Below are 72,089 nucleotides of genomic sequence, written 5' to 3' on the forward strand. Positions count from 1 at the left end.
GTCCATGCCCCTACCCTAGGTACATAGCTTCATCATAGTCCTCGGGATCTTTTTGTCTCAAGTCTAAGACGTTACTTGTCCCCGCTCAAGCTTAATCTCTAGGAGAATAAAGTGAAAGTTGCGCACGCATGCATCAGTTACATTACTATAACATCGAGTAATAAGGGAAACCGAATATGCAAAAGACAGTAATTAACACTCACTCAAAGTTGTAAGGAAAGAGTATTTTATCTTTGCTTTGATTTTTGAGCAACGATTGTAGCATGTTGTCCTCGGTTTCGAAGACATTGTGTTTAACCTTTCATTCATGTATGACATTTGGATTAATGAACCCAATATCATAGATTTGTGATTTTTTTGCATTTAATGATCTTCAATCTGTATAATATAGTGAGGATAATTATATATACATGCAATGAAAGAGTTGAGCTATATATAGAGACTTAATTACAGAAGTAATACTTACAGACAGTAGCCAGCCATGAGTGGTTTGTCGAGGGCCTTTTGATTGTAGAACTAGAAAACACGTCAAAATCAACAATAATTAGATCCAATCCAACGATGGCATGATCCTCTTTAATTCTCATCGTCAAAGCTGTTGGGGAACGTAGTAATTTCAAAAAATTTCCTACGCACATACAAGATCATGGTGATGCCTAGCAACGAGAGGGGAAAGTGTTGTCCATGTACCCTCGTAGACCAAAAGCGGAAGCGTTATAACAAAGCGGTTGATGTGTAGTCGTACGTCTTCACGGCCCGACTGATAAAGCATCAAAACTACGGCACCTCCGAGTTCTAGCACACGTTCAGCTCGATGACGATCCCCGGACTCCGATCCAGCAAAGTGTCGGGGATGAGTTCCGTCAGCACGACGGCATGGTGACGATCTTGATGTTCCACCGTCGCAGGGCTTCGCCTAAGCACCGCTACAATATTATCGAGGATTATGGTGGAGGGGGCACCACACACGGCTAAGAGATCTCAAGGATCAATTGTTGTGTCTATGGGGTGCCCCCTGCCCCCGTATATAAAGGAGCAAGGGAGGAGGAGGCCGGCCCTAGGAGGGGGCGCGCCAAGTGTGGAGTCCTACTAGGACTCCCTAGTCCTAGTAGGATTCCACCTCCCATATGGAATAGGAAAAGAGGAAGGGAAAAGGAGAAGGAAGGAAGGCGACGCCCCCCTTCCCTAGTCCAATTCGGACCAGACCAAGGGGAGGGGTGCGGCCACCCTTGAGGCCCTTTTCCTTCTTTCCCGTATGGCCCAATAAGGCCCAATACGTATTCCCGTAACTCTCCGGTACTCCGAAAAATACCCGAATCACTCGGAACCTTTCCGATGTCCGAATATAGTCGTCCAATATATCGATCTTTACGTCTCAACCATTTTGAGACTCCTCGTCATGTCCCTGATCTCATCCGGGACTCCGAACTCCTTCAGTACATCAAAACTCATAAACTCATAATATAACTGTCATCGAAACCTTAAGCGTGCGGACCCTACGGGTTCGAGAACAATGTAGACATGACCGAGACACGTCTCCTGTCAATAACCAATAGCGGAACCTGGATGCTCATATTGGCTCCCACATATTCTACGAAGATCTTTATCGTTCAAACCGCATAACAACATACGTTGTTCCCTTTGTCATCGGTATGTTACTTGCCCGAGATTCGATCGTCGGTATCTCAATACCTAGTTCAATCTCGTTATCGGCAAGTCTCTTTACTCGTTCTGCAATACATCATCTGGCAACTAAATCATTAGTTGCAATGCTTGCAAGGCTTAAGTGATGTGCATTACTGAGAGGGCCCAGAGATACCTCTTCGATAATCGGAGTGACAAATCCTAATCTCGAAATACGCCAACCCAACAAGTACCTTCGGAGACACCTGTAGAGCACCTTTATAATCACCCAGTTACATTGTGACGTTTGGTAGCACACAAAGTGTTCCTCTGGTAAACGGGAGTTGCATAATCTCATAGTCATAGGAACATGTATAAGTCATGAAGAAAGCAATAGCAACAAACTAAACAATCAAGTGCTATGCTAACGGAATGGGTCAAGTCAATCACATCATTCTCCTAATGATGTGATCCCGTTAATCAAATGACAACTCATGTCTATGGTTAGGACACATAACCATCTTTGATCAACGAGCTAGTCAAGTAGAGGCATACTAGTGACACTCTGTTTGTCTATGTATTCACACATGTATTATGTTTCCGGTTAATACAATTCTAGCATAAATAATAAACATTTATCATGAAATAAGTAAATAAATAATAACTTTATTATTGCCTCTAGGGCATATTTCCTTCAGTCTCCCACTTGCACTAGAGTCAATAATCTAGTTCACATCGTCATGTGATTTAATACCAATAGTTCACATCACCATGTGATTAACACCCATTGTTCACATCGACATGTGACCAACACCCAAAGGGTTTACTACAGTCAATAATCTAGTTCACATCACTATGTGATTAACACCCAAAGAGTACTAAGGTGTGATCATGTTTTGCTTGTGAGAGAAGTTTAGTCAATGGGGTCTGCCACATTCAGATCCGTAAGTATTTTGCAAATTTCTATGTCAACAATGCTCTGCACTAAGCTACTCTAGCTAATTTCTCCCACTTTCAACATGTATCCAGATTGAGACTTTGAGTCATCTGGATCAGTGTCAAAACTTGCATTGACGTAACCTTTTACGACGAACCTTTTGTCACTTCCATAATCGAGAAACATATCCTTTTTCCACTAAGGATAATTTTGACCAATGTCCAGTGATCTACTCGTAGATCATATTGTACTCCTTTGCCAAACTCAGGGCAGGGTATACAATAGGTCTGGTACACAACATGTCATACTTTATAGAACCTATGGCTGAGGCATAGGGAATGACTTTCATTCTCTCTCTATCTTCTCCCGTGGTCGGGTTTTGAGTCTTACACAACTTCACACCTTGTAACACAGGCAAGAACTCCTTCTTTGACTGTTCCATTTTGAACTACTTCAAAATCTTGTCAAGGTATGTACTCATTGAAAAACTTATCAAGCGTCTTGATCTATCTCTATAGATCTTGATGCTCAATATGTAATCAGCTTCACCGAGGTCTTTCTTTGAAAAAACTCCTTTCAAACATTCCTTTATGTTTTGCAGAATAATTCTACATCATCTCCGATCAACAATATGTCATACATATACTTATCAGAAATGATGTAGTGCTCCCACTCACTTTCTTGTAAATACTGTCTTCACCGCAAGTCTATATAAAACTATATGCTTTGATCAACTTATCAAAGCGTATATTCCAACTCCGAGATGCTTGCACCAGTCCATAGATGGATCGCTGGAGCTTGCATATTTTGTTAGTACCTTCAGGATCGACAAAACCTTCTGGTTGCATCTTATACAATAAATCCATTAAGGAATGCAGCTTTGTTTATCCATTTGTTAGATTTCATAAAATGCGGCAATTGCTAACATGATTCGGACAGGCTTAAGCATAGATACGAGCGAGAAACTCTCATCGTAGTCAACACCTTGAACTTGTCGAAAACCTTTTTTTGCGACAATTCTAGCTTTGTAGATAGTAACACTACTATCAGTGTCCGTCTTCCTCTTGAAGATCTATTTAATCTCAATGGCTCGCTGATCATTGGGCAAGTCAATCAAAATCCATACTTTGTTCTCATACATGGATCTCATCTCAGATTTCATGGCCTCAAGCCATTTCGCGGAATCTGGGCTCATCATCACTTCCTCATAGTTCGTAGGCTCGTCATGGTCAAGTAACATGACCTCCAGAACAGGATTACCGTACCACTCTGGTGCAGATCTCACTCTGGTTTACCTACGAGGTTCAGTAGTAACTTGATCTGAAGTTACATGATCATCATCATTAGCTTCCTCACTAATCGGTGTAGTAGTCACAGGAACAGATTTCTGTGATGAACTACTTTCCAATAAGGGAGCAGGTACAGTTACCTCATCAAGTTCTACTTTCCTCCCACTCACTTCTTTCGAGAGAAACTCCTTTTCTAGAAAGGATCCATTCAAAGCAACAAATATATTGCATTTGGATCTGTGATAGAAGGTGTACCCAACATTTTCTTTTGGGTATCCTATGAAGACGCACTTCTCCGATTTGGGTTAGAGCTTATCAGGTTGAAACTTTTTCACATAAGCATTGCAGCCTCAAACTTTAAGAAACGACAGCTTATGTTTCTTGACAAACCATAGTTCATACGGTGTCGTCTCAACGGATTTATATGGTGCCCTATTTAACGTGAATGCAGCTGTCTCTAATGCATAACCCCAAAACGATAGTGGTAGATCGATAAGAGACATCATAGATCGCACCATATCTAATAAAGTGTGGTTATGACGTTCGGACACACCATTACACTGTGGTTTTCTAGGTGGCGTGAGTAGTGAAACTATTTCACATTTGTTTTTAACTGAAGGCCAAACTCGTAACTCAAATATTTTACTTCTGCGATCATATCGTAGGAACTTTTATTTTTGTTACGATGATTCTCCACATCATTCTGAAATTCTTTGAACTTTTGAAATGTTTCAGACTTGTGTTTCGTCAAGTAGATATACTCATCTCTGCTCAAATCATCTGTGAAGATCAGAAAATAATGATACCTACCATGAGCCTCAATATTCATCAGACCACATGCATCAGTATGTATGATTTCCAACAAATCTGTTGCTCGCTCCATTGTTCCGGAGAACGGAGTCTTAGTCATCTTGCCCATGAGGCATGGTTCGCAAGCATCAACTGATTCATAATCAAGTGATTCCAAAAGCCCATCAGCATGGATTTTCTTCATGCGCTTTACACCAATATGACCTAAACGGCAATGCCACAAATAAGTTGCACCATCATTATTAACTTTGCATCTTTTGGTTTCAATATTATGAATATATGTATCACTACGATCGAGATCCAACGAACCATTTTCATTGGGTGTGTAACCATATAAGGTTTTATTCATGTAAACAGAACAACAATTTATTCTCTTATTTAAATGAATAACCATATTTCAATAAACATAATCAAATCATATTAATGCTCAACGCAAACACCAAATAACACTTATTTAGGTTCAACACTAATCCCAAAAGTATAGGGAGTGTGCGATGATGATCATATCAATCTTGGAACCACTTCCAACACACATCGTCACTTCACCCTTAACTAGTCTATGTTCATTCTGCAATTCCCGTTTCGAGTTACTACTCTTAGCAACTGAACCAGTATCAAATACCGAGGGGTTGCTACGAACACTAGTAAAATACACATCAATAATCTGTATATCAAATATACCTTTGTTCACTTTGTCATCCTTCTTATCCGTCAAATACTTGGGGCAGTTCCGCTTCCAGTGACTAGTCCCTTTGTAGTAGAAGCACTTAGTCTCAGGCTTAGGACCAGACTTGGGCTTCTTCACTTGAGCAGCAACTTGCTTGCCGTTCTTCTTGAAGTTCCCTTTCTTTCCCTTTGCCCTTTTCTTGAAACTAGTGGTCTTGTTAATCATCAACACTTGATGCTCTTTCTTGATTTCTACCTTCATCGATTTCATCATCATGAAAAGCTTGGGAATCGTTTTCATCATCCCTTGCATACTATAGTTCATCACGAAGTTCTACTAACTTGGTGATGGTGACTAGAGAATTCTGTCAATCACTATTTTATCTGGAAGATTAACTCCCACTTGATTCAAGCGATTGTAGTACCGAGACAATCTGAACACATGCTCACTGCTTGAGCTATTCCACTCCATCTTTTAGCCATAGAACTTGTTGGAGACTTCATATCTCTCAACTCGGGTATTTGCTTTGAAATATTAACTTCAACTCATGGAACATCTCATATGGTCCATGACGTTCAAAAACGTCTTTGAAGTCCCGATTCTAAGCCGTTTAAGCATGGTGCACTAAACTATCAAGTAGTCATCATATTGAGCTAGCCAAATGTTCATAACATCTGCATCTACTCCTGCAATAGGTTTGTCACCTAGTGGTGCATCAAAGACATAATTCTTCTGTGCGGCAATGAGGATAAACCTCAGATCATGGATCCAATCCGCATCATTGCTACTAACATCTTTCAACTTAGTTTTCTCTAGGAACATATCAAAAATAAAATAGGGGAGCTAAATGCGAGCTATTGATCTACAACATAGATATGCTAATACTACCAGGACTAAGTTCATGATAAATTAAAATTCAATTAATCATATTACTTAAGAACTCTCACTTACAAAGACATCCCTCTAATCTTCTAAGTGATCACGTGATCCAAATCAACTAAACCATAACCGATCATCACATGAAATGGAGTAGCTTTCAATGGTGAACATCAATATGATGATCATATCTACTATATGATTCACGCTCAACCTTTCGGTCTCAGTGTTCCGAGGCCATATCTGCATATGCTAGGCTCGTCAAGTTTAACCTGAGTATTCTGTGTGTGCAAAACTGGCTTGCACCCGTTGTAGACGGACGTGAAGCTTATCACACCCGATCATCACGTGGTGTCTGGGTACGACGAACTTTGGCAACGGTGCATACTCAGGGAGAACACTTTTATCTTGAAATTTAGTAAGAGATCATCTTATAATGCTACCGTCAATCAAAGCAAGATAAGATGCATAAAAGATAAACATCACATGCAATCAATATAAGTGATATGATATGGCCATCATCATCTTATGCTTGTGATCTCCATCTCCAAAGCACCGTGATCACCATCGTCACCGGCGCGACACCTTGATCACCATCGTAGCATCGTTGTCGTCTCGCCAATCTTATGCTTCCACGACTATCGCTACCGCTTAGTGATAAAGTAAAGCATTACAGCGCAATTGCATTGCATACAATAAAGCGACAACCATATGGCTCCTGCCAGTTGCCGATAACTCAGTTACAAAACATGATCATCTCATACAATAAACTTTAGCATCATGTCTTGACCATATCACATCACAACATGCCCTGCAAAAACAAGTTAGACGTCCTCTACTTTGTTGTTGCAAGTTTTACGTGGCGGCTACGGGCTTAGCAAGAACCGTTCTTACGTACGCATCAAAACCACAACGATAGTTTGTCAAGTTGGTGCTGTTTTAACCTTCGCAAGGACCGGGCGTAGCCACACTTGGTTCAACTAAAGTTGGAGAAACTGACACCCGCCAGCCACCTGTGTGCAAAGCACGTCGGTAGAACCAGTCTCGCGTAAGCGTACGCGTAATGTCGATCCGGGCCGCTTCATCCAACAATACCGCCGAACCAAAGTATGACATGCTGGTAAGCAGTATGACTTATATCGCCCACAACTCACTTGTGTTCTACTCGTGCACAACATCAACGCATAAAACCTAGGCTTGGATGCCACTGTTGGGGAACGTAGTAATTTCAAAAAAATTCCTACGCACACACAAGATCATGGTGATGCATAGCAACGAGAGGGGAGAGTGTTGTCCACATACCCTCATAGACCGAAAGCGGAAGCGTTATAACAACACGGTTGATGTAGTCGTACGTCTTCATGGCCCGACGGATCAAGCACCGAAACTACGGCACCTCCGAGTTCTAGCACACGTTCAGCTCGATGGAGATCCCCGGACTCTGATCCAGCAAAGTGTCGGGGATGAGTTCCGTCGGCACGACGGCGTGGTGACGATCTTGATGTTCCACCGTCGCAGGGCTTCGCCTAAGCACCGCTACAATATCATCGAGGATTATGGTGGAGGGGGCACCGCACACGGCTAAGAGATCTCAAGGATCAATAGTTGTGTCTATGTGGTGCCCCCCTGCCCCTGTATATAAAGGAGCAAGGGAGGAGGAGGCCGGCCCTAGGAGGGGGCGCGCCAAGTGTGGAGTCCTACTAGGACTCCCTAGTCCTAGTAGGATTCCACCTGCCATATGGAATAGGAAAAGAGGAAGGGTAAAGGAGAAGGAAGGAAGGGGGCGCCCCCCTTCCCTAGTCCAATTCGGACCAGACCAAGGGGGGGGGTGCGGCCACCCTTGAGGCCCTTTTCCTTCTTTCCCGTATGGCCCAATAAGGCCCAATACGTATTCCCGTAACTCTCCGGTACTCCGAAAAATACCCGAATCACTCGGAACCTTTCTGATGTCCGAATATAGTCGTCCAATATATCGATCTTTACGTCTCAACCATTTTGAGACTCCTCGTCATGTCCCTGATCTCATCCGGGACTCCGAACTCCTTCAGTACATCAAAACTCATAAACTCATAATATAACTGTCATCGAAACCTTAAGCGTGCGGACCCTACGGGTTCGAGAACAATGTAGACATGACCGAGACACGTCTCCTGTCAATAACCAATAGCGGAACCTGGATGCTCATATTGGCTCCCACATATTCTACGAAGATCTTTATCGTTCAAACCGCATAACAACATACGTTGTTCCCTTTGTCATCGGTATGTTACTTGCCCGAGATTCGATCGTCGGTATCTCAATACCTAGTTCAATCTCGTTACCGGCAAGTCTCTTTACTCGTTCTGCAATACATCATCCGGCAACTAAATCATTAGTTGCAATGCTTGCAAGGCTTAAGTGACGTGCATTACTGAGAGGGCCCAGAGATACCTCTCCGACAATCGAAGTGACAAATCCTAATCTCGAAATACGCCAACCCAACAAGTACCTTCGGAGATACCTGTAGAGCACCTTTATAATCACCCAGTTACGTTGTGACGTTTGGTAGCACACAAAGTGTTCCTCCGGTAAACGGGAGTTGCATAATCTCATAGTCATAGGAACATGTATAAGTCCTGAAGAAAGCAGTAGCAACATACTAAACGGTCGTGTGCTAAGCTAACGGAATGGGTCAAGTCAATCACATCATTCTCTTAATGATGTGACCCCGTTAATCAAATGACAACTCATGTCTATGGTTAGGAAACATAACCATCTTTGATCAACGAGCTAGTCTACTAGAGGCATACTAGTGACACTCTGTTTGTCTATGTATTCACACATGTATTATGTTTCCGGTTAATACAATTCTAGCATGAATAATAAATATTTATCATGAAATAAGGAAATAAATAATAACTTTATTATTGCTTCTTGGGCATATTTCCTTCAAAAGCATCCTTCCTAGACTTGCTGTAGGTTTCCATGTACCATTCATGGAATCTTCGCATCATCTTTGTTAGAGGAGGACTTCCATCTTTGATGAGAGGCTTCCCGTACTGGTATCTGAATTGGTCCACCTCCATTGTATCAAACACTACATCATCGCCCATATAATCAGCAGGATTGGTGCCGAGCACCATCTCCGGCACATAACAACGATCGCTAGATACTTTGAGCGGGTGGCATGATTGGTTCGCTTGTTCACCGAGCTGGGGAATTTTTTTCCACTTATTCATTCTGCTAACCTTTTATCACTTGAAGTAGGTCCCGACCGGCGCGCATCTTCCAATGTCTTTTTAAGAGGGCGGACATAGTTGTCATCCGACGAAGGTGGTGGTGGTCGCTTCAGGGCATCGATAATGCGCTTCGGTCGCGCCCCTGCGCCACGACCTGCCCCCACCGTCGCCGTCGTCGTTGGCCACGCCCCTGCCCCGGCCCGCGCCCCCCCACCGTGGCTGTCGTCATCGCCCTCGCCGCCCCCGCCGTCGCCCTCGCCGGCTGCCCCCGATGTGATCCGCCGCCGCCACGGCTCTGGACACCACTTTTTTCATATAATGTGTATTATTTTTTTGTTCATTGCATTTTTTTCATATATATAATGTATATATGTATGTGGTAGCTATATGATGAAGTGATGTGGCTATGTATGTATGAATATAATGTTCATAGCATTTTTTTGTTTATATATGTTTTTTTCATATATGTATTAATTTTTTATTTAGGTTGTTAATAGATATCGATTTTATGTTAGTGCATTTTAGGTTAGTGTAGAGGAAAAAGTAAAATTAGTAAGTACTACTTGATTTCAGGTTAGTGCTTAGTAGTTGAACTAGTTGATTTAATAAAACTACTTTATTTTACTATATATATAAGTAGTTTATTTTTAGTAAGTACTATTTTATTTTATTTATAGTAAGTGCTTAGTAGTTGAACTAGTTGATTTAATAAAAACTACTTTATTTTACTATATATATAGAAGTTGTTTATTTTTAGCAAGAAAATTAATAGAACTAGTTTATTTTTTAGTTCAAGCAATTATTCCCTGTTAAGACCCTGATTCCAAGCCACATCGATCTAGCCGGTAACACCTCATATCACTTTGCGGCCTCACGCACGGTATCCCACGGGTGTCGCCTTACCATGGCCGGGACCGTTTGCGTCTTTTGGCTCACGTATATGATACTGTCGCTAGCATCCATATGACAGAGAACCCGGGCCGACATGGCTAGTCGTGAACCCAGAGCGGCACAGACCTATGGAGACAGGCATACATGAATCACATCGAGCATGTCGGTCATCAGCAAGTGATTCCGGGCTGTAGCACTGGGCTAACAGGACTCCGGGGAACCCAGGCTGTAGCAGGCTAGGCAGGACTCCGGAAGTCACTGCGTGACATTTCCCCGAAGGGACAGACATAGGAACGAAGTGAAACACATGTCGGCCAGTCAAGTGTCCTGAACAGTAGTGCTGGGCTAGCAGGACTCCGGTGAACCGGGCTGTAGCGGACTACTATGGCTCGAGGAACACTAGACTACATTTCCCCATAAGAAAGGCTGCCAAGGATAAACAACTAGATTGTTGGATCCCACTCATACCAAGCATTTCAATCATACACACAATATGCCCGATATGAGTACATACAACATGGCATCACAACAAAACTCTACAACTCAAGTACTTTATTTAAAGGCTCCAGAGAGCCATACATAACATGTTTATACAGATAGGGGTCACATGACCCGACACTCAAGTCATACAATCATACAAGCACAAGCGGAAGTAAATAGTCTGAGTACAGACACTAGAAAGAAAGAAGGCTTCTCGAAGCCTGTCTATCTACATAGGGCCCTCCATGGCCAGAATCACCACCTGGGTGGCTAGTCACTCGTCGACGTCAAGGTCTACGTAGAACCCATCGGAGGGGGCGGTGTTGTCGTCTAAAAACAGTAATTAAGCAAACATGAGTACAAAGGTACTCAGCAAGTCTTACAACATAACCTACTATACATGCTCATTCTCAAGTAGGTGGTGGGGTTATTGCAGCAAGCCAGCTTTGAATCTTGGCTAAGCTATCCTACGGAACTCCACTAGGAAAATAGTTTTCGCACACGAGTCCACTACTCACCAACACAATACTCCACCGGGGATCCTCCCTCGTCATCCTACGAGAGGGCCATCCTCGGTACTCACACTTATCTTGAGTCTTTTAGTAGTATCCATTAACTTGTCTATGAACTGTATAGGCAACCAAGTAGTCCTTTACCGCGGACGCGGCTATTCGAATAGTTTTATACCCTCCAGGGGTGTACTTCATCACACATGTTTCCACCACTTAGCGTCTGCACACGACATGTGCTCGGCAGACTTGAAGCAAAAACCGACGAGGGTGTAGACCACAACCTGACTAACCGCGCGAGTCTCTAGTCCAGGTTTATCGCCTATTCAGGTTCCATCCGCAAGGAAATCCGGCCGGGGTGTCCTCAACGGCCCCAAACGATGTGTACAGGGTCCCGAGACGCCAAACAGGCGCCCGGCATACCCGGCCATAGTGTATCTACCGCATCATAGCCCACGCCTAGGGTCAGCGCTGCGCACGGCCGCCAACACATAACCTACAAACACCAGAAACTAGTTGCAACTCCTGGACAGAGGGCAAGAGGGGTCAGTAAGTCGAGCGGGGTCATATTTCAGGGCCCAATGTGTGGTAGTAGCTGAATCTTAAATCACGCATACAGATCTCAGTTCTTATGGACTGTCTCAATGAAACAGCCCACCATGTACTCCTACATGGCCTCTCATCGATATCTTTACCAAAACATGTTCAACACATCCCTCACATTACCGACATAAACATTCCACTCTAGCCCATCACCCAGATGAACCAGACCTGACACAACTCTACGCATAGCAGGCATAGCAAGGTAGGAATCACATACATGGCTCAATCAACTCCTACGCATGCTAGTGGGTTTCATCTAGTTACTGTGGCAATGACAGGTCATGCAGAGGATAAGGGTTCAACTACCGTAGCACATAGCAGTTTGAATCGCGTTGTCTTAATGCAGTAAACAAGAGCAGAAGCGAGAACATGGGTTTGTATCGGAATGATCAATGGGTTGCTTGCCTGTTGTAGTGGTAGTAGGGTACTGCCCTTTAGACGGATACTCGGGGTTATCCTTGGAGGCAGAACCTACCACGAAAATCACACCGAACATAATCAACACATGGCAATATGCAACAATATGATGCACGCTATGACATGGCAAGATGAAAGTGTCTTTGCCTAATGCAAGCTAAAACAGAAGGGGATGAACTCATTTGAATCAATGATTCAAATCTTAGCTCATTAAACATGGCCTTATTAGTGCATTACCTTATTCTGCTTAAACAGCAAGGTTAACTTATTTTGTCATGCATGAAACCATTACAGATGGATAGATTGAATTTTTCTGATCATTTTTCATATATAAATCTTTGCATTTGGAGCTATGGTTGATTTTCTATGATTTTTAGAAGTTTTGGCTATTTTCTGGAATTTCTTATATAAGAATAAATCCAGTAATTGAATTAATGCATCAGCATGACATAGGTGTGACGTCAGTGGGTCAACTGGGTCGGCCAGGTCAAACCTGACTGGTGGCCCCTCTCTGTCAGTGTCACAACTAGTTAACAGAATTAGATTAACACTAATTAGCTGTCAGTGGGGCCTGGGCCCACATGTCAGTGTCTAAACTAATTATAATTAGTTAAAACTAATCTTAAACTGATTAGCAGACCGGCCCCACCTGTCATAGACCCAGGGGGTCTACCTGGGCCTGCACAGGGGTCAAACTGAGTCAAACTCGCCGGCGGCTGGACGCCGGCGATGTCAGACGCGACGGAGGGGCTCGGGTTTGTGTTTCCGGCGACCAAAACGATGGCGGAGAGCAGCTATGTGACGCGGGAGCGAGCCGCATCGTTTGGTGGAGGAAGTGGGGCTCGGGGAGGCCGGAAACGACGCCGGCGACGACCTTTGGGGTCGCCGGAGTTTGGGCGTGGATGAACCCGACGCTATGGGGCATGGCGAGGCGCGGGGAGTGGTGCGTTAGGCTCCTGGGAGCGCGTGGAAGACGAAGGCGTGCTCGGATTCGAGCTTACGCGCCTGTGGCCATGGCGGCGACATGGCCGGCGGAGCCGCGCTCTCGGCCTCGATGGCAGAGGGGGTTGGAGGACGCGAACGAGCGCGGGGAGAGGGGCGGAGGAAAGATGGGCTCACAGGGAACTCGCGGAGCAGGCTAGTGAGCTCGGGGAGGACTTGAGGCCGGCGAATCGAACGACGGCATCCGGCGGCCGTAGACGGGGAAGAGGGTCACCACGTCGTCTTGGGGTCGTCCGAGCTTGCGAGGGTCGACGGAGAGGTCGAGGACGGCAGCGCGGAGCAAATGGGCTTGTCGGAGAGGCGAGGCAGCGGTGGTGGGCGCGGCAACGGCGTGCGGTGGCGACAATGGCTCTCGGTGCGTGCGAGAGGAGAGACAGAGGAGGGAGAGGAGCACGGGAAGAGTGAGGAAGGGGGAGAGGGGGACGTGGCGGTCGGCGTGGCACCCCTAGACGCCTCCAGGGCGTCGGCAGAAGCAGGAGGTGGCCGGCGTGTGGCCGCGGGCGCCAGCCATGCGCTCCTCGTCCTCCTGGCGGGAGGAGGGGGACGACTGACAAGGCCAGTCGACTGGGCCGAGCCAGGCGGGCTGGGCCAGCACAGGTAAGGCCCAGGTGGGTTTCCCTCTCTCTCTTTTTCTTATTTGTTTTCTTTTCTATTTATTTCTGCAACTGTTGGGCTGTATTAAAAAATACTAAAACGCTTCCAAAAATCCTGAAAATAATTGTGAGCTCTGTTTAGAATATTTCCAACAGCCCACACTTATTTCCAGAATTATTTGAGCATTTAAATTATTTTATAGCATTTAAATGCCCAAATTCAAATACTTATGATTTAATTCAATGACCTTCTGTTGACCTAGAAAATTGTGCACCAATTTTGCCAGAGGTTCTAACCCAAGACAAAGAGCGTGAACTATTTAGAAGGGCATTTCAAATTTAAGAGGAATTTAAACATGATGCACACTCTAATGCTTGAACTAGCTAGGGTGTGACATTCCCACATCGACGTCGACGATGCCTATCCCGCATCCTCATCGTCGACTCGGCGGAGGAGGCCGGCTTGATCAGAGGGGTCATGTCCGGGACTGGGCTTCGTCGGGCTGGTATTGGGAGGTGCTACCTGCCGCGGGGGGGGGGGGGGGTTGTTGAGGAGCCAGCCCGTTGTTGACCCGATCCTTGTTTGGTGGCGGTCGCGTGGGCTAGTGACGGAGCCGAGGCTTCCGGACACCGCGGAGGTGGTACGTCACCGTGTCAGCGAGGAGGACGAGTACGTCCGTCGCTACATGGTTTCGTTGGAGAGCAAGTTCGACAATACCTGGCAGGTTCTTCAGGGATCTCACTGGAGCTATGATCCTGTGATGGTTCCTTCTCTTTGGGTGTCCACCGCCCGCGCCGATACCCGTCGGGCGCTACGATTCTAGCTGTATTAGCGATGCTATATGTATGATAGTATTCGAGGTGTATTAGTGATAATATTCGACGATGTACGGACGCAAGAGATGATGTAGTTTTGCTTATAATTGAATGCATGCTAATTTGAATACTACTTTATTTTACGATTTGGTTTTGCTTATTGGATACTCAAATTGAAAAAGTACTCCTACTTTGAATGCTAAAATTGCAGAGCACTATGCAAGGAGTATGCATTTGATTAGTTGATAGCTTATAGGGTTTTTGTTTTTGCCGAAATCTAGGAGCCCCTCCATCATCCCCGCTGTCGTCCCCATCACCGACCCCCCTCCGACCTCGAGGTGAGACCAGCCAAATCTCCATGTCAATATGAGTCCTATAAGATATTTGTAAATGTTTTTGCTCATATATTCAACCATTGAAATGTAATGGCATCAAGTTTGAATGCTCATATGATATAGATAAAAACATGTATATTTCCGTCCCGGTAAATTTCAGGCGCTCGATATGTCCTTTTTTAGAAAGATAATTAAACGATATTTTGAGTTGACTTTAAGTCCGTCGAGTCTCCACCATATATGAGAGGACGAAGAATCCTGACTGTTATCGTGGGGGTAGCTTCTCCTTCGTTCCCGTGTGCTAGATAACTTGGTGTAATGCACTCGGGGATGAAAGGAGGAGCTACCATTCATCACCGACGGTCGAATATGTACACCACGTGAGCTGAGAGTTTTCAAAAAAAGACTCGACAGACAGATAGTCAGCCCGTGATGAATAATAATGATCTAATTTAGCTTTTTAAGTACATATTTAATTATAAGTTTAATATTTGAATTATGAACATAGGAAATGTCATACTGGGACGACGAAAGTCTCCGGGGGAGTGCGATTGGTGCCATGACGACCGAGGTCTGTGCGACAGGCCTCACTTGGACGAAGATCGGTGCTTCAGCATTAAGCTTGAGGAGACCTTCGATGTTGAAATGGTACGCAACGACGACAAGTGTTTTTTCGTAATTAAGCACGACTTCAACTATTTCAACGTGTAATTTTCATCTTTTACAATTCGACTAGCTTATACCATGCCATGCAAGACGCTATGTTTTGGAGAGGATGGGTTTTGAAGACCATGAAAGTTTCGAAACAAAGAAAATTCACATACGGACCCATCATGGTGTGGATTTTGAAGTAAAGTTGTACAATTCTGAGAGCGTAGCCCATTTTGGTTGCAAAAAATAGGAAGCACTTTGCAAGATGTATGGTTTTCATGAGGATATGCTTGTCACCATGGATCTTGGTGATCCTGAAATCGAGCAAGACAATATGGACATTTGGGTCCTTGTTGATACGCCTCCAATTCTACCGCTATGTGAGTTTCTCAAACATAGTTCATGTGAAAATAGTTGACAGCTTATTTCCATTGACAACTTATTTTCATTCTTCAAAGAATGTGCGGAAGATGGTAGACAGAACCTACTATACCGAAGGCTCCGAATTAACTTATCCAAAGAAAAATCATCTGATCGCATTTTATACTGATCTTGAGAATTACAATATCTACAATCAAACTCCTCAACATTATGGTCAATACGTGCCACTAGTGAACGTGTTGAACTACGGTAACTACTGGAGATACCCTGGTAAGATTTTTTACTATTACGACATTCGTGCATCTTTTGCATACTTCTAAAACTAGTATATCATTTCCTAACTATGAAGTTATTACTACGTTTTTCAACAGATAATCCCAGAGGATTGTGTGCCTCATTTGATGTATCAAAAAGGTAGCCTTAATGTTTTGAACATACAGCCAGGTCATCCTATGAATCTCAACTGTCCATACCGGATTTCTAAAAAAGTGGAGAAATGCTAACCAAAGAATGGAAAAAAATGTATGGACAGTCGTAAGGAGGTTCTTGGAAGCAAAGGGAAGCGAAGCGCAAGAATTGGAGACAGGATGATCTCCATTATCCATAATGGATAGTCAGGGTCTATATTGTTTTATGCTATTTTACCTTAAAGAGGGTATTTAGGTCCTACCTAATACTGATGATCATGTGCCTAGAACAATTAAGTAGGGTTGTTTCGATGACTATGAGGATGATGATTGTATGACTTGTTATTAATAACGAGTAGAAGTTGTATGATGATGATTAGTAGGATTTATTATTATGATGATGCATGATGCGAGCATGAAGAGTTGTTATATATCAGTGGGTAAAATGAACATGGATTGGATTGAAGTGAAGTCAACATGCATGTGGTGCATGTCGAAAGTAGTACTAATCCAAACTTAATCAAGTTAGGATTAGTATTACTTTCGACATGCACCACATGTTGCCTTCACTTTAATCTAAGCCTTGTTTAGGCATAGCAGTAGCGTTGGTAAACCAAGCACGGAGATAAGAGAGGAAACGTCTCTTTATTAGCTAGCTAACACACCCTAAATTACCCCCTAAACCACCCCCTTTCAGAAAAAAGCAAAAACCTCAGCTCCAGCCATCTGCTGACGCATGGACGTCTATTCGGTCCCGGTTGGTGCCACCAACCGGGACCAAAGGCCCTCCTGCCTGGGCTTGTAGCACCGGCCACGTGGAGGCTCATCTGTCCCGGTTCGTGTAAGAACTGGGACTAAAGGCCTAAGGCTTTAGTAACGACCCTTTAGTCCCGGTTCAAAAACCCGGACAAATGGGCCTTACGAACCGGGACAATAGGCCCTTTCTCTACTAGTGTTCGCTTTCACCGGATCTATCGTTTCCTTCGGAGGTGGAGGTTTCTTTGCAAAGAAGTCCCTCACTTCGGCTTGACTGATCTCCGCGTTTTCCTCCTCGGTCCTCTCGTATGGTAACTTTTCAGGAGTCTTGAGAGATGGACCATATCTGTATTGCCTCATGTCTCTGACTGTACTACTAGCCGCCGGAGCGGCGACATCTCTCTTCCGTCGTTGCTTAGGAGGCGGAGAAGGAGGCGGAGTGCTCCGATGCGCCGGAGCAGCCGGAGCGGCGGTATCCGTCTTCCGCCGTTGCTGACGAGGCAGAGGAGGAGGCGGACTGCTCGGACGCGCCAGAGGAGGCGGAGTGGCCTCACGCGCCGGAGCAGCCGGAGAAGGAGGCGGAGTGCCTTGATCACTCTCCGGAGGACGACGAAGAGGAGGAGGAGGTGGAGTGCCCTGACTCGCCGGAGGAGGAGGCGGAGGCAGAGGCGTCCAGTTCGGAAGCTTGATGTACTCCTTCTTCCATATACATGGAGTCTTCAGAGCATGAACCAACTGACTCTCCCCTTCACCTATAGGGTGGTCAAGCTCGAGCTCCTCAAATCCCTCCATTACTTCATTCACCATCACAACAGTATAGCCATGTGGAATGGGATAGCAGTGAAAAGTTCTGTCGGGTTGAGGAGGTGCAACAGAGCCGACAGCCGCCTTCAAGGTGAGTCTTTGGCATTTCGTCATAAGCTGGCAATGTTGAGCCTCCGTGATAGCATCCACGGGGTAGCTAGGAGCCGTGAAGTCAGGCTGCTGCATGAGCTCCGTGGAAGCCATGTTGCTTATCCGCTGAGATGGCGGGGTAGCTCTGGCAGCTCGCTGGCTCTAAACATGTTCCTCTAGCTTTTTACTCTCGCATTGAGTTTCTGCATTTCGCTCTGCTCAAGGTTCCGCTTCCTCTCCTGGATTCTGTAACCGCCTGCGCCGGGAAACCCAACCTTCTAAAGGAAATATGCCCTAGAGGCAATAATAAAGTTATTATTTATTTCCTTATATCATGATAAATGTTTATTATTCATGCTAGAATTGTACTAACCAGAAACATAATACATGTGTGAATACATAGACAAACAGGGTGTCACTAGTATGCCTCTACTTGACTAGCTCGTTGATCAAAGATGGTTATGTTTCCTAACCATAGACATGAGTTGTCATTTGATTAACGGGATCACATCATTAGGAGAATGATGTGATTGACATGACCCATTCCGTTAGCTTAGCACACGACCGTTTAGTATGTTGCTACTGCTTTCTTCAGGACTTATACATGTTCCTATGACTATGAGATTATGCAACTCCCGTTTACCGGAGGAACACTTTGTGTGCTACCAAACGTCACAACATAACAGGGTGATTATAAAGGTGCTCTACAGGTGTCTCTGAAGGTACTTGTTGGGTTGGCGTATTTCGAGATTAGGATTTGTCACTCCGATTGTCGGAGAGGTATCTCTGGGCCACTCGGTAATACACATCACTTAAGCCTTGCAAGCATTGCAACTAATGAGTTAGTTGCGGGATGATGTATTATGGAACGAGTAAAGAGACTTGCCAGTAATGAGATTGAACTAGGTATTGAGATACCGACGATCGAATCTCGGGCAAGTAACAACGTATGTTTTTATGCGATTTGACCGATAAAGATCTTCGTAGAATATGTAGGAGCCAATATGAGCATCCAGGTTCCGCTATTGGTTATTCACCGGAGACGTGTCTCGGTCATGTTTACATAGTTCTCGAACCCGTAGGGTCCGCACGCTTAAAGTTCGATGACGGTTATATTATGAGTTTATGTGTTTTGATGTACCGAAGGTTGTTCGGAGTCCCAGATGTGATCGCGGACATGACGAGGAGTCTCGAAATGATCGAGACATGAAGATTGATATATTGGACGACTATATTCGGACACCGGAATGGTTCCGAGGGTTATCGGATATATACCGGAGTACCGGGGGGTTACCGGAACCCCCCCCCCCCCCCCGGGGGGGGGGGGTTTACTGGGCCTCATGGGCCCAAAGTGGTGGAAGAGGAGAGGCAGCAAGAGGTGGCGCTCGGCCCCCTTGCCCCAATCCGAATTGGGAAAGGGAAGGGGGCGCGGCCCCCCTTCTCCTTCCTTCTCTCCACCTCCTCCTTCCCCCTTCTCCTAGTTGGAATAGGAAAGGGGGGCAAAACCTACTTGGAGTAGGATTGCCCCCCCTTGGGCGCGCCTCCTCCTCTTGGCCGGCCCCCTCCTCCTCCTCCACTCCTTTATATACGTGGCCAGGGGGAACCCCATAGACACAACAATTGATCTCTTATCCGTGTGCGGTGCCCCCCTCCACCATAATCTACCTCGATCATATCGTAGCGGTGCTTAGGTGAAGCCCTGCGTCGGTAGAACGTCATCATTGTCACCACGCCGTCGTGCTGACAAAACTCTCCCTCAACACTCGGCTGGATCGGAGTTCGAGGGACGTCATCGAGTTGAACGTGTGCAGAACTCGGAGGTGCCGTGCGTTCGGTACTTGATCGGCCGGATCGTGAAGACGTACGACTACATCAACCGCGTTGTACTAACGCTTCCGCTTTCGGTCTACGAGGGTACGTGGACAACACTCTCCCCTCTCGTTGATGTGCATCACCATGATCTTGCGTGTGCGTAGGAATTTTTTTGAAATTGCTACGTTCCCCAACACCTTCCACGCAACGGAGCCAGGCATCCCTCATGTTCGTCCAACGTGCTCAGGATTCCCGAGGGGCTCGATCAGCTCGTCATTCTCTCTATCAGGAATGAACGTCCCTTGCTGCGCTGTGGCGATACACTTCTGAAGCTTCTTGACGGGTATTGCAAGTTGCTCGTCCGTCCAAACAGACTTCCTTGTTTTAGGGTCCAAAGTCCCCCTAACCCCGAAGAACCAAGTCCTTGAACGGTCTGGCCAGTTCAATGTCTTTGGTTCGACCCCTTTAGCAAGCAGGTAATTCTCAGCTTTGTCCCATACCTGCCGGGCTTTGAGGTATCCACCTGACCCCGTGCGATGGTGAAACTTCTTCTTTGCAACATTGTGCTTGTTGTCTCTGACATCGTCTTACTCATGTCCGATATCTTGTAGGCCACAAATGCGGGCCAGTGATCTCTTATCTTCTCAAATCATCCGGTGAATTTTGGAGGCTTCCCTTCGTCAACAAAGGCTCATTTCAACTCATTCTTCCACCTCCTGAATAGATCTGCCATCTTCTTAAGAGCACATGCCTTGACCAATGGCTCTATAACCGGCTTATTCAGATCCTCCTCTGGCGGTAGGGTGAAATTTGCCTTCAGCGAGCTCCAAAGATCATCTTCCTGTCTATCGTTGACATAAGAAACTTGAGGGTCTTCGTTCTTAGGCTTATTCCATAGTTGGATGCTGATCGGGATCATGTCCCTAACAATAGCCCCGCACTGAACAGAAAATGCTTTCTTGGTCCGCCTGGGTTCAATCAGTTTGCCATCGTCCGAGATTGTTGTGATCATGAACCTTTCATCCTGGCGCAATCTTTTCTTCGGGCCTCATCTCGTCACCGTAGTTTGGCTCGATCTGGAGGGCTATAAAAGAATAAAGAAGAGTTAATATATGTAAATACCAAAACAATTAATGCATCAATTAGCTAGTCAGCACGAGGATGGGACAGGATGGGGACGGGACAGGACGGACCGCCAAACCTAGACAAATCTCGAGGAAAATGGAGTTTGGACAAGGAGCTTTAAGAGGAGAAATCTTAAGTGTGGCTTAGGCATTTCATTGAACACATCGTGTGCATAGGAGATGAGCTAGAGCACTATAAAGCTCTCCCACGGCCGGCCAGAAAAACAGAGCACTCCACTGCTCTGCTTGCGGGCGAGGGGGTATATATAGACATCTCATTGGTCCCAGTTTGTGTCTGGAACTGGGACCAATGCCCCACGAGACTCGGTCGGCCCCCTGGCCTCACGAACCGGGATAGTTGCCCCCATGGGTCCCGGTTCGTGAGTGAACCGGGACTAATGGGCTGGCCCTGCCTGGACCAAAATCCTGTTTTCTACTAGTGCCATGGTGGTCGCTGAGTTGAAGTGTGGGAACGACGGGAGCTCCTCAAGGGCTGGCGTAGGAGCCCCGCACACGGCGACGTGCACTTCATGGATGCGCCGCGCCTCCGCGGTTCCCTGCGCGTTCTTTGAATTCCCCGGTAATTTGAGTCCAAACTTGTTTCGGTTCCAGAAATTCTGCAACCATTTACCGATTTGTGTGCGAGGCGCTGGCCCGGGATCCACACAACACATAGAGCTTCCTCCTCTTTTACATGGAGTCAACAACAGCAATTTTCTTTTATCGATTGCAACCACGTATGCTACCAACGGTGGTAAAATGCTAGCCAGAACTATGCGATGATGATGATGATGGTGAACAGCTAATTAATGACAACAAGGAAATGGTAAACGAGTAGCAGAATTGTGCTGTTGGACACAGTTGGTTATGATAGAACATACTGTGCAATCTTGATGATGATGGTAAACAGCTAATTAATGACAACAAGGAAATGGTAAATGAGTAGCAGAATTGTGCTGTTGGACACAGTTGGTTATGATAGAACATAATGTGCAATCTTATTAGAGACCTCCAGTACATTTATTTGAGTGGTATACAATCACTCCTAAAAACAGCTTTTCCATGGCCACGTGAACACATCCATTCTACATCTATGAAAAAAAAATACTAAAATACAACAAGATTTACATTGTAGGAGTTTTGAAACAGAATTAGATTGGCGCTCCTCTTCGCTTCCTCCCTGTTAAGGCACCACCTTCATGTGTACCCTGAGCATGACTTGTAACCAAATGAGGAAATGAATTATGAGGCGGTATCCTTGATTCCCATGCAATTAGAATGAAGTCTTGTTTCGGGATAACACTAGGATCTCTTATAAGTTCCCCAAATGTTAGACTTGGCAATTCCTTCTTGATTGAAACATTAGGAGTACAAGCTATCATGCTAAGTGGTTGCAAAGCATAGTCCGTTATGTCCACTAAATCGGCTTGGTCCGTCAGCATGCTTAGGCGCCCACCACATGTGGAGTAGTTTCTCTTAAAATATCTTAGTCCCTTCTCTAGTATGCAATGCCAAAATTGAACACTGAGGTTCATTCTCAATACATCCGTGAGCATATTTGTTGCAATAAGTGTACCTGCTGGCACATTATGCAACATGTTGCAAAATTCATCTGCTAGTTGTACTAGCCGTGGATGTTCTGTAGGGTCTACACTCCCGAATGCCAGTGTCTTAAAAAGGTACCTCAACTCGTCATAAGACAAAACATTTAGGAAAATAGGCTGTACCGATCCAAACCGGGTTAACCTTTTAAGTTTACTTATGATGATGATCTTGCTTCCTGTGCTCATTCTTAGGAGAAAAGAGTGAAACCTTTTCCATTCATCCTCACCTACATCAGAAGCAAACTCAATCACTACCAACATCGTCCCAAACATGGTCCTTCCATGGTCAAATATGGTCAAGAGGTTGTGTCCATTCAAGTGCAAAATAGAGGAGAAGCGTGACCGAACCCTTTGGTCGCCACACACATGAGCAACCAAGGTTTTCTTTCCAACTCCAGCACCACCTATGATCGGAAGAACTGAAAGTGCATGATCACCAGGAGGGTTGTTGTGCTCCAACAAGAAGCTCAAGAGCTTTTGCTTTTCAGTGTGTCGGCCAAACATGAAATTGTCGGTGTAAAGATAAACATCATAGGGCCTACGGGATATGCGCTGGCATCCACCCAGAAGAACAATAAACTCTGCCATATTAGCAATAGCAATTTCTAAGCTTTTCAAAGCACCATGTGACTCGAGGCGCATTTCCTTGTCATCCTTCCCAGATGTTGTTCGAGAACGCTTGAAAGGAATGGCTAAATGCAAGCTGCTGCTAGATGAGTCATTGATGCTAACCTTGTCGAAGCCTGCACTGTGTTGGAGGGCATGGTACCTCAAGCAGTCCAGCACACGTGTCCTCGGTACATGGCCTCTGAGAGTGTCTTGAGATGCATCATCATCCCGGAGTTGGTTATGTATCGTGTGTCTGCCTCCTCAAGGATGGTGCCAGCTCTCATCAGGAGGTGATGCAACCTTTGCATCACCTTCTCCTCTGATTGGGCATGGCTCAAGGAGTAGTACTTGTTCATCAGTAAGGAGACGAACTGGCTCACGAGTTCACTAGCAACTGCAGATATGGCAGTCTCTATAGCTAGGATTCATGAGGTAAGCTGCTGGCCTGTCTCTGGACAAATTTAACTATGATGGCCTCTTACAAGTCTTACGGAGATTCTTGGCAAAATAGAAAAGTCTCCATGGATGACTTTGACTGGTACAAGGGCGGCTAACATGTGACAAGGACAAGCCTATACTGTCCAAGCAGGAAGAAATAGTTGACTAGTATTTTCAATATCCACAGTATGTAGGACCAGATTAATTATCGTCTTTTATATCTTCAATTGTGAAAACGACAAGCCAACTGTCCAAGAAACGTGACAACATATATTTAATATTTACGCACCAGCTTGTATATTTAAGTTATCTTTGCATTTATCTTTAACTGGACTCGTTTTACATTTTACACCACAAGGCATATCCAGTATATGCACACTCTACTCTAGCAATGTTTGAGCTCAACTCATCGGGAAGCAAACGATATGCACCCTTTTACCATGTTCGGTAATGATGAGAATCACAACTCCATGATTCAGGGCACATGTTGCTTTGTAAGTTGGTTTCTTTAGAACCCAACCAGTCATGTCGCTTATATTGTCCTAGTTCAGTATTTAACTGGAAACTGTTAAACCTTGTGCATTCTCTGCAGAGTTCAGGCTTGACCTGATGCTGATCTTCAAAATGGAGAAAGGAAAATGGTATTGTGTAACCTGTACGATTGAAATTGCAAAAGAAATTATTAGGGTTGGAGTAATTTCCAAAGTATCAGTCATTCCGAAATTTACAAAAAAGAAAAAAGCGCTTCATCATTTTGGCCCAAAATGTTGCAGATAAGCTGCTGACGGAGGGGTTGCGAGTCGTACGTAGGCAGCAGCCGTAGCTAACCAGGCACACAAGAGACAATCCGGCGAGACGTACGCGTATGCTCGAAGCTAACGCCTTAAGCAGCTGGATCGATTCTACGCTTGTACACGGCGAGTTGATGGCAAACAGGGCCGTGTCGGTCCTGTGCTTTTTATTGCTTTGATTTTGATCTGTTTACAGGCATATGGTACAGCTATATTTATACTAGTACAAAGCTAGCTAACCCAAACCTACTCGGATGATTGCACCAAGTCCGTGCCGGACTGGTCTGCCGTGGTTGATTCCAACATCCGGGCTGTGCTTCACGGCCAGCCACTGCAGCTAGCAGCAACTTCGGTTGCCGGCAGCTCAGCAGTGGCACCTGAGGGGTCTCATTTACGACAGTAAGAGCATCTTCAGCCATTCGGCCCTTCAGGACGCATAAAAATCGTCCTCTGAGGGCGAGTCGGCGCTGCAATCGGCGCTGGGGCGGTTTCGCATCCAGTCGTCACCCCCGGCCGTTGAAGTTGGTCCACTTTTCAGCTTCATTTCGATGAATAAAGGGCCCATATGGATGACAATAGGCCCATATTCGGCATGGTTCGCCGTTGTTCGGCGTTCAATTATGCACATAAATTTTTTTATCACATATTTCATCACAAAAATATCAAATACTTCAACAAAATAGTACAACAACAAATAGTTAAATACAAATTATATAGTTCAACAAATAAAAACTCATATTTCATCACACGTCGCGCCCGGTGTCGCCCTTGAGCCTCCATAGATGCTCTATCAGATCTTGCTGCAGTTGATGATGCACCTGTGGGTCTCAGATCTCCTGACGCATACTGAGATAGGCAGTCCAGGTTGCCGGTAGCTGGTGATCAACATCGGCTAGAGGACCCTGCATGTAGTATGGTTCAGTGTCAAACACCGGGTCTTCTTGCTCGCTCTAGATGATCATGTTGTGCAAGATGATACAACAAGTCATAATCTTCCACATTTGATCTTTCGACCAGGTCTGAGCGGGGTACAGAACAACACCAAATCAAGATTGGAGCACACCAAATGCCCGCTCGACATCCTTCCTGCAAGCCTCCTGAACCTTCGCAAACCAGGCGTTCTTGCCTCCTGGCACAGGGTTTGAGATCGTCTTCACAAATGTCGACCATCTCGGATAGATACCATCAGCTAGATAGTACCCCTTGTTGTAGTGCCGTCCATTGATCTCGAAGTTCACCGGAGGAGAAAGACCTTCAACAAGCTTGGCAAAGATAGGAGAGCACTGCAGCACATTGATGTCATTGTGAGTTCTTGGCATACCAAAGAAGGAGTGCCAAATCCAGAGGTCCTGTGTGGCAACCGCCTCAAGTACCACACTGCAACCGCCTTTGGCGCCTTTGTATATCCCCTGCCAAGCAAATTGGCAATTCGTCCATTTCCAATGCATGCAGTCGATGCTTCCAAGCATCCCAAGAAATCCTCTTGCTGCATTCTGTGCTAGGATCCGAGCAGTGTCTTCCGCATTGGGTGTTCTCAAGTATTGTGGTCCAAACACTGCCACCACTACCCGACAGAACTTGTAGAAACACTCTATGCTGGTGGACTCGGCCATGCGCCCATAGTCGTCGAGTGAATCACCGGGAGCTCCATATGCAAGCATACTCATCGCTGTCGTGCACTTCTGGATGGAGGTGAATCCAAGAGCGCCGGTGCAATCCACCTTGCACTTGAAGTAGCTGTCGAACTCCCGGATGGAACTCACAATCCTGAGGAAGAGCTTTCGGCTCATCCGATAACGGCGCCGAAATGTTTTCTCGCCGTGAAGTGGAGCATCAGCGAAGTAGTCGGAGTAGAGCATGCAGTAGCCTTCGAGACGATGTCGGTTCTTTGCTTTCACCCGCCCAGGCGCCGAGCCACCTCGCCGCGGCTTTTCATTGCTCGCCAGCAGCTGGGCGAGGGCGGCGAGCACCATGAGATGCTCTTCTTTCTGGACGCCGGTCTCGGCTTCCTCCTCCAGCAGCGCGGCGAGCGCTTCCTCGTCATCCGAGCCCATCGCCGAGGCAGGCAAATCACCGAACACCTTGCGCTCGGTGGGCGTGTACCCGCCGCTAAACCGCGCCTCCGCGGCCGGAAACACCCAGCTGCTGTTGGAGGGGCTGCCGTGGCAAAGCGCTTCTATTTTTTGGCGGGGAATGGCTATCTAGCGGTGTAGGGTGGCGGGCGGCGCCGGGATATAGCTACTGGTGGCCGAGAGCGCGGGGGGTGGAAGGCGAGTCAGGGAAGAAAACTTTGACTTTTCCCCTGACGGTCTGGGTCAGCCACGCTTTTCCCTTGCGCCGGAGCCTCCAATTGCTCCCTAGTGCACCGGGTTCGGCCTGTGACCGCCGGGCGGAAAAAAGGGCCGAACCGGCGATTTTCGGCGTCCTGAGGACGTGACTGGGACGTTTTTTTCGCGCCGGCGCCGAAAAAGTGGCCTGGGGAGGCCTATTGGGGACGCGGCTGGAGATGCTCTAAGTAGGCCTAGATTAATTATTCTCAGATTGAAGTTGGAGTGGTTTTCATATCCACAGTAAGTAGGCCCAGATTAATTATGGTCAAGTGTGAGAACGACAAGCCAACTGTCCAAGAAACATGACAACATATCTTTAATATTTACGTACCAGCATGTATATTTAAGTTAGCTTTGGATTCATCTTTAATTGGACCTGTTTTACATTTTACACCACGCGGCATATCTTTGCATTTATCTACTCTAGCAAAGTTCGAGCTCAACTCATTGGGAAGGAAATGGTGTGGCTTATTTTGCGCTAGTTCAGTCTTTAACCAGAAACTGTTGCATCCTGTGCATTCTTCAAAGTTTAGGCTTGGGTCTGATGTTGATCTCCACCATGGGGTAAAAATGGAAAAGGAAAATAGCATGATGCAACTAGAGGATCAACAGCTTGGTTTTCTTTCCTATTTGAATCAAGAGTGTCTAGAAAAATTAAGTGGCCTCTGCCAAACAAGTCTTAGGCCCTCTTTGATTTGCAGGATTTTGAGAACGTAGGAATAGGAAAAACACAGGATTTGAGTGGCATGTCCATTTAAATCCTATAGGATTAGCATAGAGGGTTTGATGTCATGGGGAAAACAAAGGAATTGTAAAAAGAGGTTGGAGTGGATGTTTGATTTCCAATGAAATATAGTACACTTGATTTCATAAGAAAAAATCCTATAGGATTCAATCCTTTGAATCAAAGGACAGCCGTAGGAAAAAAATCCTAAGGATTCTAACCCTCCAAATATTCTATGTAATTCCTTTGAATTAAAGAAGTCCTTACAGTGTTGTGGAAAACAAGTCTCACAGAAACTCTTTGCAAAGTAGAAAAGTCAGCAGGGGTGACTAAACCGTTGACAGCGACGAGTCGGTCGATGACAGCCAGATTCTTGTCTAAATGTCCACACATGTGACACAGACAATCCAACAATCCAAGTATCATGAAAAGAATTGACTAGTATTTGCGGAACAAAATACATCTATGTTTAATTATTTCTCTTGTCTTGGACTCCCTCTATACATTTTACATGGCATCCAATATATAAAGTTGAGTAGAGAAGCAGGTTGGTCCTTTTTTCATCACAACTACATACTTGGGTATAAATCTTCCAGTGAACATGTAACTAGTTTGTCTGTACATTTGATCCTTTTGTCGGTTCTTCAAAACCCAGTCTGACTAAGTGTCTTATTTTGTGCTAGTTCGGTATTAGATCCAAGATTGTTGCAGCTTGTGCATTCCTCAGAGTTGAGGCTTGACCTGCTGTTGATCCCCACCATGGTAAAAATAGAAAAAAGGAATTGCAAGATACGCTTTGGACGAAACTTCATTTGCTTTCTATTAAAAACTAGGAGTTGCTTGCGTACATGAAATTGTTTTCTTTCCCCTTTTAAGGAGTTGTAGTGTTAGGTCTAGGAGTCCGATTAAGCTATGTTTCCTTTCTTTGTACTTTAAGTCTTATGTACTCCCTGCGTTTCATTTATTTCGCATATTAGCTTTGTTCTGGGTCAAACTTTATAAACTTTGACCAATTTTATAATAGAAAAATTAACATGCACAATACCAAGTCAATACCATTATAATCATCTTTCCGTAAATTTTCATGCCATATATATTTTTTATTGTGAAAGTTTAGATTGTTTTTGATAAACTTGGTCCACCTAATAAATTTGACTTATTTCAAAGCTAATATACGGAGTAAATAAAATCAGATGGAGTACTATATATGCCCCATGGGCTATGCGATATAGATACGTTGCTCCATAACACCCCCTTAATATTTGCTCCCTGTAATAACTAGGGTCGGAGCAATTACCAAAGCATCAGACATACTGAAATTTACAAGAAGGGCTCCATCATTTTGGCCCGAAATCTCACAGGCAAGCTGCTGGTCAGCTGTCACAAGTGTATTCGAGGGTCTGGGTGGAGATGCTCTGCCAACTGCAGCGATGACTTTCCTGTCCGGCAGCTCGACCGTGGCCCGCCAATGTTTTTTTTCAAGTAAACAGAACTTTATTAAGCAGTAGGTTCAGCAATATCGCTGGCAACAAGAACGTTGTGATGGACTTAGGAGGTGTTTGGTTACAGGAATGGTATCGGTAATCAGATTACACAGTTTCAAGAGGTGTTATGAGTTCTTTCCTAGTTTGTTTGGTTTGTCCATGGTAAAGGAAACCATGCAATCCGGACATTTATGTTCACTTAATAACGGTTTGGTGATGGCCGTCCTAGAAAGGACATTATGTAGTTTGTTACTACAACTTGCTTGCACAACTAGTACAGCTTGTGGTGCACTAATGCTCTTGTACATGACAAGATGCTACTGCCTGCAGGCGCAGGCTGGACCTAGTTTGCACGACGATCCCAAACACCTCGCCCAGGCCCGCCCCATCCGGAATCGCCCAGTCAAAGTGGTACAGGAGGTTTGCCAGCACAAGCTCCATCGTCGTGCTCGCGAATAAGGCTCCAGGGCACTGCCTACGACCAGCTCCGAACGGGATGAACTCCATCTGTGGCCCTTGCTTGAAGTACTCCACACTCATCTCCTCAAACCTCTCCAGCCTGAACTCCGCGGCATCCTCACCCCAGTGTGTCGGGTCCGTGCCAACCGCGAAGGCGTTTATCATGACGGAGGTGCCCTTGGGTATGTGGTAGCCCATCACTTGGCAATCCTCCATGGCCGCCCTGTGTATCAGTGACACAGAGGGGTGCAACCTTAGCGTCTCCTTGATGACCATCCGAAGATAGTGCAGGTCGCCGAGGTCTGCGCTGATGATGGTGGACCTGCGGTGGTGTCCGAGCATCTGCTGGAGTTCGAGTTTGGCCCTTGCCATTACGTGTGGGTTGCGGATGAGTTCTGCCATAGCCCATTCTAGGGTGGAAGATGTAGTGTCCGTAGCAGCTCCAAATATTTCCTGTTGCAAATTATTGAATGTTAATTTTAGGCAATGTTGAATTGCATGTATCAAACAGTTCATCTAAAAGTCCGGGAAAAAAAGTTCGAACTGATGGGGAAAGACGAACAATATATATATATATATATTTTGAAACAAGAATAGGTTACTACTAGCTAAAAAGATTTGGTTGCAAATGAGTGATGGTACGTAGAAGCGGAATCACTTACAAAGATGACGGCCCGATGATCTCCGACGTCAAAGGGAAACTGAGAGTGTCTTCGTCGTGCAGCCTAAGGGCATGTACAATGGTTGATAAGACAGTCTTATCTTAAGTCTTGCATGCAATTTAGAGATGACAAAAAAATATGTCTACAATGGGTTATATCTTAGCTTTATCTTCAATAACTAGTAATTCCTTAAAACATGGTGAGACAAATTGTGCAAAGAGATCATCTCTTGTCTTATCTTAAATAAGAGAAGACAAGTCTTTTCTTATGAGTTCTCTCTCCGCCACCTCATCATTTATCCTACGTGGCACTTCTAAGATAGCACCATTGTACATGCCCTAAGGGCATCTTCAGCCGCGCCCCCAGGAACGCCTCCCCAGGCGTTTTTTTTTGCGCCGGCGCCGAAAAATCAGCCTAGTCGCGTTCCTAGGAGCCCGATTTTCGCCGGCTTGGGCGGAAAACAGCGCTGGCGGATCCAGGCCGAACCCGACGCACTGGGGGGTGCCCGGGGGCGCCGGGGCGAACTGTTTTGGCGCGAAATAGCCGCGGGCCCGCCGCGTCAGCGACTCTACCCTCTTCTCGCCCCTTCGTCGTCCTCATCGCCTCGTTTCCCGCGGCGAATCAATGCCAAAGCTGCCGCGCTGCTGCGCCGGTCAGCCTGCGCCATTGATGCCTCACGGGCGGCGCAGTGAAGACCGGATGACGCGCGTCCCTTGCACTCCCTCGCCCGCCACGCGTACTCACGGCGGCTCGCGCATGGGCGGCGTCTCGGCCTATATAAGACGCGCCCCAGCGCACTCGGCGACTCGCACTCTCTCGCCGTCGTCGTTCCTCCCTCTCCTCTCTCTCGCCGTCGTCGTTCCTCCCTCTCCTCTCTCTCGCCGTCGTCGTTCCTCCCTCTCCTCTCTCTCGCCGTCGTCGTTCCTCCCTCTCCGAGCGCTTCCCAGGCGACGGCGCGGCGGCGAACGGCTTCGGCCGACGCCATCTTCACGAGAGCGAGGCTCGCCTCCTTTTCGAGGCCGAGTACCCGGTCCCGCCGGACATGCGGGTGCCCGGGGCGTGGAGGATCAGCGCCGGCAGCGTGCCGGTGCCCCCGATACCCACCGGCGCGGCGCGACGTGCGGAGATCGCACGCATCCGCTCGTCCCTGCCGCGTGCGGCGAGGGAGGGGCCACGGTACGTCCCCGACAGCCCGCTGTGGGAGCCCTACTTCCGCCGCCGTCACGCCGAGCAGCTCGAGGCCACCAACGGCGTCGAGCCCTCCGGCAGGCTCAACGCCGTCGGCCAGCGTCGGTGGTGGGGCGTGCCCGGGCGCACGTTGGAGGCCGTCCTCGAGTACATCAAGGGCGGCAACACGCCGCGCCTCGAGTACCCCGCTCCCCCGTCGTTCACACGCCGTCGGGGAAGCTCCTGGACCCCAAGGCGCATGGAGACCGGGGGGTCCTCCTCCTGTTCCGGCAGCTCCCCCTGCCTCCACCTCCGCCCCGTCAAGCCAGAGCCCCAGGGCGCGCCTGTCAGCGCGCGCACCCGCAGCTCCGGCGTCCGCATCAGCGACAACGCCTCCCCCACCGGCCGCTTCATCCTCGTCGAGCTCAAGCCGGAGCCCGGCCTCCCCGCAGAGTACGAGCAGGTAGCCCGGCGTGGCTTCTCCGACGAGGACGCCTTGCATTGGGCGCGGGACGACTACCTCTGCGACGAGATGGTCCAGCAGCGCCGGCCCTGGAGGAGATCGCCGCCCGCAAGCGTGGGCGCGAGGACGAGCACGGCGTCGTGGTCCTCGACAGCGACGACGACGACGACGCCCCCGGACCGTCCAACCCGCCGCGCCAACCGGGGGAGGGATGCAGCAGGGACGGCGGAGGCGTCGGCGGGGATGACGACGATGACGGCGGCGGTGACTACACGCGGTTCTACCGCCTCCTCGGCATGTAGAACCGCGTGGGCGGGCGGCGAGGCGGGCGGCGAGGGAGACGGCGGGGGTAGCCCGTGGTAGTTTTTCCCTTTTTTTGTAAAGTATGTTTAAATTTGAACGAACTCGCCGATGTTTGCGTTAAATTTGAGTTGTGTTTGCGCCGTATTTGACTTTTTTTTAAAAACGTGAGCGCCGCGACTGGGGGACATCACGCCCTAGTGCGCGGTTTAGCGCCGGTGCGTTCTCAGGGGGCGATTTTTTGCCGCACGTCCAGCAGGTCTTCGTCCTCTTTAGGTGTAGGAGTAGGAGTGCCAGTAGCGGTAGCAGTAGCCGAGGCATTATTTTGTTTCTTCTCCTTGCGCTCTTGGATGATATCTGCCAGGATTCGTTGTATCCGGGCGTGGCTCCTCCTCAGGTCGCGGGAATCACCCGTCAGCCACCGTACCAGCCGCGACGACGGGTAGAGTTCCACCAGGCTGAACCCTCCCACGAGCGAAGCCAACACGGCGAGCTCTCGGAGGTACGCCTCCTGCTGCCGACACTTGCCGCCAAACGCCGCCCTGGCGATGATGTTGTTTGTCAGCCTGGCCAGCTCCTTGCCAATGTCGATGATGGCGGGCGCCGAGGCAGAAGACGCGGTAGTCACCGACTCCATGAGGTGTGTGACCTCGGCTTGCTTGATGGGGTCCATCCGGCGCACCTGCCGTGCGCTGAGCAGCTCCATGACGCAAAGCTTGCACATCTGCCGCCAGTGGTCGCCATAGGGCGCGAAGGCCAAGCCTTTGCCCCCGCAGCTGACGATGTCCAGCGTGGGACCGCTCGGGCGGGTCGCGAAGGTGAGGTCACTCGTCTTGAACACCTCCATCGCCGCCTCAGGGGTGGACACAATGATCCTGGGCACTTCGCCGAGCCTCAGCAGCCTGAGTGGGCCGTGCCGGCGTGCCAGGCGAAGGAATGCGCGGTGGGGCGGCAGTTTGGTGCCGACGAGGTGGTGGAGACTGCCAATGATGGAGCAATGCTACATTTACAGTCGTTTTACCAGATGGGAGCTTACGGATGGAAGTGGCATCATTAGATTGGAGACAGGAGAGCCTCACACCTGAAATTCAGGGGGGAGTGATGAATTAGACTCTGCCAAGTCTGTCCGTATGAGAGTTTCCGTAACTGCGGTCTGTAAGTGGAGCATTTTCGTATATTTATAGTGTAGCATAGATGCTTGTTGGAGTTGCTGCACCGAAGATAGGACATGCAAGAAAACAGACACGTTGCTATCTGTCACACCACCGAAAGTCCAGATCATGTCAAAACGAAGAGATGAAACCAAGAGATGACTTAGCTGTAAGAGGTTCTAGCTTCCAGGTTTTAGGTTTGTCCTAAGTCAAACTTCCTCCAGTTTGACCAAGTTTGTAAAAAAAGATAGTAATATATGTGTATGTATATATATATATATAGACACACACACACATAAAAACAAATGTATGAAAATATACTTTATGATGAATCTAATGGAACTGGATTAGTGTTGTGAATTTTGTTATGTTAAAAAGTTTGGCTTAGGGCAAACATAAAACTTCAAATATTTTGAATCGGAGGGAATAAATACAGCCTGCAGGCCTGCACACATCGCTACTACAAGCACATACTAACACATCACTTAGCAATACTACAACTCTAGAGCTTCAAGATCCTTTATGTATCCACATCAAGGTTTTATTTTTCTCAATACTGGTTTTTTACCGGGCTGGACTGGAGGGAGTACACGTCTTCTTAGCAAGATGTTGGAATCAACTGCCTCCAAATTCCATCACATCTATTGCACGCCAACCATGAAATTTCACACTTATTCCATGCACGTTCTTGACCTTTGATTTTTCAACTATTACAAGTGGCCACACATAGCCTTGGAGACTTGGAAAATTCCATGTCTTACAAGTGTACAATCGGGTGGACAGAACTCATCTTCGTTTTTTTTTTGAGAAGTCATCACCGTTTTTCAGACCACGTGATCTGCAGGAAGACTTCCATGCATGCATGTTTGCAGAATCAATCCTGATATTGTCAAGTCACTAACAATACGTGTTGATACATCTAAAAAATTCTGATTAGTCTAGATAGGTGGCGGCTTTGATTAAACAGTTGATAAATCAGCTTGAAAAATCACTTATAATCTGATTTTCGTATGTATGTATATTATATTATGGCTACTAGCTGATGTGTACATGCAATAATATGTTTCACATAAACCAGTTTTCATGTTTTCCTTTTTATTAAAAAAGGAGGGTAATAACTCCTAGCCTCTGTGACGACTCATGCTTGCATCCATTTTATTGCTTTGTGATCGTCTGTAAAAAGAAAATAAGAAAACACCATACTCGCCAGACTAGATCAACTGAAATAAAGATTGTAAATCACACTTGTGCATAAATAGTCATGTTGCTAAACCATCAGTTGAATTGGTTGGACATAGTTACAACAATCTCCAAGTGGGTGCACCTAGCTATCAAAAACATGGGCTTCTACATGTTGTGTACTTATTGACTTAAATATTGCCAATTTTGGTACGAACTTATACTAAACTGTATTATAAAATTTTACCGAGGGAGTAGAAAAGAATCATGCATGTTAGCGTACGCAAATAGGTGTGGCGGCGTGGTGGCGGGCGCTGGAGGCGGGGTCGTGGGCGCGTGGCGGCGGCGTGGTGGGCTTCACGTGCTTGTGCGCGTCCATGGCACGGGCTCCGGCTTGGTCTGGCTCGGTCGGATCTGCGGCCCGGTGGCCACGAATGGCGTGCGGAGACTCACCAGCGGGGCACGGGCATGTCCGCTGTGGCTCACACGGCTGTCGGTGGCCGGTAAGCGAGGCCCGGCGTGGCACCTCCTGGGGTCGTCTCCGGGACGGATCTTGACTGTTCGGGCGCCCTCGACGTTGGGTGGGTGTCCGCTCCTTGCGGATCTGAACTGGAGGCCGTGGTGGGGCGTTGTAGGGGGAAACTTGAGGAGGCTGGAAGGAGGGATGGGTGGTCTGCCCACCCGTCGCTGGCGTGGGGTGTGTCGGTTGAGGTCTCGCACTGCTCCGCTGCACCCCTTTCTCTTTCCCCTTGCATAGTTGCCTCTGCATCAATCTTTCGAAGCATGCCGTTGCTGGCGGCACCGACATTGGTAGGGATCTACTTGTGGTGGAGATACGCTCCTTTGGGTGGCCGATGGGGGCATCGGGTCGGAGTTGTGGTGTTCGTTGGTGGAGCTCGCATCTCGGGTGCGGACTGGCGACCTTGGTGGCCTGGACAGCGGGGTGGCTCAGGCTCAACGATCCATGGCGGTGGGAGGCAAGTCTCTTTGATAGGGCGCACCCTAATCGGAGGTGGAGTTGTATGCCGGGGTGAAATCCTTGTCTGACCGTGATCAGACCAACGGTGGTAGCGTCCGGGGCATAGTCCCATTCTTGTAGGCTCTGTCGCGGCCTCTCCTAATGCCCCGTGTTGCTCTAGATGAAAATCTCGATCCTTTGGATCGGGTGGTGGCGGCGCTCTGTGGTTGTGTCCTTCCTGAATGCACAACCTTGAAGCTGACGGTTCGTTAGCGGTCAGCTGCATTGTTCAGGGTGGCTTGTTCTTGATGGAGGGCTCCGTCAACTTCGTAGTGATGCTTATTGTACATCTGTTGTTCGCTTCGAGTTGGCTTAGTTGATCTTCGACCTCTTTGTATCTTGCTTTGGGTGTGTGTGTGTGTGTTTGGGTCCCATGTTGTGTGGTTCGGATGTATGAGATCCGTTGCTTTATAAGCCCTTTTCGGTAAATGGGCATGAAAGATGGGGATAAGGCTCCAAGAGCTACTGTTTCAGTCACATAAGGTGTTGTATCAGTACCTAAAATGATGAAGTGGTGTTTCTCTGCTCTGCATGCCTCTCCATCCTTTCAAGGATCCGATCAAAACATTTGTCAAAAATCTGATCCAAACGACTATTGATATCTTCCATGTTTTCATTGGAGGAGGATGGTGTGGTGAGCTGGTTCATGGAAGGATTTCTTTTTGGTCAGAATTTCCGGTAACCGACCTGTTGCCGCAAAGTTTAGTGACCCCCGAAAAATTGATAGTACTCAATGCTTTTTGAAGTTTTTAAAAAATTAAATGACTGAATAATGTCAAATAGGCTGCACTTGGCTTAATTAGCGGTACGGAGTGTGGCCCGCCATTCTTTTCAAGCTTTGCTTAAAAAATTACTGGTCGCGGTGTGGTTCATCGAGTGGAGATCGAGACCTCCTGAAGGTATGCTGCCCACTAGAACCGAAAATGGGTTAAATATATTATACTTTCACACCAAATTTTTGTTGATTAAAAAATCATTTGAAATTTTAGGCCAAAAAATCTAGAATTCCCAGGATTTTTTGGAAGCCTAATTTTCCGGCCCCTCATGAAATATGACTTGAATAAAAAAATATTGGTTCTTAGTGATGGTGGAAGGGATGGAGAAAATTTAGTGGAATTCTCGAGGTGGAAGGGTGGTGATCTAGCTCTAAAATACCTAGTGTTAGAAATCTCCCATGATCTAATGAATAGCACATAAATTACTCTCAGATAGAAGGATTTGTGTAACAAGATTACACGAACAAGCACATGGGGCAATGCGAATCAATGCCAAGCTGGGAGAGAGTGCCACCACTGCTCTGTTATCAAAGCCTGGATGTGCTTTTTTCAAGAAGATGCAAGATCATTGCATGTCTTTTTCATTAAGAAGAAGAGATTTTGTACATAGATCATTAGAAGGGTCAGAGGCCACCTTCCACAGACAATCCAGAGTTGCCGCTTAGCAAATTTGAAACAGGTGCCCACCATCTACCCTAGCAGCACTCCACAGGCGTAGTTCTGCACGGATTAAGGACACGGCAGCAGTGGTTAAGGAAGCCTTCTGGTCGAAGACACGGCTGTTATGCTCCAGCCAGATGAATCACAGTGTGGCGGCGATGATGGTATTCATCATCTTCCGATGCCCAGCCGGCGCTGCAACAGATAGATTGAGGTGTGAACCTATGAAGTCTCAGCGGCAGCAATATATGGTACCACACCTCACGCGCAAAGGGGCAGCCAAGGAACATGTGTGTGATATTCTCGTCGACCAGGCAGCAGAGTTGGCATTGTTGAATGGTTGCAAGGTTCCGGCATGGCAACCTGTCGGCCGCCCAAAGTCTTCGACGCACCGCCAACCATGTAAAAAATTTGATCTCAAGGGGAGCCCAATGGCCTCCAAATTTCTTGGGCGCATCGGGTGAAATCACGGCCAAGAAAGAATGTGGCCTACGTGTAAGCCAGAGTAAGCTGATCGATGCACTCCTTCCATTACTTATAGTCACCGGCTACAATAGTTTGAACGTTTGCCGCATCCCTCTAATGATGGTTCATGGCAAAACAGTGGTGATTAAGGAATTACTCACTTCGTTTCAAAATAAGTGTCTTAATTTAAAACTAACTTTAGTATAAAATTATACTAAGTTTGAAACATTTATTTTGAGACGGAGGGAATAGCTAATATGAAGACGAGGTCGTTCCTCTTCAGCACCTCCATTTTGCCCCAGGGGTGGACACATGACGATGGGCACTTCGCAGAGCCTCAGCAGCACAGGCAGCCATGCCGGCGTTCCAGGCGTAGGAATGTGCAGTACGATGTGGTGGCGGCTGCCGATGATGGGAAGGATCCATGGACCTCGAACAAGCTTGGCTCCCGTGTCCTTACCACGTAGAGCCTGCCACACAAAGAGAATCGTGCCTACTGCCACCACACACAAAGCTTCCGTAAGAGAGTTTGGTTCATCATGTCCATGGCGACTGGTCAGCTGCCGACCTTGGTCTCCGGTCCAACTACGTGCTGGACTGCATTGAAAACCAGGCCCATCGACAAGGGTGTGCGAGCGGTGCGATCGCACAGGCCCCCGAAATCGTAGGGGCCCCGATCGAAGGAAAAACCATGTAACGGCCGCGGTTCATGCGCTGGTTTGCTGCCTTTTTCGGCTGGCTCGCTCGATCCGGTTTAATTGGAGCAAACCTTGCACGAGAAGCGGAACCTTCGTTACGGTGCCCTAATACCCAGCCAACAGACCCTCTGTTGGCCCAGTATTGATTTATCTACTCCCCTTTCGGCCTGTTTGTAAGAGAGCAAGTAGAAAAACAAGGCAGGCTAGTTACGCTAATGGGCCTAATTGCTATCGCCAACAGCGCATGTTTCTTTACTGCAGCAGCCTCTGACCACAGGTATATTTTCCAAGGTAAGTCGTAGCCATAAGTCCGGGATCAAAATAATTGAACGAAAAATTAGTTAGGGTTATTACTTTTTTGTTACAATCGTTCTCTTTCTTGTTCTTTTGATATCTTCTTGTCATGTCCATTAACTCGATTAGGCATGCACTTAGTTTTAATCAAAATTAATAGGATTATCACACTAGCCGTATGCTAATTTCTAATTGTAGTACTAATGTTTTGTTGTGTGCTGCTCTGCTACACTATTTCATTCTAAGAAAGACTCAATGGATTTTTTGCTAAATTTTGGGCCCCATTTCGCATTCCGCACCGGGCCCCGAATTCCTGGAGACGGCCCTTTTGAAAACAAGTGGTGCAAGAAAACAGAAGTGACAACCACATACGGGAGCTGAATAATCCAACCTGCGCATTTTCGTCCTACCAATAGACATGTAACCCTCCGAATAGTCTTGACTCTACCGTGTGTCGCTGTCCCTTGTTCACTCTCATACGTTGGTGTTCTTCCTTTTTCACTAGAAATACGGGATTAAGCTTGCACACATAACCCTCAACCAAAATGGTACTGTAGCGCAACACACGCATACCTAATTAGTTATAGTCTTGGGATAATCTTGGACCGATATTATTTGGGGGTTTTGTCCATAGTCATGCCACAAGTAAGGTCAACGTGAGTTGGTAATAAGCAAAAAAAAAACGTGAGTTGGTAAGCAAACCACATGACTTCGCTAGTTTTTTTTTAGCGAACAGCATGAGCTCTAGTTTTTCATCAAGAAGAAAACTGAACAATTAATGACAAAATTGGCCGAAAATTGAATGACTTGGGTAGTTTAGAATTCCATGCCTTCTTCAAGCAAGATGTTTACACGAAATCAACTACCTCCAAATTCCGTCACACCTATGGCACGCCAACAGCAGAATTCCACGTATATGCTTGACATTTGTTTTTTCAACCATTTCACCATGAGTAGTCCCAGACAAATCTTAATATCTGGTGAATGTATGATGTTACACTAACCCAAGGTTTGTGGTTCAAACAGTAGAAACGAAAAGCTCACAGGCACACACACACACAAATACACATACAAATGTGTGGTAACAAAAAATAAAATGGAAATACCTCAGAATAAATAGAAATGAACTAGTAGCCATGAAGAAATCATCCTTTCATCAAGCGAAGGCAATCTTTTCTCTATTTTCTTTCCATCGGTTTCTGCTCCGGTGCTCCCCCCCTGGGCTGAACGCAGGGTGGAAAAACACATCGACAGCCAGGATGAACCAAAAACGGTTCATAACGAGGGGCACGATCGTCTTTGTTGCCCCCGCGTATAGCCGTCGAGGAGCCCTGGGAGGCCCGTACGGGCCCGGATAGATCGTATGCCCGGCCGTATACGTATGCCCGTCTGTATACGTATTTGTTTGTATACGGCGGCCTTTCGTGCACGCGTGAAGCCGCCCGTGCGTGGGGCAGCACGTGTCACGGGTAGTTGCCAAAACTGTCGCATCATATAAATGTGGACGGCAACCACCTCCGGCCGCATCGCCCACCATTTCCCCCTGCTGCATCGTCTCCCTCTCTCCACTCTCCACTCCCCACTCCCTCTCCTCTCCAACCTCCTCGTCTCCCTCACCGCATCCTCTCCATCGCCATGGCGGATGCAGGAGGCGAGCGCCCCGATTGGGGCGCAGATCTGGTGGAGCAGGCGCGGCAGGTCGCTGTGGGCACCTTTGTGAGGGGGCGTGCCGGCATCCAGCGCGGTGCTCCCTCCGCTGGAGATCTGGAGAAGGCGGGGGCAGGCCGCAGCGGCGCGGTCCAGCCAGATGCGCCCGCTCTGGCGAACTCCGGCGAGGCGCAGAAGGTGGAGGCGGGCTCTGGCGAGGCGCAGAAGGTGGGGGCGGGCTCTGGCGAGGCGCACGAGGTGGAGAAGGTGGAGAAGGTGGAGGCCGGCTCCGGCGAGGAGGAAGCGGAGCAGAAGGTGAAGAAAATATGCCCTAGAGGCAATAATAAAGTTATTATTTATTTTCTTATTTCATGATAAATGTTTATTATTCATGCTAGAATTGTAGTAACCGGAAACATAATACATGTGTGAATACATAGACAAACAGAGTGTCACTAGTATGCCTCTACTTGACTAGCTCGTTAATCAAAGATGGTTATGTTTCCTAACCATAGACAAAGAGTTGTTATTTGATTAACATGATCACATCATTAGGAGAATGATGTGATTGACTTGACCCATTCCGTTAGCTTAGCACTCGATCGTTTAGTATGTTGCTATTGCTTTCTTCATGACTTATAGATGTTGCTATGACTATGAGATTATGCAACTCCCGTTTACCGGAGGAACACTTTGTGTGCTACCAGGCGTCACAACGTAACTGGGTGATTATAAAGGAGCTCTACAGGTGTCTCCAAAGGTACATGTTGGGTTGGCATATTTCGAGATTAGGATTTGTCACTCCGATTTTCGGAAAGGTATCTCTGGGCCCTCTCGGTAATGCACATCACATAAGCCTTGCAAGTATTGCAACTAATGAGTTAGTTGCGAGATGATGTATTACGGAACGAGTAAAGAGACTTGCCGGTAACGAGATTGAACTAGGTATTGAGATACCGACGACCGAATCTCGGGCAAGTAACATACCGATGACAAAGGGAACAAGGTATGTTGTTATGCGGTCTGACCGATAAAGATCTTCGTAGAATACGTAGGAGCCAATATAAGCATCCAGGTTCCGCTATTGGTTATTGACCGGAGACATGTCTCGGTCAGGTCTACATTATTCTCGAACCCGTAGGGTCCGCACGCTTAAGGTTTCGATGACAGTTATATTATGAGTTTATGAGTTTTGATGTACCGAAGGAGTTCGGAGTCCCGGATGAGATCGGGGACATGACGAGGAGTCTCGAAATGGTCGACACGTAAAGATCGATATATTGGATGACTATATTCGGACATCGGAAAGGTTCCGAGTGGTTCGGGTATTTTTTGGAGTATCGGGGAGTTACGGGAATACGGGGGAAGAAGTATATGGGCCTTATTGGGCTTTAGGGGAGAGGGAGAGGCAGGCCGCGCGCCCCCCATTGACTAGTCCGAATTGGACTAAGGGGAGGGGCGGCGCCCCCTCCTTCCTTCTCTTCCCTCTTCCCCTTCCTTGTCTCCTAGTCCTACTACATGGAAGGACTCATAGTTGGACTGGGAAAGGGGGAATCCTACTCCCGGTGGGAGTAGGACCCCCCTAGGGCGCGCCATAGAGAGGGCCGGCCCCTCCCCTCCTCCACTCCTTTATATACGTGACCAGGGGGCACCCCATAGACACACAAGTTGATCCACGTGATCGTTTTCTTAGCCGTGTGCGGTGCCCCCTTCCACCATACTCCTCGATAATATTGTAGCGGTGCTTAGGCGAAGCCCTGCGACGGTAGAACATCAAGATTGTCACCACGCCGTCGTGCTGACGGAACTCTTCCCCGACACTTTGCTGGATCAGAGTCCGGGGATCATCATCGAGCTGAACGTGTGCTAAAACTCGGAGGTGCCGTAGTTTCGGTGCTTGATCGGTCGGGCCGTGAAGACCTACGACTACATCAACCGCGTTGTCATAACGCTTCCGCGGTCGGTCTACAAGGGTACATAGACTACACTCTCCCCTCTCGTTGCTATGCATCACCATGATCTTGCGTGTGCGTAGGAATTTTTTTGAAATTACTACGTTCCCCAAGAGTGGCATCCGAGCCTAGGTTTTATGCGTTGATGTAATATGCACGAGTAGAACACAAGTGAGTTGTGGGCGATATAAGTCATACTGCTTACCAGCATGTCACACTTTGGTTCGGCGGTATTGTTGGATGAAGCGGCCCGGACCGACATTACGCGTACGCTTACGCGAGACTGGTTCTACCGACGTGCTTTGCACACAGGTGGCTGGTGGGTGTTAGTTTCTCCAACTTTAGTTGAACCGAGTGTGGCTACGCCCGGTCCTTGCGAAGGTTAAAACAGCACCAACTTGACAAACTATCGTTGTGGTTTTGATGCGTAGGAAAGATTGGTTCTTGCTCAGCCCGTAGCAGCCACGTAAAACTTGCAACAACAAAGTAGAGGGCGTTTGTTTTTGCAGGGCATGTTGTGATGTGATATGGTCAAGATGTGATGAGATATAAGTTGTTGCATAAGATGATCATGTTTTGTTGAAGTTATCGTCAACTGGCAGAAGCCTTATGGTTGTCTCTTTATTGCATAAGATGCAAGCGCCAAATAATTGCTTTACAATTATCACTATGCGATAGCAATAGTTGCAAGAGCAATAGTTGGCGAGACGACCATGTAACGACACATTTATATAGATCAAGATGATGGAGATCATGGTGTCATGCCGGTGACTATAGAGATCATGACAGTACTTTGGAGATGGAGATCAAAGGCGCAAGATGATCATGGCCATATCATGTCACATATTTTTATTGCATATGATGTTATACATCTTATTTTGGTTAGTTCGACACATAGCTTTATAAGATGATCTCTCACTAAATTTCAAGGTATAAGTGTTCTCCCTGAGTATGCACCGTTGCGAAAGTTCTTCGTGCTGAGACACCACGTGATGATCGGGTGTGATAGGCTCTACGTTCAAATACAATGGGTTCAAAACAGTTGCACACGCAGAATACTCAGGTTAAACTTGACGAGCCTAGCATATATAGATATGGCCTCGGGACACTGGAGACCGAAAGGTCGAGATGTTCACCATTGAAAACTACTCCATCTCACGTGATGATCGGACATGGTTTAGTTGATTTGGATCACGTGATAACTTAGAGGATTAGAGGGATGTCTATCTAAGTGGGAGTTCTTAAGTAATATGATTAATTGAACTTTAATTTATCATGAACTTAGTCCTGGCAGTATTAGCATATCTATGTTGTAGATCAATAGCTCGCGTTGTTGCTTTCATATGTTTATTTTGATACGTTCCTAGAGAAAATTGTGTTGAAAGATGTTAGTAGCAATGATGCGGATTGGATCCGTGATCTGAGGTTTATACTCATTGCTGCATAGAAGAATTATGTCCTTGATGCACCGCTAGGTGACGGACCTATTGCAGGAGCAGATGCAGACGTTATGAACGTTTGGCTAAGCTCAATATGATGACTACTTGATAGTTTAGTGCACCATGCTTAACGGCTTAGAATCGCGACTTCAAAAACGTTTTGAACGTCATGGACCATATGAGATGTTCCAGGAGTTGAAGTTAATATTTCAAGCAAATACCCGAGTTGAGAGATATGAAGTCTCCAACAAGTTCTATAGCTAAAAGATGAAGGAGAATCGCTCAACTAGTGAGCATGTGCTCAGATTGTCTGGGTACTACAATCGCTTGAATTCAAGTGGGAATTAATCTTCCAGATAAAATAGTGATTGACAGAATTCTCTAGTCACCATCAACAAGTTAGTAGAACTTCGTGATGAACTATGATATGCAAGGGATAATGGAAACGATTCCCAAGCTCTTGGTAATGCTGAAATTGACGAAGGTAGAAATCAAGAAAAACATCAAGTGTTGATGATAGACAAGACCACTAGTTTCAAGAAAAGGGCAAAGGAAAAAAAAGGGGAACTTCAAGAAGAACAGCAAGCAAGTTGCTGCTCAAGTGAAGAAGCCCAAGTCTAGTCCTAAGCCTGAGACTAAGTGCTTCTACTGCAAAGGGACTGGTCACTGGAAGCGGAACTACCCCATGTGATTGGCGGATAAGAAGGATGGCAAAGTGAACATAAGTATATTTGATACACATGTTATTGATGTGTACTTTACTAGTGTTTATAGCAACCCCTCAGTATTTGATACTAGTTCAGTTGCTAAGATTAGTAACTCGAAACGGGAGTTGCAGAATAAACAGAAACTAGTTAAGGGTGAAGTGACGATGTGTGTTGGAAGTGGTTCCAAGATTGATATGATCATCATCACACACTCCCTATACTTTCGGTATTAGTGTTGAACCTAAATAAGTGTTATTTGGTGTTTGCGTTGAGCATGAATATGATTTGATCATGTTTATTGTAATACGGTTATTCATTTAAGTAAGAGAATAAATTGTTGGTCTGTTTACATGAATAAAACCTTATATGGTTACACACCCAATGAAAATGGTTCATTGGATCTCGATCGTAGTGATACACATATTCATAATATTGAAACCAAAAGATGCAAAGTTAGTAATGATAGTGCAACTTATTTGTGGCACTGCCGTTTAGGTCATATTGGTGTAAAGCGCATGAAGAAACTCCATGTTGATGGGATTTTGGAATCACTTGGTGCTTGCGAACCATGTCTTATGGGCAAGATGACTAAAAACACCGTTCTCCGGTACTATGGAGAGAGCAACAGATTTGTTGGAAATCATACATACAGATGTATGTGGTCTGATGAATGTTGAAGCTCGCGGCGGGTATCGTTATTTTCTGACCTTCACAGATGATTTAAGTAGATATGGGTATATCTACTTGATGAAACATAAGTCTGAAACATTTGAACAGTTCAAAAAATTTCAGAGTGAACTGGAAAATCATCGTGACAAGAAGATAAGGTTTCCACGATCTGATCGCGGAGATGAATATTTGAGTTACGAGTTTGGTCTTCAATTAAAACAATGTGGAATAGTTTCACAAATTCATGCCACCTGGAACACCACAGCATAATGGTGTGTCTGAACGCCATAACCGTACTTTATTGGATATAGTGCAATCTATGATGTTTCTTACCGATTTACCACTAAAGTTTTGGGGTTATGCATTAGAGACACCTGCATTCACGTTAAAAAAAGGGCACCATCTAAATCCGTTGAGACGACACCGTATGAACTATGGTTTGGCAAGAAACCAAAGTTATTGTTTCTTAAAGTTTGGGGTTGCGATGCTTATATGAAAAAGTTTCATCCTGATAAGCTCAAACCCAAATCGGAGAAGTGCGTCTTCATAGGATACCCAAAATAAAATGTTGGGTACACCTTCTATTATAGATCCGAAGGCAAGATATTCGTTGCTGAGAATGGATCCTTTCCAGAGAAGGAGTTTCTCTCGAAAGAAGTGAGTGGGAGGAAAGTAGAACTTAATGAGGTAACCGTACCTGCTCCCTTATTGGAAAGTAGTTCATCACAAAAATCTGTTCCTGTGACTACTACACCAATTAGTGAGGAAGCTAATGATGATGATCATGTAACTTCAGATCAAGTTACTAACGAACCTCGTAGGTAAACCAGAGTGAGATCCGCACCAGAGTGGTACGGTAATCCTGTTCTGGAGGTCATGTTACTTGACCATGACGAACCTACAAACTATGAGGAAGCGATGATGAGCCCAGATTCCGCGAAATGGTATGAGGCCATGAAATCTGAGATATGATCCATGTATGAGAATAAAGTATGGACTTTGATGGATTTACCCGTTGATCGGCAAGCCATAGAAAATAAATGGATCCTCAAGAGGAAGACGAATGCTGATAGTAGTGTTACTATCTACAAAGCTAGAATTGTCGCAAAAGGTTTTCGACAAGTTCAAGGTGTTGACTACGATGAGAGTTTCTCACTCGTATCTATGCTTAAGTCTGTCCGAATCATGTTAGCAATTGCCGCATTTTATGAAATCTGGCAAATGGATAAACAAAACTGCATTCCTTAATGTATTTATTAAAGAAGAGTTGTATACGATGCAACTAGAAGGTTTTGTCGATCCTAAAGGTGTTAACTAAATATGCAAGCTCCAGCGATCCATCTATGGACTCGTGCAAGCATCTCGGAGTTGGAATATACGCTTTGATAAGTTTATCAAAGCATATAGTTTTATACAGACTTGCGGTGAAGCCTGTATTTACAAGAAAGTAAGTGGGAGCACTACAGCATTCCTGATAAGCATATGTGAATGACATATTGTTGATCGGAAATAATGTAGAACTATTCTGCAAAGCATAAAGGAGTGTTTGAAAGGATTTTTTTTTCAAAGAATACCTCGGTGAAGCTGCTTACATATTGAGCATCAAGATCTATAGAGATAGATCAAGACGCTTGATAAGTTTTTTCAATGAGTACATACCTTGACAAGATTTTGAAGTAGTTCAAAATGGAACAGTCAAAGAAAGAGTTCTTGCCTGTGTTACAAGGTGTGAAATTGAGTAAGACTCAAAACCCGACCACAGCAGAAGATAGAAAGAGAATGAAAGTCATTCCCTATGCCTCAGCCATAGGTTCTATAAAGTATGCAATGCTATGTACCAGATCTATTGTATACCCTACACTGATGTTGGCAAGGAAGTACAATAGTGATCTAGGAGTAGATCACTGGACACCGGTCAAAATTATCCTTAGTGGAATAAGGATATGTTTCTCGATTATGGAGGTGACAAAAAGGTTTTTCGTAAAGGGTTACGTCGATGCAAACTTTGACACTGATCCAGATGATTCTAAGTCTCAATCTGGATGCATATTGAAAGTGGGAGCAATTAGCTAGAGTAGCTCCGTGTAGAGCATTGTTGACATAGAAATTTGCAAAATACATACGAATCTGAATATGGCAGACCCGTTGACTAAACTTCTCTCACAGGCAAAACATGATCACACATTAGTACTCTTTGGGTGTTAATCACATAGCAATGTGAACTAGATTATTGACTCTAGTAAACCCTTTGAGTGTTGGTCACATAATGTTGTGAACTATTGGTGTTAAATCACATGGCAATGTGAACTAGATTATTGACTCTAGTGCAAGTGGGAGACTGAAGGAAATATGCCCTAGAGGCAATAATAAAGTTATTATTTATTTCCTTATTTCATGATAAATGTTTATTATTAATGCTAGAATTGTATTAACCGGAAACATAATACATGTGTGAATACATAGACAAACAGAGTGTCACTAGTATGCCTCTACTTGACTAGCTCGTTAATCAAAGATGGTTATGTTTCCTAACCATAGACAAAGAGTTGTTATTTGATTAACGGGATCACATCATTAGGAGAATGATGTGATTGACTTGACCCATTCCGTTAGCTTAGGACTCGATCGTTTAGTATGTTGCTATTGCTTTCTTCATGACTTATACATGTTCCTATGACTATGAGATTATGCAACTCCCGTTTACCGGAGGAACACTTTGTGTGCTACCAAACGTCACAATGTAACTGGGTGATTATAAAGGATCTCTACAGGTGTCTCCAAAGGTACATGTAGGGTTGGCGTATTTCGAGATTAGGATTTGTCACTCCGATTGTCGGAGAGGTATCTCTGGGCCGTCTCGGTAATGCACATCACATAAGCATTGCAACTAATGAGTTAGTTGCGAGATGATGTATTACGGAATGAGTAAAGAGAATTTCCAGTAATGAGATTGAACTAGGTATTGAGATACCGACGATCGAATCTCGGGCAAGTAACATACCAATGACAAAGGGAACAACGTATATTGTTATGCGGTCTGACCGATAAAGATCTTCGTAGAATATGTAGGAGCCAATATGAGCATCCAGGTTCCGCTATTGGTTATTGACCGGAGACGTGTCTCAGTCATGTCTACATTGTTCTCGAACCCGTAGGGTCCGGACGCTTAAGGTTTCGATGGCAGTTATATTATGAGTTTATGAGTTTTGATGTACTGAAGGAGTTTGGAGTCCCGAATGAGATCGGAGACATGACGAGGAGTCTCGAAATGGTCGAGACGTAAACATCGATATATTGGACGACTATATTTGGACATCGGAAAGGTTCCGAGTGGTTCGGGTATTTTTCGGAGTACCGGGGAGTTACGGGAATACGGGGGAAGAAGTATATGGGCCTTATTGGGCTTTAGGGGAGAGGGAGAGGCAGGCCGCGCGCCCCCACATTGACTAGTCCGAATTGGACTAAGGGGAGGGGCGGCGCCCCCTCCTTCCTTCTCTTCCCTCTTCCCCTTCCTTGTCTCCTACTCCTACTATATGGAAGGACTCATAGTTGGACTGGGAAAGGGGGAATCCTACTCCCGGTGGGAGTAGGACTCCCCTAGGGCGCGCCATAGAGAGGGCCGGCCCCTCCCCTCCTCCACTCCTTTATATACGTGGCCAGGGGGCATCCCATAGACACACAAGTTGATCCACGTGATCGTTTTCTTAGCCGTGAGCGGTGCCCCCTTCCACCATACTCCTCGATAATATTGTAGCGGTGCTTAGGCGAAGCCCTGCGACGGTAGAACATCAAGATCGTCACCACGCCGTCGTCCTGACGGAACTCTTCCCCGACACTTTGCTGGATCGGAGTCCAGGGATCGTCATCAAGCTGAACATGTGCTAAAACTCGAAGGTGCCGTAGTTTCGGTGCTTGATCGGTCGGGCCGTGAAGACGTACGACTACATCAACCGCGTTGTCATAACGCTTCCGCTGTCGGTCTACAAGGGTACATAGACTACACTCTCCCCTTTCGTTGCTATGCATCACCATGATCTTGCGTGTGCGTAGGAATTTTTTTGGAATTACTACGTTCGCCAACAGAAGGTATCTGCGGCTAACTTTTAGTTGGTAGTTTTTAGATTGTAGGGTTTGTGGCCAGAACTTTGTTTGGTTAGATTTGTTGGAGGTAGGGTTTTCTCTGCATTAGGGTTTTTCTATATTTGATTCGTGCAAGAATGGTGGACCACATATGATTATTATATTAGGTTAGAAGTAGCCAGATTGAGGGATGTGGTTTTTTCAGATGCTTATTAGATTAGTAGTGGATTTTTTGCAATTCTTTAGGTGTTTGGAGTCAAATATATACTTCTGTATTGGTTTGGGTTGGTGCCTGCTTTAGTTCTTTGGCTTGATGGTTAATTAAATGGATGCTTAGTTCTAGGGATTATGGCTGTCATAGTTGCAATTCTTAGATGCTTGATTGATGCATGTTGTCATAGTTGCAGTTATTTGATGCTTGATTGATGCCTGTCAGGCAGAGGCTATGAGATGGGTTGTGCATGGCCTTGTGTTTTTGGAAATTGTCTACGTGAGGTGATTAGATGGTGCATTAGTTTGGTTGTAAATATAGTGAAGGATGTGCTCATGTACTGGTTGTTGTCATGTTAATCAAAAAGAGCTTCTCAAGGGCTGGATTTTTTTGTGCTGGATTGGGGCTTCTGAAGGAGAGGGGAAGCGTGGTCGAAGGGAAGGGGCAGTCTATGCTTATTTACTTTGGGTTAGTAATGGAATTTTGTCGTTGCTTCAGAGATATTGACAGCATTGAACAACCTCTGCAATGTCGTTGCTTCAGAGATAAAAGCATCTTGGGGTTTTTTCAGATGCTTATTAGATTAGTAGTTGAATTTTTGCTTGTTAGAATTTAATTAGTATGAGGATGAATACCTTATTAAAGGGGGAATTTAAGGTCAGATAGATGTCATATGATTATTAGATCTGTAGTTCAATGCTGCTGACATTTATGATTATTTGATTTGATCTGTGGTTCAATGATACTAGATGGAAACATATTTGATTTGGAATGCATTAATTAAGATGTGCCAATGAATTGATTTAGATGATACAAGATTCATCTATAGTATAATTTGTTGTTGTTTAGGTAAGTAATGAAATTTTAGATGTTTGTTGGAGATGTATGCATTTATAATTGAAGTTGTACCTAATTAACTACTACATTATGTTAATATGTGTAGGAGCTTTGCTACATTATCCCAAAAATAGTAATTTGTGCATATTAAAATTTGTAGTTGGCTTATATAATTAGTATATACTATATGTAAAGTGTGAAGTAAACATTCCAAGGCAGGATCCTAGCAACAAAATATACTATATGTTTCAATTAAGTAGTGTGGGGGGGGGGAATTCCCTCAAAAGAAAAGTGTTGGGTTAATCCAGGGAATGCCAAGTATCCAGCTTGCATTTTCATTAGCATTTATGAAGGACATCATTTGTCTGTTGATTGATTGCTTAGATTCTGTACTTATAAGGAAAGCATTTGGTCACTTGCAACATACCAATGTGGTTCACATTCACAATTTTTTTTGTAATGACATTCTGTGAACTGCAATTCAATTCATTGTAATTGATGTGCTTGTTTGACAATATAGCAGGAGGGGTAGGATCTTCTGGGCAACAATAGAAAGTGGGACAAGACTGGGTTCTACCCATATGAGTCTGATGAAGATGAGCCGGACGAGGTAAGGCCTAGTTGAAATGTTATTTCTGCATTGAGTTAGTATTATGTGTTTATAGTTTTTGAATGCATAATGTATTAATGTCATTCATTAATGTGTGTAGTATGAATCTGGAGATGATGTGGTTGAGGGGAACGTCGAGTCCTTTAAAGAGAAGGAGGTGTTGAAGATCAGGGCCCAAGGACCTGCTAAGTACGACAACTGGAGGAATGAAAAGTACCGGTGCCCCTACTGCAGCAAGTCCAAGCCCAGGTCTGGGTTATTGGAGCATCTGATGGAACATTGCCGGGCTACATCGATCTCCAGTCATGACTACAAGATCATTGGTCAGCATTCTGCCCTCCTGAAGGTCCTGAGAAACCCTGACCTCTAGTCGTACATCATGCTGATCATCGGAAGCTGGAAGCCGTACTCATCATCAGTATATTTGATGATGTTTTACTTTTGGAAAGCTGCATCTGGGTCTGAATTGCTTGAAAACTTGCTATATTAATGTAATGTAATGTAATGTATTGTGTGTTTGAACTAGATCTATTGTGAAATGTCTGCTACCTATGGTGGTAACCTAGAATGCTATCTATATATGTGTGGCCTTAACTTTATTAGTGGTGAATGCTTCCTTCATGTTTAGTTGTTGTTTCGATGGTGCAATGATCACAAATGGCGCTTCAGTGTTGCTTGAGACATGCTGCAACACTTGTCTATGTTGTCGGCAAGTGCAACATGTCACTAGTAGAAAAAGGGTCAAACGTGAAGCACATTAGTGCCAGTTTGATTTTGGCCCGGTACTAATGGTACCATTAGTGCCGGTTCGAACGGATTTGCATTAATGCCGGTTCGTGTTGAACCTTTAGTACCGGTTCGTGGCACGAACCAGTACTAAAGGGGTGGTGGCAGGCTGGCGTCAGGCCGGGGCCCCACGATCACCTTTAGTACCGGTTCGTGGCAAGAACCGGTACTAAAGGTCTAACCTTTAGTACCGGTTCATGGCACGAACCGGTACTAAAGGGGTCTGACCTATAGTACCGGTTGGAGACACAAACCGGCACTATAGGGCAATTTTCAAACTTGAAAAAATCATAACTAAATCATCCTAATTCAGAAAAATACATATAATATATCAAAATTTGCAGAACAAAAAGATTGATCCGCTGAAACAACCATTTTTCTTTTTTAAAATCACAAAATTCCAAAGGGAAAATAGAGTTTTTGGGCGTTTTAGACGTTTTTTTTGGACGTTTTTAGCATTTAGTGCAGGGTTTAGATTTCAGCGTTTAGGGTTAGGTTATATGGTCTAAACCCTTAGTTTTTACTGTTTAGCATAGAGTTTCCGACGTTTTAAGTTCCGGGTTTAGGGTTTAGGACAATTTTTGAAATGACAAATTGTAAAAGGAAAAAAAGGTATGCTCTAATTTATGTTTTTTTGAATTTTGGTTAAATCTTGTCAAACCGGTCAAACAACTGATTCAAGAAATATAGAGTGTTACTAAATAATTACGCAATAATATTAGTGTTACTAAATAAGTATCTCAGTTTTTTTGAATTTTGTTCAAATCTGGTCAAACTGTGGTCAAACTGTGGTCAAACTATGGTCAAACTACTTATTCAAGAAATATTAGTGTTACTACATAATTATTCAAGAATATTAGTGTTTCTAAATAATTATTTCAATTTTTTGAATTTTGGTCAAATCTGGTCAAACTATGGTCAAACTGTGGTCAAACTATGGTCAAACTTATTCAAGAAATATTAGCGTTACTAAATAATTACTGTTTTTTTAGAATAATAGTTTCAAACTCAAACGGTGAAATGTGTGACTTCATGCTCAAGCTAAACTCCTGAGGGTTAATAGGATTGACATCTTACTATTGTCAGGAAAACAACAAGTGCAGACTCGGAAACGAAGGAGAATAGAACCTGAAAGTTAAGCATGCTCGGGCTGGAGTAGTGAGAGGGATGGGTGACCGGTCGGGAAGTTAGATGATTTGGAATGAGTGATCCACACTTGAGCAGTTAAGAGAGGTGATTAGAGACTAAATCATCAAATAATTCAAAAAAATTAAAAATAAAAAAAATCAAATTTTTTTTCCAAAATTTTCAAAAAAAATTCAAAAAAAACCTTTAGTACCGGTTGGTAACACCAACCGGTACTAAAGGTCCCCCGTACTAGGGCGCGAGCTCACGCCACGTGGTGGCACTTTAGCGCCGGTTCGTGCCGAACCGGTACTAAAGGGGGGGGCCTTTAGTGCCGAAACTTTAGTGCCGGTTCCATAACCGGCACTAAAGGCCCTTACAAACCGGTTTTAAAGCTCCGTTTTCTACTAGTGTGTTGTGCCCATCTGCCAATTATACCAAATATTGAATGTGGCAATGTTCCAAAATGGTTGTCATGAATTATAGTACATGGGGTTTAGTAAAGTTACTGATAATTGTTCATCCTCACACATTCCATCAACGCATAATTTGAATAAGAAAAAAGATCAAATGTTCCATCATTTCAACCTATGTTGCAATTAGAGAGCAAATATTCCATCATCAAAGTGTGAAGGAATTAAATGTAAATTTAGAAGAGTAATGTAATACTAGTTAAAAATAATGTGTGCAAAAAAGGAATTTGAAATAAGATCTACTTTATTTTGTAATAAAGTTATATTACCCTACTTATTAGAATTTTGAAAATGTCACTTATTTATAAGAAAAGAAAATATAAATATTCAGAAAGATGTGTTTGATAAAAATACCTTTTGAATTTTTGGTATGTTATTTTTTGAGGGTTCATGTAATTTTTATGTTATTTTTGGAGTGCTCAGGTAATTTTTATGTAAAGTGAAGGAAAAGGAAAAAAATAAACAAAAGGAAAAGCATGGGCCATCCTAGCCATCTTGGAAACCTAGCTTTATAAATAAAAACAAAAAAAATAAGATGGCATCAAAAAAGTAAACAAATATAAGAGGGCATTATAAATTCAAAAAATTTCAAAAATATTGAAAGAATATTTTACAATGCCCCCCTGAGGTATAGACCGATGTTTTGACCAGTCAGTCTAGAAGGCATTATAAATTAATAAAAATTCAAAAAAATATAAAACCTTGGAAACCCACCTTTGTTTGTGCATTAGATCATGTGTGCCAAAGTTGAGGTCATTTGGAGGTGGTCGAAAAAATGACCGCATTCCGGAGGGGCCATTTGGTCTAACATAAGCCAGTTTTTGAAAAAATGTGATTTTTCCCACCACCTCCAAATCACACAAACTTTCTTGAACATGGTGACCCACATGTGCCAATCATGCCTAAAGAAAATTTGGAAAAACAATATTTTACAATGCCCCCCTGATGTATAGACCGATGTTTTGACCAGTCAGTCTAGAGGGCATTATAAATTAATAAAAAATTAAAAAAAATATAAAACCTTGGAAACCGACCTTTGTTTGTGCAATAGATCATGTGTGGCAAAGTTGAGGTCATTTGGAGGTGGTCGAAAAAATGACCGCATTCCGGAGGGGCCATTTGGTCTAACATAAGCCAGTTTTTGAAAAAATGTGATTTTTCCCACCACCTCCAAATCACACAAACTTTCTTGAACATGGTGACCCACATGTGCCAATCATGGCTATGAAAGAAAATTTGGAAAAAAAATATTTTACAATGCCCCCCTGAGGTATAGACCGATGTTTTGACCAGTCAGTCTAGAGGGCATTATAAATTAATAAAAAATTAAAACCTTGGAAACCCACCTTTGTTTGTGCAATAGATCATGTGTGCCAAAGTTGAGGTCATTTGGAGGTGGTCGAAAAAATGACCGCATTCCGGAGGGGCCATTTGGTCTAACTTAAGCCAGTTTTTGAAAAAATGTGATTTTCCCCACCACCTCCAAATCACACAAACTTTCTTGAACATGGTGACCCACATGTGCCAATCATGACTATGAAAGAAAATTTGGAAAAAGAATATTTTACAATGCCCCCCTGAGGTATAGACCTATGTTTTGACCAGTCAGTCTAGAGGGCATTATAAATTAATAAAAAATTCAAAAAAAATTATTAGATGACTTGAAGGTCAAAACATTAACTTGTCATATATGCAAAAAAAATATGTGTATTGAACGCAAGTGAGCATGTGTATAATTTAGTGTGGGCCAGGATGCAGGCCCGTGGTGCAGAATATCTCTACTGCTAGTAGGCCCCACGGGGCAGAGGGGACAAGAGTTAGGCAATGTACTGCCTGCAATAGATAGGAGCTTGGGAGGTGAGTCGCAGCAGGGTATATAAACCGGTGCCGCGCTCTCTCGCTTGGCGAGGTGGGACTAAACTCCCACCACCCAACGGCTATGCGCTGCGATGTGCCCTGCGCGGCTCCGCCTTGAGCCCAATTCGGGCGGGCTGGCCCAGGGCAGCCTTACTCCGCTCGCTGATACGTTTTATATTTTCTTTGTTTCTTTTCTTGTTTATATTTCTAATATTTAAAATCAAGTCTCTTTTTTTCTATATTATTTCTAACAGTGTTTACTAAAATTTAAAAAATATGCCAAATTCTGTTGTGTTTTATTTCATTTGTTCGTACTCTTTTGTATATTGATAATATTTACGAAATATGAACTAAAATGTTGTGTTTTAATTCAATTCTTCATTCCAATATTTCTTATCTTTATTATTTTTTCTATATTTTTAGTTTGTAAGATAAAATGTTCTGTTTTATTTCACTTCTTCATTCTAATATTTGTTCTCTTCTTTATATTTGAAATATTTCCAAAATGTAAGATAATATGTTGTCTTTTATTGCACTTATTCATTCAAATTTTTTCTTCTGTTTTCTATATTCTCCTCTTTTCTTTGTTCTGACAGTTATAAATTTAAATAATGTATCATATAATGTTCTCTCATGTTTCACTTTTCATGGTTGTATTTCCTAATTATAAATTTTATTTTCTGTTTCATACTTGAAATATTACTAAATCAAATATAGTTGGGACAATCACATGTATGCCTCCACTTGCACCATGTACTACAAGCAGGTTCTTTTTCTCGGTCTCACCAATTGATACCAAACTTTTATGCACACCCTACGATGACCATAGCAAGCATGCCTGGCAACTACCGTTCATTTCCGACACTCTATGCATCTTGTAGGCGTTTTGCGGTGATAAAACTCTAGAACACTACCGCGGCGTGACGCAACGTGTGTTTTGTGTGCAAACTCGTGCACACCTTGCCTGGGGGGCACATTGGCCATGCCCACATGCTCCCAAAAGTTGGGGTCATCTCATGCATGCCCCCACATGCACCATGTACAAGCCGGACGATTCGGGTCTGCCGGAGGGCAAGTTTGGAAGAGGTTTTCCTTGACGGTCCCACCAAAAGATCTCAAACTTTTTGCACACCGTACCATGACCATGGCATGCATGTGGTAGTAGAATTCATACACCACGGCCTCATTTTTGTTGAAATCCAATTAATATCCATGTGTATTACATGTAAGTGAGCATGTGTAAAATTTATTAGATGACTTGAAGGTCAAAACATTAACTTGTCATGTATGCACACAAAAATTGTGTATTGAATGCAAGTGAGCATGTGTATAATTTAGTGTGTGATTTGAAGATCAATACACATGGCAATATGCCAAAAAAAGTGCCCACCTACCAGAGCAGGAGAATTCATACTCCACGGTCTGCATACGACTAGGAACCCTACGGTGCATGGGCCAGGATGCAGGCCTGTGGTGTAGAATATCTCTGCTACTAGTAGGCCCCACGGGGCAGAGGGGACGAGATTTAGGCAATGTACTGCCTGCAATTGATAGGAGCTTGTGAGGGGAGTCGCAGCCGGGTATATAAACCGGTGCGGCGCTCCCTCGCTTGGCAAGGTGGGACTAAACTCCCACCACCCAATGGCTGTGCGCTGCGATGTGCCCTGCACAACTCCGCCTTGGGCCCAGTTCGGGCGGGCTGGCCCATGGCAGCGTTACCCGCGCGCTGATATGTTTTATATTTTCTTTGTTTCTTTTCTTGTTTATATTTCTAATATTTAAAATCAAATCTCTTTTTAAATATTATTTCTAAAAGTGTTTACTAAAATTTAAAAAATATGCCAAATTCTGTTGTGTTTTATTTCATTTATTCGTTCTCTTTTGTATATTGATAATATTTACGAAATATAAACTAAAATGGTGTGTTTTATTTTAATTGTTAATTCTAATATTTCTTATCTTTATTATTTTTGAAATATTTTTAGTTTGTAAGATAAAATGTTCTGTTTTATTTCACTTCTTCGTTCCAATATTTGTTCTCTTCTTTATATTCGAAATGTTTCCAAAATGTAAGATAATATGTTATGTTCTATTGCACTTCTTCATTATTTCAATTCTTCATTCCAAATTATAAATTTTATTTTCTGTTTGATACTTGAAATATTATTAAATCAAATGTAGTTGGGACAGTCGCATGCATACCTCCACATGCACCATGTACTAGGAGCAGGTTTATCTTCTCGGTCTCACCAATTCAGACCAAACTGTATGCACACCCTACGATGACCATGGCAAGCATGCATGACGAGTATCGTTCACTTCCAAAACTCGATGCATTTTCTAGGATTTTTCCGGCAACAAAACCCTACAACACTGCCCCCACGTGATGCAACGTGTGTTTTGTGTCCGAACTCATGCACACCTTGCCTGGGGGGGGGCACATTGGCCATGCTCACATGCTCCCAAAAGTTGGGGTCATCTCATGCATGCCCCCCACATGCACTATGTACAAGCAAGACCATTCGGGTCTGCCGGAGATCAGGTCTGAAATTGGTTTTCCTTGACGGTCCCACCAAATGGTCCCAAACTTCATGCATACCCTACGATGACCATGGCATGCATGCGTGACAAGTATCGTTCATTTGTGACACTCGATGCATTTTCTAGGGTTTTTCGGCGACAAAACCCTACAACACTACCCCCACATGACGCGACGTGCGTTTTGTGTCCGAATTCATGCACACCTTGCCTGGGGGACCACATTGGCCAAGCCCACAAGCTCCCAAAAGTTGGGGTCATCTGATGCATGCTTCCACATGCACCATGTACAAGCAGGACCATTCGGGTCTGCCGGAGATCAGGTCTGAAATTGGTTTTCCTTGACGGTCCCACCAAATGGTCCCAAACTTCATGCATACCCTATGATGACCATGGCATGCATGCGTGACAAGTATCGTTCATTTGCGACAATCGATGCATTTTCTAGGGTTTTCTAGCGACAAAACCCTACAACACTACCCTCACGTGACGCAACGTGCGTTTTGTGTCCGAATTCGTGCACACCTTGCCTAGGGACCACATTGGCCAAGCCCACAAGCTCCCAAAAGTTGGGGTCATCTCATGCATGCTTCCACATCCACCATGTACAAGCAGGACCATTCGGGTCTGCCGGAGGTTAGGTCTGAAATTGGTTTACCTTGACGGTCCCACCAAATGATCCCAAACTTCATGCATACCCTACGATGACCATGGTTTGCATGCGTGACAAGTATCGTTCATTTGCGACACTCGATGCAATTTCTAGGGTTTTCTGGCGACAAAACCCTACAACACTGCCCCCACGTGATGCAACGTGCGTTTTGTGTCCGAATTTGTGCACACCTTGCCTGAGGGACCACATTGGCCAAGCCCACATGCTCCCAAAAGTTGGGGTCATCTCATGCATGCTTCCACATAAACCATGTACAAATATGACCATTCGGGTCTGCCGGAGGGCAGGTCTGAAAGTGGTTTATGCGTAACCGACGATCTCACGAAATGATCCCAAACTTAATCCGTAACCTACGATGACCATGGCATGCATGCATGACAAGTATCGTTCATTTCCGACACTCGATGCATGTATAATATTGTAGAAATGATAGAGATACTATAAATATTGTTGAACATATACAAGTATACAATAACTAATACGTGTCACAAAGAGTTTTTTTAGAGATGAACCAATGATATTTATTTTGAGGGAAGAAACAATGCAGGTAGGTGGGCCGGCCCAGACCGCAAATAAGTGTCAGATCCATATTGTGGAGCCTACAACGCTGCGCTTTCCATGCACGTCGATCACGGGCGTAGTTGCCGTGCTATTAAACAATTCTGGGATCGTGCTAATCCATATGTTCCTAATCCTACCATTGAGGAGCACGTTCAGCCTCGCTTCAACGGAGGAAAATATAGATCACGAGATTAGCCATAGTGAAGTTACGACGACCTAGGCGTCGACCTCGTATATAATCTCCTCCTCCTCGTATACGACTAGATCGACTCCTGCCGGCGAGGCATCGACAGCTTCGTCCGCCGCATCCCACACGCCACAAAAACCCCGAGAAGATCAAGATCGTCCGCACGTGCAGTCCGACCTTGACGAACTACGTCGAGAACGCATCGCCGACTTCTTTCATCTTCGTCGACCGATCAAGTAAATTGTCCTCCTTCCCTCGCACCTTCATAGCAAGCTACTTCCTCCGTCTCGTTGCTTTGATGGACTTAGGTTTACCACATATTTTCAACTAGTATGAACTCGACTAGATGCGTTCTGACCAGATGGCGTAGATGAAAACATTCTTTGGTTCTTTCATAGCATGGTAGAATAAGATGTTGTTTCTCGAGAAGAATGATGCAATACATTTTTTGTCACAAGATCCAATTATATTTTTGTCACACGATCCAATTATATTGTTGTGCACATAGAACATTAAAGAGTTATTAACATTAGATGTTGATGAACCTCAAATAGGTACCATTGCTATAGACTCTAGTTTATTTACAGCTGAACAATTTGTCACCCTGTTAGTAAGACAACCAGACGAATTAGTAACAGTTTACCATATTAAATTTATTGATTATATAATTTATATGATACTCAAAGAACTTGATCAGATGCAAGTAAATTCAATTACCAATTGTAGTTATTTTTTTATTGCCTCATGTCAGCACACACTTGACTGCATGTTGCAGTATACATGGTGATAGTTTTGTATTTCCATTAGTGTTATTTTTGCATTAGTGTTAGCTACTGCCAGAAAGTTTTATATTTTTGCATGCCTATTGTTATTTTTGCTTTAGTGTTAGCTAATGTCACGAAGTTACATATTTTCTTTCAACAGGATGGACGAGCTAAATGGAGAAATAGTATGCGCAGTTGAGAAATGGTGCAAGCTTGTTGCAGATCTATCGAACGGTCAACATGCTAGAGTGGCTGATACATCATTGCGCAGCATGCTACAGATACCATCTATTAAGATGTGTACCCTGCTGATTAGGTATATGATTGAGAATTTTCAGGCCAACACGGGCAGATTCATTATACAAGAGCAGGTTGGGGAGGTGACTCTCCGTGCGGTCGACGTCAAGTGCATCTTTAACCTCGAGAACCAAGGACTGTCCGCTTCGGACATTCTGACTGAAGAAGGCGAGGACATGAAGGAGCGGGTGCCGCCACAATTTCTTAGTAAGACATCAGAAAACATAGTGATAGATAATCTCATTCAGGACATAATTAAAAGTAAAGCCACCGACGACGATTTCCTTAGCAAAGTAGTGCTTGTCCTGTTAACAACAATTATTGCTCCCATGTCGAGCAAGATTGTGCCAAAGCAGTACTACGCTTTGGTCGAAGATGTGAAACGTATTTCAAAGATTAACTGGAATGCCTTCACCATGTGTGTTCTCCTTGATTGCCTTCGCATAGTGAAGAAAGGCAAACACCTCCGCCAGACAGAAATTTGAGGCGGCATGAGCGGCGCACCACACACGGAGAAGCCTTCTTCTTGACCACCGTTCTATTTGACAACTGCGCCACCTAATCCTGAGCCACCTCCTCTTCTTCCACCTTCACTATCTCAGGGAGGAGGGGAAGGAGCTCGACGTCGATGGGCATTGTCTTGCCACCCTTGACGGCGACCGACGCTACCATCTGCACAGCGTCCTCCTCGCCCTCCTCATGGTCCAACGGCAGCACTGGCTTCGACACATGGCGGACCTGGTAGTCCGGGCTGACGGGCGCAGGGACAGCGAGCTCGACGTCGACGCGGTCCGCCCTCGACACGGTGCGTGTTGAATCTGGCCGCAGCGTCATGGTGGTGGAGCGGTACATCCACCACCTTGCGCGCTGAACAGGGGAGTCTCTCAGCGTGGCCTCTCACATTGCCCACACGAGTAGGACAGTCAGCGGGACGCCGCGGCCGTAGGGGAAGGCGCGCTTCCTCTCGGCATCGGTGAGGACTTTGACGAGGCCACGCGCGTGGTTGACCAACATCTCCGTGCCGGGGAACCAGCCGCACACCTCCGTCAACTGCGCGCGCCACCCCTTGTCATCGCCGGCGTGGTCCATCATCGCTCTCTGCCAGCCGAGGCTTCGCTCCATGGAGGCGGCTGCAGCGGTCACCGGCGACGGTATTCTCGATCTACTGTATGTGGGGATAAGAGGGGAGTTCGAACCGGCGCCCGTGGGAGGCGGGTGAGTGTGTGGTGGGGAGGAGAGTGGTATAGTTACTTATTTAATGGCATTTAGGACGTGGGCAGGGGAAATGTACAATAATATTCTTTCTACCTCCCGCCCCGGTCATTACACAGCCCCGGTCATTACACAGTAAAGAATTTTTTTGATTTTTGTTTACAGGGAAACATGTTACTTTATTTAAACAAAGACTGGGATCTCGTCTGCTAATACACTAAGGATAAAATCAGGGGGCCAAAGCCTCCAAACCAAAGAAACACAAGCGCCTACAGCTACCTTAGGCAAAGTATGAGCCGGTCGATTAACACAGTAAATAATTGAAGCAAGTGTTCTACTCTTGTTCCTTCTCCACTTTTCTGCACCTGATAGAAGACAAGCTAAGTTAATGAATGATACAAACTTTAATAATCCACAATGCATACAAACACTTACTTCTGATTTAGTTTGCATTTCTTGCTACGTCTAGTGTGTCCTACCAATTTGCAAGCGCCGCACCGGGTTTTCAACTCATCAAAAGAGAGTGGTCTACCATTTTTCGAGACAGGGCGGCTCTCATCTGCCTTTGTTGCACCTTTGCTTGACACTTTCATAGGATCTTTAACCTCAATCATGTTGCCTTCACCATCGTCCACATATTCAACTGCACACTTACTGATGTCATTTGTTTGCTTCAACAAATTTTCCTGTAGAAGATCATACTCATGACTCTTAGCTATCATAGCCTTCAAACTCTCGTGTAACTGATCCCACAAAGCAGGGTGTTTGCATGCCGCATGCATAGCTTCAGACGCTAACACACTGACCTGGCTATATTTCATTCTTTCCCCGGCCCCAGTCCAACCAAATCCCAACAGATTGCTTGTGCGCCTCGCGGGCAGTCCCAACCTTGCTTCTTTCGTGAACCGAATAAGAACTAAACACTTTGGTATTTCAGATATGTTCAAGTGCTTCAGTACATGGAATATGTGCTTGCAAGGTAGACCCTTTCGAATCATTCTTCTGCAGCTGCACCTTATAGTTTCTGCGGAATTTACTGGTGTATACTCCACCGAAAAACGGCGGTTCCGGTTATTCTTCCAGGCCATGATGTACTGCTGTGATCCGTCTCCCAGCTTAATTTCTACAATCTCCATGCCGTCAATTTTTCTAAGATCATCTTGCAACATATAGAAGTTTGCTGGAGTGAAGAAGTGAGAAGCAGCTATCTCAAGTTCCCTCGAGCTAGTAACTGGCACCGGTAAACTCTATGAGGCCGTGTAGTCATCTCGCGCCTCGTTTTCACGGATACGCACAACTGCGTTCTCATAGTGCAAAATCATATCCACCAGGGTCATTTCACCGTCTAGGTGGAGGTGAAGGCATGAGTTCAGGCTTTCACTTCGCTGTTTGCTTTTCATGCCAAGCCAAAACCCCTCAGTTAGATATGCCGCGGCCCACAGTCTCCTCTTCTTATGCATCCGCCTCAACCATGTTACAGTTTTTCCGACTGCCATCTTTTGGAAAATGCGTGCCATCTCTACTCAAACGTTGCCGTGGACGTGTTGTAGTACAGAAGAGTTCGGAACTCCTTCAAGGACTTGTGACTGAGGTGAATCTTCATATTTTTCTCTATGTGCCACGTACATATACGGTGCCAAACGTGTGGCAAGACTTCGCAAATAGCCTTGATCATCGCAGCGTCGGCGTCTGTGATAACACTCTTATGCATCTTTTGACACATGGACCTCAAAAAAGTCTGCAGAAGCCACACGTATGTCTGCTCGGTCTCGTCCGAAAATATGGCACAACCAAAAACAGTGGTCTTCCGGTGATTGTTAAGACCAACAAAAGGTATGAATGGCATACCATAGCGGTTCATCTTGTACGTCCTGTCAAATACAAGCACGTCGCCGAAGTCCTCATAGTCATGACGAGACTGGGAGTCGCACCAGAACATCCTATTCAAATTTCCTTCCTTAGCTAGCCTGTACTCGAAAAAGAAGCTAGGATCCCTCTGTTTCTTACTTGCCATGATGCCTATGGCTGTGGCAGCATCACCTTTTGAAAGCAGCTTCCTCTTCTCCTTGGCGCAAAGGTTGTATATTTCACGTCTGGTAAAACCAACACCGCCGTACCATAGATGTTTGTTGATGAAGCAATCCATCATGTCGTGAATTCTAATCCCTGCAGCTCCCATGGACATTATCTCATGCTTCTGGTACTCTTTGATTTTTCTGTGGGACCAAAGAAAAGGCACCTCGTCCGGTCCTGCCAACATATGGCTATGCTTGTCCTCAAAACTTTCAACATACCAAACCCCATGCTTTTGGTCAAGCTTGACGGTCAGGTGCGCTTCGCAAAAGCAGCGTGTCTCGACTCTGAGCCTACGGCTGTGTCCTTCCTCGGTTAGCAACTTGCTGTCACGTTTCCCTTGTCTTGAACAAACAAACGACCTATAACGCATATGACGTGACTCTATTTTGCTATACCTGACCTTATTCTTTCTAATGCTGAAACCATTATCTCTAGCATAGCTGTTGTAGAAATCATACGCAGCATCGTGAGACGTAAAGGTCATTTTCATTATCTGCATGAACATATCCCTCTTATCATCTGCACTGGCAGTATCTTGGACATTCTTTGTCCCATCATCTTGTGTCACCTACACAATCAAACCACAGCCATGAAAACAGATTTCTAAGGTTTAACATTACTTACTTCCATAGAACATTGATTACACACATACCTCACTCATGATGACCGACGACTCGGACTCCCCAGAACCAGGTGCATCTAATGATTCGTCGTTAAGGCCTGTCTCCGCGTCGGATTCATCGTAATAGTCGTACGCATTCTGACATTCGGAAATGAACTGAAAAATACAACACAAATACACAATTACTTATCATATAATATTCCAAAAGAAATTCAATTTGCATGCCAACAAATTTTTTCACTTACGTACCTGACTAATGTAATCTTCATTCGAGAGCTCCGAGTTGTTTTCCAGATCATCATCAAGCTCATCGATCTATAAATTTTCAACACAAAGATTTAATGTTGTCGGATGCCACCAAAAAATTACAACATGACAATGCCACTCACATTAAGATTGTCCCATTCGTTCCCATTCTCTGACCGATCTTCACGATCTGAATTTTCATCATCTGACCAATCTTCTATCCAGTCTTTCATTAGTTCTCCAAACTCCATGTCTACCATGATATCAGTTAACTCCTCGTCCGCCATTTCCTACAACCAATATTATGTATCATCACATGTGCAAACATTATCAATGATGAAATATAAAACACATAGCACACGATCACGGATGTTATGTAAACAACCGCAAACGAGGCCGTTCAGATCTGCCCAACTTAGTAAGGAAGATGGCCATTCAGATCTGTGATTACCTCTGCCGCCAGATACCTAGGTTAGCCGCCACATCAAATAACGATACCGGTGGTGCGCACAGCCGACGGCAACCGACGCTACGTGAACCCAGATCACGAGGAGCAGCACTACCGGAACAAGATCCACGATCGCATGCGCCGCCGGGTAGCTAGGTTACCCGCCCCGCTAGGTTAACCACTACCACTGGCGGCGGCAGTTCGTTCGATGTTGCCGCGAGCGAGACTAGAGGGGGGACGTGGGATGCGGTACCTGTGCGCGCTCGTTGGAGATTCACGACGTTGTCGCGCCCGCTGTCCGACGAGATCGCCGGCGACGAGATAGTCGCCGCTGGAGATCTACTACGTGACTTGTGGAGCTGCGTCAATGCTCGCGAGATTGATGGAGCTGCTCGTGTGAATGATTGGATTCGGCAGGTCTTACGTGGACATGGGGTCGTGTGATGTTCTTTTTCGGACCAGGGTACTGTACGTATACGGTCTGGGTTATACAGGGCTAGACAGGGCTTGGATCTGGGTTGCGGCGGGCCAGGAAAAAAACAAATTCGCGGGGACAAAAATACCCCTCCGAAATTAGGTTAGGGGGGAGCACTGGAGCAGGTCTCCTTTCTATCTCTCCCAACTCAACAAAACTCCCACGTGACACCACTAAGAGAAGAGTTTGAGTCACACCATCATTCCTCGTACAAGATTCAAAACTACCAGGTAATTAGTTCACAAGATATTCAAAACCTCAAACCACGTGGAGAATCCATTATTCAGATACATGAGCTATAGAAACATTTCTCATGAATGAATATATAGTTTGTGACTAGTCATGAGTAGTTTGCGTCACACCAAGGTTAATTGCATTTTTCTTCCTTCATGCAACTGGTCAATTGCTTTTTTAGGACCAAGACAGACTATTAGTTCAGTTTTAGTTTTGAACCGGCACTTTGTAGTAGTAAACAATACGGTGCAGCAACGACTATTAAATGAGACCGGACAAGTCAAGAAGCCTCGGTGCATCTATAAAACGCCTGTCCTGCCCGACAAGTAGTTCTTCTCATGCATCCACCTCCAAACGGTTCATCCTATTTCCAATTCTTTTCAGCTTCAGTGCAGGTCTGTATCTGGTTAGTTGTTGTAGGATTATAGCTACGCCTGGTTCAAGCACAAACAATTAGTACGTATGTAATCTCTCTCTCTCTCTCTCTCTCTCTCTCTCTCATCAGTACGTAACTTCTAAAAAACTTCCATTCTACATATGTTTTCCTTCATCCTCAGCTCAATCAATTTACTCATTTTCATTAGCCAGGTTTTCATAAAGTTGAGCGCTGCTTATGCATATGGACATGGATGGGATCACAATACACACGGCAGCATGCTTTACCATAGCATTTTTGTTTCTCACCACAATCATCTCCAAGATCATTGCAAGAATCAGAACCATTCATCTTACACGCAAAGGAAAAAGATCACCAATTACTCTGCGCCCGCCACAAGTTGTGAGTGGAGCTCCTCTAATGGCAGCCCTGCTCACACTTGTGACGCCCAAGAAGGGTTTACATGCTGCAATCCATGAACTACACATGAAGATGGGAAGTGTGTTCACAGTGAACCTTTTCGGGCTAAAGAAGGTGACCTTAATTAACATTATTTTGCAGATGGAACAAATCTTAAATTTAAGAGTATTCTCTGAGTTACAAACTCACGTACATGTGACCAAATTTTGAAGGTGACATTTTTGGTTGGGCCAGAGGTCACTCCTCATTTCTTCAAGGGATCACCATCCGAGATCGACTTCGGGGATACAGCTAAGATCTTTGTGCCCGTCCTCGGTCCAGGAGTTCTGTTTGGTGTGGACATGGCTTCCAGGAATGAGCAGATCCGGTTTTGTACCAAGGCGATACAGCCGGCGAGGTTGCGAAGAGATGTTCATTCCATGGTTTGCGTAGTGGAGGTAATTTTACTTTTAGATAATAAAGATATATCTTTGCCGGCCTCTGCCTCAGGAGATGTACGCAACCTGATTAGGAACGCAAGTTCCTCTATTTTGATTGATATGCACCATTTAATTACTCCGCCTTATGATTATTAGTTGATTGATATGGGAACTTTTGTATGTAGGACTACTTTGCGAAATGGGGACAAAGTGGTACGGTTGATTTAAAGCATGAGCTTGGCCACCTAATCGTGTTGATCGCAAACAGATGCTTGCTTGGCAATGAGATCAAAGGCAACAACTTGGAAGAAGTGTCGAGACTCCTCCATGAACTATTTGAAAACAGCTTGACTGCTAAGCAATCAAAAGTACATGACAGCTGCCATGGAAGAGCAGAAGAAAATCATTGAGCAAAATGGAGAACCCATAGACTACACCATCTTGTCAAAGATGGATACCTTGCATTGCTGTATCAAAGAGGCACTGAGGCTTTATTCTCCGAGGCCATTACTACTTCGTCATGCACACAAGAGATTCGCGGTGCAAACCAGAGATGGCATGGAATATGAGATTCCAAAAGGGCATGCTTTAGCATGCTCCATAGCGGTCAGCAACAAGTTACCTTACATTTATAAGATCCCTAATATGTATGACCCATGCCGGTTTGGCCCGGGGAGAGAACAGGACAAAACCGGCGGCAAGTTTTCGGACATATCTTTTGGTGCTGGGAGGTATTCTTGCTTGGGACAGGATTATGCTTTCATGCAAATCAAGGTCATATGGAGCTATTTGCTGAGGAACTTTGAGCTTGAGTTGATCTCTCCTTTCCCCGAGCTAGAGAATGACAAAATATTACCAGGACCCAGGGGAAAAGTGATGGTTACTTATAGGAGAAGGTCAATAGTTAATTAGCACGCATGCACGTAAACTAACGAGTTTGTAATCAAACTGTGTGTTGGTGTGTCATTGTTATACGCTGGTAATTAATACTCTGTATATGGCAAATATGTGCTAAAAAATCAAGAACTAATAGCATATATGTGAAAATATCTCACCATCAGCGTGGGTGTGTGAGTAATGTGGTCATGTGTATATATGTGTGTACAAGTTCAAGTGATGCTTGTTTTGTAAACAATGTTCTAATATCCATATTCATCTATGACTTCTTTTTCCGTAGATTTTTATTTTATGGGCCGGGGGGGAGGGGGGGGGGGGTAGCGGGAATGTCGTCTCGGGTGGGCTTAGCAATTGTCAGCAGTAGGAGTGGGCGCGAAGCAGATGAGAATGTAGGAAAAAAATTGAAGTAGTTGAGAAACATTGTATAAAATCAAGAGTTAATTTCAATTTTTTTGCCCCAAGTTACGTGTTCATGGCATACATTAACACATTTAGAGATTTTTCGTAATTTATAACCCATTTATGCAAACTTATGCCACCTTCTGCCCCATTTTTTTTTTATGCTGACTGGGTGTGTCACATAGAAAGTTTAGTTAGCACCCTTCGTTTTCCTCCTGATTTGCTTAGTTCTTGTGGTCCAGTCACACCGCACCGCACCACCCAAGTCCTTCCTCTTCACTCGCTCATGCAATCAACCGGAAGAGTGTTGGCATCCGCAACACCGCCATGCGACTAATCCGATGTCAAGTTGGTGCCGTAGCATTGGGCCGAGCTCGGCTTCTGCCGCCTCTCACATGAGGATCCTACATCAGTAGTAGGAGTGGGCGCGAAGCAGATGAGAAAGTAGGAAAACAATTAAAGTAGTTGAGAAAGAACGCAAATTCATGTTGCTTGTTCATGTTGTTACTTTTTGCTGCTCTAATTTCTTACGGAAAAAACATGGCACATTTTTAAATTAATTTGAAAATTTTGCTGATTAAAAATTATTAATGGATTGAAAAAATAATGAACTTATAAATTACTTGTAAATTTTACAGCTATAAGAAATGCTTTTCAAAACAGGCAAATTTTTAAAAATCTTCATAAATTCCGGCGGTGCGTTTAGTATCGTTGGTGGGTGTGTTGAGGTGTGTCTCTGGCGGATCTATCTTTAATGGATTTGCTCGGATCTCGTCGTTATTCGTCTACGTTCGTGTGTTTTGGGTTGAATCCTTCTGACCTATGTTATTCTGGTGCGCTAGTCCTACGAGGCCTTAGCACGACGACTTCCTGACTGTCTATTACAACAAGTTGTGCCTGATTCCGGCGATGGAGAGGCTATGACGGTGGCGCACCTTCGGCTCACTTTAGTGTTTGTAGTCGTTGCTAGGTGGTCTATGTATCTAGACATAATTTTTATTTCTGGTGTTCGTTGTACTGCCATGATTGATAAGCCTTTTCTCTGTAGGTGCTCCTCTGTGCACGATATACCTTTGCTCGTGGCCAGGGACAATGAGGAGGAGTGTTATCAGTTGCTTGTTCATGTTGTTACTTTTTGCTGCTCTAATTTCTTACGGAAAAAACATGGCACTTTTTTAATTAACTTCAATTTTTTGCTAAAATAAAAAATTATTAATGGACTTAGAAATTTCTCGTAAATTATAAAACTATAAGAAATGTTTCAAAAACTGAATTTTATAAAGACCTCTTCATGAATTTGAAAAATGTTTGCTAATTTTTAAAAAATTAGAAATTTCAAAAAAATATTTATGTATTTTTTAAGGTTCTTTAATTTTAAAAATTAATTTTTAATTAAGAAAACACAAGATTTGAAAAGGTAGGTACAGATTCAAAATAAAATGAAAATAAATGAAAGAGGAACAAAATCCATTTAATAGACTGGAAAAATCATAAAAACAAGAAGGAACAGAAGCTTCTGGGAGCTCGTGTTTGGCGAGGAAAGGCAAAACTACCAGATGGGCTGGTCCATCTAGAACAATGGCGGGGCTCTTGTTGGCACCTCACGCGCTACATATGGACCTTTCTTGAATTTCATGGGCCTTCTATTTGACAGACGCTACGTCAAATAGATGCTCTTTCGCACTAGGATGGAGTGCGCCAGCCCATTTAGCTTGTGTAGCCTAGGTTTCTGTTCTATGTTCTACTGGTTTTGGGAAAAGGTTCCTGAACTCAGGGGCGGACTCAGGAAAAAAATTGAGGGGGCAATAATGTATGGCCATATTGATGAATTAACAAGGTAATCGTCTTTATAAACTTAAACCTAGGCACAATCACTTCATTCTCCATGAAATAACCAAATTCATTGCCAAAAAAACTAACAATTTGGAGCAAACTGATATAGATACACAATGCGTCTCCAGCTACTGGCTAGCAAGCTAATTAATGTTACATGTCTGAAAGCCGAGGTCCAAGATAACATACCGGCCGCGCGCAGGTTGGCTCGCCGATCAACGAATTAACCTCGCACGGTAAGAAGCTCGTCTATGTACCATGAAGCTATAGCGGCTACCTTAAACAGAGGAGATGGGAACACGTCACATGCAAATGTATAGTTAATGATTTAATTCTAAACTGCTCAACTAGCTGTGAAGCACTCAATAATCACTAGCAAGTGCATATGTGCAGATAGAGCTAAGGTACTTACTGAATCTAGTTTGTTAGGGGGTGGGATATTATGTCTTTATCTTCGTATCAGAGTGCAGTTTAAGCCACCGTGAAAACGGTCCAGCTAAAAACAGTCAACTGCAATTGCACATCTTTTCTACTACAGCTGCACATGCACCTTCAGTAAAAAGATAGGTGAATCAGCAATTATGTATTCTAGTTTAGTTTTTTGCTACGAGGATTATACTTTCTAGTATCACAATATTTGCATTTACATCTTTTTGGTAGGTTTTTCCATGCTGTCGCGTCCAAAAAGAATTAGGATAACTAGTCATCAAACCTGTGCATTGCCAACGGGACGGATTGCAGAAAAGGTTAAGTTTCTTCAGAACTCGCGGAAACATTACTACTGCCATGTTACGTTAGAAAACAAGTGCCTTGTGCCTTTGTCTTCGACTATGTCATAGGCTCATAGCCTTGCTGGGTGCCGTACTTGTCCACATGGTCATGTATGTTATTTTCACCCCACTATACCGCGGCAACAAACTCGACAAGCATGATCACTCGACGATCATGATCTGGCGGGGAAGACGAGCAAGCTATTGCACTTCTTGGCAACCTTGGTCATGGCTAGCCGAGTTGACCCCTCCAAGTGGTTCTATTAATTCTACTGCTTGCAAATTCATCACCAACTCAGAAGCTTCACAGCATCCATGACCATCATGGTTTTCCTCGTGAGGGTGAATTTGTACAAGCTACTCATACAAAGCTGCGCACTGACCTTTTTTGCATCACGGAAGGCTTGTTTAGTCTGATGGGCAACCTATTCCAATGAGAGCACACAACATCAGACATCCATGGATCTTCGTATCGACGGCTGTGGCATTCTTGGTTCCAGTCACACTGCTCATAACATTGTTGGTGATGCAACTGACAAGTAAAAAACATATGCAAGACAATTCTGACAAAACGGTATAAGAATAGAGCATAGTGATGGCCTGCTAGCAAAAGAAAGCTCTAGATGGCAACGCAAATACCTGATGTTGCTACGAGTCGTACTGGCGAGTGCCCCATTTCAAGGCCAGCCTAGATGCTCCAGGCAGAGTTTGGCAGAGCAACGACGAGCAGCCCGGTCATTCAGTCAGTACAGCAGGAGGCAGCAATACCTCGCGTTGTTCTACAGCAACTCTGCTTCCAAGTTCGCTGCATTGGCTGGAATGCATTGTAACTGCAGCAGAAGAAATAGTAATCAGAACCAAATGCTGTCTTTTGTCACTCAGTACTATATTACCTACCTACAGACATGTTACACTAAGGGGTACCAGACAATTGATTGCATGACTTGGAAGCCACCACACAACCAAAACAATTACATTTTCCAAGAAAAAAACAGTCAGCGGGATATAGAAGCACTACACCTCTCTGAAGTTCAACATTTCTATTTATGTTCAGAGAAGTAACAATTTCCTTCAAAACAAAAAGAAAGATGACAATTTTTAGATCAAACCATCAGAGAATGTTCTTGTCAAAGTTAATTTACAGATCAAACCTCCTGTTGGTTACCACCTTCTCATTTCGCTACAAAGCAGGTCTAAAAGTGAATAGCAAGAGAAGCATTGCCAAACCACAGATCTTCAAAATTCCTTTCAAAAAAACAGTTGATTAGAGATTAGATGGTGAGAGATTACGCGGGTGCGCATTGCACTGACATGGCAACAACACGTTGTGCTGCCCCATGGTGCCTGACAACCTCCTCGAGCTTCCTGTCATCATCATGTTGCCAGTACAGAACCAGCGAAGAGAAAAAGTGTGCGCCGTTGGTGATTCCATCGCTCAATTCCAATGCATTGCCTGCACCTGAAGCTCTGCTGTTATTAGAGGAACTTCGCCAGAACCTGCTACGTACTTCACAGAACTGATATGAAATAAATCGCACAACTGATATGCAAATACTGGACAGCCCGCAGCTAAAACTTCCAGACCTGCATCTACTTTTTGAACTTGTTCATAATTTTGGTCACAGATCATCATTGCAACGAAAACCATGTACAACACAATTTGTTCACTGGATCATTGCTGGGCTAGCCAGCATGTGAATGGGCACCTTGTACTCTGACATATTCATCATAGGAAAGCACAAACTGAGCGAGAACAAAGCGTACTGAACTGAACTGAAGAAAGATAAGTTTACAAAATACAGAAAGTGAAGATATTTCTGCACATTCATTAGTACAGTGAATTATACAAGGATCTGTAATTTCTTTCTTTTACTTGGTGGAGGTGT

At 44.8% G+C, this 72,089-nt stretch overlaps 2 protein-coding genes and 2 pseudogenes across 3 annotated transcripts in view; 1 reads left to right on the plus strand and 3 right to left on the minus strand.

Moving 5' to 3' along the window:
- Nucleotides 1-22,026: 22,026 nt before the first annotated feature.
- LOC125534730 lies at nt 22,027-24,952 on the minus strand (annotated as a pseudogene).
- A 4,106-nt stretch (nt 24,953-29,058) lies between these two features.
- LOC125534731 lies at nt 29,059-40,000 on the minus strand (annotated as a pseudogene).
- Nucleotides 40,001-65,702: 25,702 nt separating this feature from the next.
- Nucleotides 65,703-66,841, plus strand: LOC125540619 (obtusifoliol 14-alpha demethylase-like). Its single transcript, XM_048704222.1, has 3 exons — nt 65,703-65,999; nt 66,098-66,322; nt 66,490-66,841. Exons 1-3 carry the CDS (start codon nt 65,703-65,705, stop codon nt 66,712-66,714), a joined length of 747 nt encoding a protein of 248 aa, XP_048560179.1. The 3' UTR covers nt 66,715-66,841.
- A 5,106-nt stretch (nt 66,842-71,947) lies between these two features.
- The window catches only part of LOC125535046, a 3,339-nt gene continuing 3,197 nt past the window's right edge, over nt 71,948-72,089 (minus strand). For both annotated transcript variants that reach the window (XM_048698107.1, XM_048698105.1), the window contains exon 2: nt 71,948-72,089. This exon is cut by the window's right edge and continues 1,988 nt beyond it. In XM_048698107.1, coding sequence (XP_048554064.1) covers nt 72,032-72,089 — 58 coding nt within the window. In that variant the 3' untranslated portion in view covers nt 71,948-72,031.

This window comes from Triticum urartu, chromosome 2 (genome assembly GCF_003073215.2).
Source record: "Triticum urartu cultivar G1812 chromosome 2, Tu2.1, whole genome shotgun sequence".
NCBI lineage: Eukaryota > Viridiplantae > Streptophyta > Magnoliopsida > Poales > Poaceae > Triticum > Triticum urartu.

Excerpts from the sequence above, each read along its gene's own strand:
- LOC125540619 (XM_048704222.1), top strand. The coding sequence starts at position 65,703 with ATGCATATGGACATGGATGGGATCACAATACACACGGCAGCATGCTTT. Across the intron at positions 66,000-66,097 it reads ACCTTTTCGGGCTAAAGAAG|GTGACATTTTTGGTTGGGCC; the intron begins GTGACCTTAATT and ends CAAATTTTGAAG. Across the intron at positions 66,323-66,489 it reads CCATGGTTTGCGTAGTGGAG|GACTACTTTGCGAAATGGGG; the intron begins GTAATTTTACTT and ends TTTTGTATGTAG.